A 72,089-nucleotide genomic window follows, 5' to 3' on the forward strand; every position below is an offset into this window, starting at 1 on the left:
ATCAAGCAATGAGTGCAAATGTTGATGAATTCATGTTTACTCTTTTTCAGTGTTTACTCTAGTGATCTATTGAGGATGGTGTGTTGATTACGTGTACCTTGAACCCCGCGTTCAGGACATGAGTTCGCATGGCTCAAGAATTTGTCTCTCAACTTCGTCTTAATGTTGGAGTTGCGAGTGAGCTGCTGGAATCCAAGACATTTATACGATTCGCTAAGAACTATGTTATAAAATCGTTATCGTAGAGTTCGTAATCTCCGGATTCGGTTTGTTATTTATCTGAGCCGAACTCCGATGACTCTGTTTATGCCTTCGACAACGCGAATAGCTGTACCTAGCCGCTGGCATGAATCGACGTAGATCTTCCTAATAAGGGCGTTTAGTGCCGAGCTAAACTAAAGCGAACTGAAAGAATTGCCTAGGAATATTTCTCGTGTTCTAGACTGCAACAAATTTTGCTCTTCATTGAGGTGCAGAGACGTGCTACACTGCCCCATCGCATGTTGCATCTCCAAAACCCTGACGAGAAACAAGTCTTCCGGTAGAGGACTTAACCTATACTGATGTTCCGTTGGTTATATACTGCGTGTTTGACTATGGCTGCGTCAATGCTAGCCTGGTTTTTGCAGTTATACGGAAATCTTTGGCAGATATTATGTTGCTAATAATTTGGTACATACCCGATAGGCACGTTATTGGTCTGTACTTTGATGGGTTCAATGTGTCGCTGTCTTTCGGTAGGCGAAAGGTCTACCGAAAGGACACCACGGGTGGCGAACTCAGGAAAGTTGTGTGGCTCACGTGGCATTTTGTTGGATCACTCAGGTCAGATGTACGATGGTTAGCTTCTTGTGCAGAAAAATGTGGACAGCATCGGGGTCCTATACCGCACGGTTCCCTGCTAACCGAACCGGACCGAACCGGTGCATTCGGAACATCGATTTCACTGATTTTACTGAAAACGAAAGCAAGGATGTGTCTTTCTTTTGGGGTCGTTAAAAAGGTATGACAATAATTTTGCTTTTCCCGAATTGAAAACATTTCTGATTCTGCCGCATTCCTTAGCGACCTTTGAACGATCGTTTTCAGCATACAATTTAAATAAAACAAGACTAAGGAGTAGAACAGGAACAAAAACTATACTACCACTAGTTTCCAAAAATTATGTAATTATGCATCAAATAAGTATGGTGGCGATCTGGCGTAGTGGTAACATCCGTAGCTCTCACGCTAAAGGTCACGAGTTCAATTCTCACTCCTGACATTCTTCCGAAAATGGAAGTAAAGTGACGAACCAGCCAAAAATGTTAACACTTTACCAACCGGCCGTCGATTATTCGATTTTTGCTCCAGAGCGCTTACCGACCGGTTGTCGATTATTCGACTTTCGATCTTTCTGTTAGATTTTTTTAGGTTAGGCTGACAAGTAGCAAGCAGCAAGCATTTCGTATTCTTTATTCAGATAATCGGTGCTTTTCTCAAAACTTTAGCTTTAGCAAACACTTAGTAGTGTTTCGGACGATCTGCGGCTGAATGGGCGGTGAAAAGGGCATAGTATGTTCGAACCGCTACCGGTCGGTAACTTTACCGACCAGTAGCGGTTCGAACATACTTAAGTTAAGGGTCAAAGTTAAGAGAAAAAAGATAAATAAAAGTTAGGGTTAGTTCGATTTAGATCGCCTGCATTTGTCAGCATACGGGAATAGTAAACTTCGAGATCATAAGGCGCAACAAACGAGCTTGTATGGCTGAACTGAGTGATATTAGAAGACCACATCGCGTAATTTGGCTGTGGATCTTCTCGTTCATGAGTTTCTTGTACTGTGGCCTCCACTGGTGCTACCGATTCACGTTCCCCATTCGCGAATGAATTGCTCAGCCGTACTAAATATTGCCTCGTTATATCGCTTGCTCTTGGAGCTTATATCCCTTTGAGCTTGCCGCTTTATCTCATCGATTTCGTTTGATAAAAGTTATAGATGGACCAATGATTATATTATTTGGAATCCTCCTTGATGTAATAAGTTGCAAGAAATTTTATGCGAATTTCGAGCAATTCATTGCTATTGATAGCAAACAAGACTTATAGCAAAATATTATATTTAAAATATTTCGGAAATGGATATACTTAGGAAGTTGCTCGTTGATTCAAGGTGCCTTAGAGAATGTTATAGTATTGTTTATACTTGCTGACTAGTACAAAAAAAAATAATTTGAAAAATACTGCAAGTTTTTCTTTTCAAATTTTAAGTTTTACTTCTAATTTTCAAAAAAAAGGATAAACAAATAGACCTTTACTTGGTTGTTTTTCATCCAACCGATTTTTTAAAACTCTCCTCTATCAACAGTTTTCCAATTATTACTTTTCAGAAATACTTCATAAAACATTCCTTTTGAAGAAAATAATGTTAAGATTTAATGTTCATAAGTCCAGTGGAAAAAAATCCCCCATACCAAATACATGTTGGAAATTTAGTTCAAAACGTAGATGATCGTTTGTCCGTTAACTCATTTGTAACAGATATACTATTATACTTCTTCTTCTTCTTCAATGGCACTAACGTTCCTAGAGGAACTTCGCCGTCTCAACGTAGTATTACTTGCGTCATTTTTATTAGTACTTAGTTGAGATTTCTATGCCAAATAACACGCCTTGAATGCATTCTGAGTGGCAAGTTCTAGAATACGCGTGATCACAGTGCAAGTCGGAGGAAATTTCTTTGACGAAAAATTCCCCCGACCAGAACGGGAATCGAACCCGAACACCCGGCATGTTGGTTATGACGCTAACCACTCGGCCAAGACAGCACATATACTATTATACATAAGTTCCAAATTCATAATGTTGACTCCTTAAAACATCTCTCATGTTTCAGATAGACATTCACCTTGATACCTGTAGCGATCGCGAAAATTTTAAGCCAGTAATTCAGGGGTAATCGTTACCTTCAAAGCCTGTGTTTATGACTCATTCGAAAAGCTTGATTTGGAACCAAAACGACAACACGAGAAGCCATATGTGCTGATCAGCTCAGTGTTGATTCAGGGTGAGAAAGTTTTGTCAATTTTGCAGTGATTTCACCGTGACGATGCGGTATTTATGATCGAAAGGAAGAGTTTATATTATTACTCAACGCAATGTTTTCGCTGCTATATCCGACGATGATTCTTTTGTACATTGAGCTGTGCGGCTTGCAATCATCATTTTACAGATAAATGATTTTCCAGGGTGGTGAGCGTATTGTTTGTGAAGCGCAAATTTAAAATGCACGCTGGAATTGTTGAATGCAGCCTAGGAAAATTGAATGAGGGTGAAAATGGAAATACGCAAATGACAAAAGAGAACATGATTCTACATTATTGTAGAATATTCCATTCATCATTTTAGTTAATTCATCTCCATGAAAAAATAGATTCACGGAGAACCACCCTCAAGCGTCCGATTCCTATCTGTAGAATCAGACGACTCAATCCGAGCTCGTTCCCTTCAGTCTGATGTGGCTTTCGTGCGCGTGCGGTACGATTCAACTACGATCTCACCATGGCTTCTTGTGCGGTCGCAACGCTTCAGCTCGTTATCAGCTGGATGCTGTGTTTGTACTACTCTGCCCAAATTGTGCTGCTGATAGTGTTCGAGTTCTTCACCAAGCCACACTCCAAGTTCTGGGTCACCAAGAAACGTCCCTATCCGCCACAATGTCTTCAGAAGCACGATTACGGCACCAGCAAGTATATAACAGTTAACGTAAGTTGAGGGAGGCGTCGTCGTCTGTGTCAATCAATGCTATGAAATGGGTTTTAATTGAACTAAATTAATGGACTCACGCGTGTCCCACGCAGGGCGTCAAACTGCACTACGTCGAGAATGGGGACTCGAGCAAACCGTTGATGCTGCTCGTCCATGGCTTCCCAGAGTTTTGGTTTTCCTGGCGTCATCAGTTGAATGAGTTCGCCAAGGATTATTGGTAGATTGTATATATTTCGAAAGTGTAAGGCGCAATCATTACTTAATATTTTTCAAGGGTCATTGCCGTTGATATGCGGGGATATGGTGACTCAGACAAACCTGAAGGACTCGAAGCGTACCGAATTGAAAATATGGTACAAGACATCAGAGAGCTGGTGATCACTTTGGGTGAGTAAAAGTACTGCATGACACAATTTTATGCATATTTTCGCTGTCTTTTTATTTGTCGAATTTATTTGCATGCCTTTTGTGATTGCGTGTGTACTGCAGTTATTCGCCGGGGCCAGGCCAGTATCGTTATTATTTGAGGTCGACCGTTTCTCGTCTTTCTGCTGCCGGCTTTCTGTTTTTCACCGTTATCTGACATAATCGTGTCCGAACTGAGTGTGTGCATTTGATATGAGGTATAATTTCGTCTTATTCTACTGAATATTATCGCATACCTGCAGTCAAATTTATCTTATCTACTTGCAATGATAATTCTGCAGGTTAAACCAAATTGAAGCACAACACGAGGCGTATGATAATTGAAGTATTTCAACCACTGTTCATAACTCTGTTGGTGCACATGAATTTTGCTTTTATTCAGTAGTATTCATTCTCAGCACATGCTTACAGTCAAATATGTTTCTGCCTGAAATGACACACCAGAAAATAAACATACCAATACTTATTGTAATCACGAGAAATCAAATACAAGGCCTTTCAGATTAAAAGCTCACTTATGTTAAGGACTTTGTCCTCTTATGGTAAGAATTTCAACATTTCTCGTCGTCGATTACTTCCTCTGGGGGTACGTGAAGGACCGTTGCTATGTTAATAAGCCACACAATTTGGAAAAACTCGGATTTTCAACAGCATCGAAGTCATAATGTTAGAGTTGTGCATGAAAAATTTTGTTCACCGTTTAAAACGCGTTATCGAAAAAAAGGGTGATCACATCGAAAATGTCCTAAAATAAGTTTTATTTTCGTTTTTTGACGTGGGACTACGTCTAACCGGAATATATGGGGGGTACATGAAAACCTAAACACAGAACATGCAGGAAAAAGTGAAAGACTTTGAACGCTTATAACTCGAACATTTCTCACTGGATCGGAAAGATGGTTGCATCAATTGCTAGGGAATATTTCTACGCATCTATCGCATTTAATAAAATTTTATTTTTAATTAGATAAACAATTGAATAACTGTAAAATGTTAAGCGTTATCTAAACGCCCTAACTGCCTCGTTTTGATTGGCCCAATTTACGGTTTCCCCAACACAGACTTCAAAATCAATGTTCCTGTGTGAATCCGCTTTGCAAATATACATGCAAGTAGGGGATATTCCTGTTCCCACCGAGCTGTCTTTCCCTAACACGGACTTCAAAATCAATGTATTTGGGGGTATCCGCTTTGCCAATACATATAAGTCGGGGGTATTTTTCTTCCCACAAAAATGTGTTTCAAGGCAAAGATGCCTGGGGGAATCAACATTGCAAATATATGCAAGCTGCGAATACAGACCGGAATATGTCTCTCTAAAACGTACTTATAAACTGAAAAGCCTGGGAAAATCGTACTTTCAGATACTAAAGGTGAATGAACTTTCGCGGTTCGAGAAATGTAAAATACAATGATTGTTTGACAATTCTTCCGTTCACATATTTTGGTAGTTCTAGGTATCATATCAAACGTGAAAGGAAGTTCATCAAATTTACTTGTGACGAAGGTCATAATCTATTACAATACATGAATTGATCTTACATGGCAACTGTTCGAACTTTTTACTTACAAAGCAAAAATGTTGAATTCAATTGAATTCGAAAATTGTTTCATTCAATCAATAGTTTAATGAATACAATACAAATGCTTACTAAGAGTACGGTAGTCCCACGCTAACCTTGCGGTTATATCATAGAAATAACCCACCCATTTTTTTTAAATAAAAATCGGTTCACTTTCGTAGAAGTTATTAAAAATTGTTGCGTGAGCGTTTAATCTGGAAGACCCTGTATATCGAGGATATATCCATGGAAATTCCTGGATAAATAAAGTTCGTTGTGCTGACTGTGTGACGAGTGTGCTGAACTGATTCTGCTGTCTGTTTAGTTTCTTTTAGAAGTATTTGTAACTTCACCACCGACACTAAAGGGAACGCGTTTATTTTGATAAAAAATCAAGTCCATAATTATTCGAAAATCAATGAAGAAAATTCCAAATAATGTTTTTGATAGTCTTCCTGAAAATAAATCAACTCACCGAACTAACTTTGGAAGCAACTTTGAAGCATTTCTCGATGTTGTTCAAACGCTAGTCATGCTACCTCTAACCGTGAAATAATATTATTGGGTTTCTGATTTTGTTTTAAAGTACCTAAGACCTGTAGGTGTCAAAATGAGATGGCTCAATTGATTATTTTAGCAACGAATTTAAACTGATCGTAATAGTTGAATTCTGATGTTTACTGCACTTCATTTAACTATTGTTTGGTATGCCTTCTTGCTTGCAATCTCCTGCCTTAGGATCGACTTCATCATTGGCTGTAAAGTGTTCGAAAACTTTTAGGAATAAGATTTCCTGTGTATTCAAGTGTATGATGTTTTTCCTTTTTTTGTCTCCTCACTCTCAAAACGGTTGTCTTTTTATTCGATGAATTCAAACATCTGAAAAATAAGTCACAAACCAAATCAGATGATTGGAACATCTGTTGGATGGTTTTCAGTTGCGTTTGGAATAAATTCGACAAACAAGCAACGTTTGACGTGGTGGAGATGGAAAACAAAATAAAAAATTGCGGAAGTATCAACAAGTATCATATCAAAGTGTCGTCTTGATGGAATTGTGGCTTCATGCCACTATAAACAGCAGTTGTTATTAGTACTCAGGATACTTATTTGTTATCCTTTTCATTACAACGTATAAAAATGAATCATCTAAAACATATAAAAATGAAAAGTCTCAGAAGACGAAAAGTTTTACCGTAACAGTTTTCGAATAATGGGTATTTTTAATGAAAATGAAAATGAAAATCTTAAAATTAAACATGTAACGAAACTATGAAAGATTACCATCGCTTATAACTCGAATATTTCTTGATAGAGCGGAGAATTTTTGCATCAATCTATTGGATATATTTCTACGCATCTATTACGATAAAGAAAATTACATTTTTTTAACAAACTATTGAACAATTGAAAAATGTAAGGCATAAACCACACAAAAAGCCCACGTGCTGATTGGTCCAATCTGGTATTTTTAAACTGTGTCGCACAAAACAAACAACTAACATAGGAGCCAGGCACAATTTTTAGAAATAGTGGTGGTAGAACGAACATATAATCACATGTGACCGTGTGTGTTAACTGTGGAAAAAAATACGGGTGGGTAATGTCGGGGACATAACCGGAGTGACGTAGGACTATACAAAGGGGACAGCTTTTGTTAAATATATATTTTAAATATATTGTTTTATTTTCTTCTCCTACGTGAATACCTACCTATCTACCTGAAAAATTGATTAGTTTACTGTTTACTCTTTATGAATATGTTGATGGTTCTGAAAAGAACCTTTGGTGTTGTGTTTTTGTTATCACTCGATATTCCCATCTTGTTCGGTTAAACCTTCCTGTTTAGCTATTGCGTTTGCCACTCGCCACAGCTTTCACAGTTAGAAAATTTCTTCCCATCCAGCTTGTGACATATTTTACAGTAAATTACATTCAATGGTACGTCGCATTACCACCACTCAGTATCGGATTGGAGGTAATTTTAACCTGTAATTGAACATTTGCGATGACAGTGGTACAGTGTCGACTTTCAATGTGGGGTTATAATTTAGACCCCGAACTCTATGTTTACAAAAATGTCCAACTAAATATGTCGCATTACAGGTCCGTCCAATTAGCTAAATGTCGAGATAAGTGTAAATTACTGTACTTTCAATCTAGAAGCAATTTAAGAATTGGTGAAAATCAATAAGCTCAGAACACTGCCAAATTCACATACTCATCATATCCTGGCAAACAAATTATGAAAAAATCAATTTGTGTTTTATTATTATTTTGGATATTGTTTTAGAAAGCATTGAACTGTATTTCCTAAACTCTTTTTTGGAAGAGTTAATGGCCCTGAAAAGCGCCTTGTTTTATGGAATGGTTCCAATTTAGAAAACTTAGTACTCGTGGTTTTGAAAAAAACCATTTCGAAAGCCCTCGATGCCGCCTTGTTCTGGATTTGCCACCAAAGCAGTTTGTATAAAGAACAAACTTTTTTCTTCTGCTACCTGATGCCGTTTTGCGATTGCGTTTGCCACTCGCCACTCGCTGCAACTGCCTGTTGTCTTGATGTTCACCGAACCGAATGTGTTCTGTTCCGAATGCGGGTTTTCTTATCGTCGCGGCAGCTTTGCCAGCTAACTCGATCACTTCGGCGGCCGAAACTATATAACGCTGGCTAGGTGGACTGGTGCACTGGTACTAACGCGCTCGGCCTAGCTACCCTTGCGGGGAACTCCAGATCAACACGGTTCGAGCGGGATTTTGCCTTTCCCTTCACTTTTCCTCCTTTACCATGTCCAGACATGGCTGCTTGGCTTGGTTTGTTGATGTGTTGTTATGCGAACCGATGTGGTGTACGGTTTGAATGAGAATGATCGTTACGGCAGCGGAGCGGGGATTTTTAAGCTGACTGGCTGGCTCGAGAATTACGCATGTGTGAGACTACGACCAATGTTTCGTTCATTTTTTTTTCTTTTTCCTTTCCAATCGTGCTTCATTCTATTTCGCTGCTGCTCTGGTTGCCCGTTTTGGTCGGTACGATTTGAGGAGCACAAAATGGACCAATCAAAAATGGGCACATAGTGCATTTGGACAATGCTTGATATTTCACAATTATTCAATCATTTATCTCAAGAAAAATGAAATGTTATTCGTTATGATAGATGCGTAGATATATTTCCTATCAATTGATGCAAAAACCTTTGCATTCTATTGAGAAATGCTCGAGTTATAAGCGTTCCAAATCTTGCATTTTTTCCTACTTGTTCAGTGCCTAGATTTCCATTTCACCCCCTATATCTTCCGGTTAGACGTAGTCCTACGTCAAAACGCCGCGACAGCTATTATAGCTATAAATTTTTTTTGGTCAATGTATAAATTCTTTATTTTTCTATAAGTTAAAAACAAGTTTTTACAAAATAATTATTTTAAGCTTCGTTTCCTAGCTCGAATTCTAATGAGGCTACATCAATAACGTTATTACATCGCATAATGAAGATGACGTATTTTATAAACATTTTTAGAATTTGAATTTTTTTAGTGTTTGGTATATTCCTCAGCTGAGGTCTTAAAAGTTCTTCTATTTCGAGCCTGCGCCATCCACCAAGCAGCACAGTTAATTTCCGCTGCAGTGTTCTCCAAGCTGGCTCTACTCGCACGCACTCGCCTAGTTTATGCTGCAATGTCTCACATCTAGTGTTACAAAACATACAATTTTCACCAACGGCTCTGTTCATACGGAACATTAGTTTTCTATGTTCGAGCTTTTCATTGATTAGCAAAAAAAAAAGGCTACTCCGCTCATTCGAGTTCAGCTGTCTAAGCGTTATGTTTTACCATATTTTCTTCCAGTCTGCCGCTGGGTACTCACGAGAAACTTTTGGTATTTCCGTTTGTTCGATAAAATGGTTGTGAATAATATCGGCGGAGGGATTTTGTTGTATATGCGAAGGGAGTGTTGGAAGATTAGAAAGGATGAATTTCAGACAAGGACAATCTGCGGGAGGGGTGGGATTTCTCTGGGTAAAGAAGGACATATAGAAGGGAGGGGAAACGCTGGCAACTGTAGTTTCAAGCCGCCTGCTTCACTGCTCCGCGCCAGCTGTTGCATTGGAACTCGTGCTACGAATCCTCGCCACAAGAACGTTCCCATCGTCGCAGTCAGCTTCGCCACATGTACGGCAGTCGGTGTGAGAATAGATGCAAGATACCATATTTTCGCCGTGATAAATGTGTTGAGTAATATAACTTTCTGATGTAAGGTGAGTGTACGAAGCGAGTGAAGATAAACCTGTCGAGCGAATGTACGAACAAGCGTTTCCCAGTTTAGCTTGTTCATCAGACGTACGGAGTTAGCGAAAGTCACTCCTAAAATCCGGACTGTGTTTTCGTTCGGCAACCATGGCGTGGTGAGTGGCATGACGTCAGTATAACCCACTGAAGTTGAAGTCTGTTTCTCCAGGCTCAGTCTTGCTCCAGAGACACGTTCGAAATTTTGAAATGTTTCTCTCATCTGTTCCATTCTTGTAATGTTCGTGCTGACCACAGACACATCGTCGGCGTACGCAACGACGAGGTCAGAACCGCATATTTCTTCCAGCCGTCTAAGCAATGGGTTTAGATAGATGACGAAAAGGTGCATAGAGAGAGGATCTCCTTGACGAACAGATCTCTCGATGGGGAATGTTACCGATAGACGCCTGTTTAACAACAGTCGAGAGGAAGACAAGTTTCCGATTTTGGCGAGTAGACGCACGAGATTCGGATTGAATCCGAGCGAACACATGGTACGATAAAGGAAGGTCCGATCAACGACATCGAAAGCGTGACGGAGATCGAATGATGCCAGTAAGCCACGTTGTTTATTTTTGATCAGCTGAGCGATACGATCTTTAAGAGCAAGAGTGGCCTGAAAAATATTCCGGTCGGAATTTGAGCACTTTTGACTTTCGGTTAGCACATGGTGAGCAGGGCCTGACAATTTCACTTCAATTAGCACATCGTCACTCAATAATGTGTCTATCGCTTCTCAGAACAGAACCAGAACCATGCAGGCTAAAAATATATCTATTCTCTTTTCACGCACAATAAGAAAAATATCTCGTCTCTTTCGTACATATTCCTTTCATTTCACGTTGATTCCTTTCATTCTGCAAACCAAAGCGACGTTAGAAATCGTCACTTGGAAATTAATTTGAAGCATCCATGTATTCTGGCAGTTTGTATAGAAAGGAATGTTTCCTTGTTGCATTCGAAACTTGTTCACTGAGAAACTAATGAAAACGGTGCAGTGAGGGTTGTGTAGTATGCCTGCAGGAGTAATTATATACCGGCGCTAGTTGTCAGTGTGAAATTAGTGATGAAACGGATAGTGGTTTGGTCGGATACTGGATACCGGTCAGCTTCGAGTCCGGATAGCCGAGTATTCGACAGCCCGATGTTTGTGTTTGTGCTTGTTTGTGTGCGTGCACGTGTATTTGTGTGGGTGTTTGTGTATGTTCGCGCGTTTTTTGGGTGTTTGTGTGCGTGTGCGCGCGTGTTTTTTTTTGCTTGCATGCAGGTGTGCGCTTTGTTTATGCGCGGGCATGTGTAGGCGTGTTTACGCGCATTTGTGCGTGTTTCGGTGCGCGTGTGTACGTGCGTTTGCGCGTGTTTTTTCTTGCTTGTGTGCAGGTGTGCGCGTTTTTTTGTGCATGGGCATGTGTGGGTGTGTGTGCGTACGTGTGCACGTATTTGTGTGCGTGTGTGCATGTGCGCGCTCGATTATTTCCGTACGTGCGTCTGTGCGTGTGCACGTTTGTGCGCGTGTATGTGCTTGTGTGTGCGCGTTTGGGCGCACCTGTGCGTCCATTTGTATGTTTGTGTGCGCTCGCGTTTTTGTGCACATGTTTGTGCATGTTTGCGCGTGTGTGTGCGTGTTTGTGCACCCAATGGTATGTGCGTGCGCGTGCTTCCGGCGTTGTGTATGCGCTCGCAATTCTGCGTGGGCACGCTGAAAGCGCAGACCGAGTCGAAAATCGCGTAATTTCGAGCAAACCGTGTAAAAAAAATCGCGTAATTTCAAGCACATCGCATAAAAAAATCGCGTAATTTTGAGCGAATAGCGTAAAAAATATCACGCAAAAAACGCATAAAAAAGAATCCAGCGTACTTGCAAATAATATGCTTCTTCGTAACATGGAATACATGTTTGATACAGGAAATATAATAAAATGAAGACAGCTCAAATCGGACTATTCTTTTCACCCTTAGAGAGTGTGAAAAACTCGAGAAAGGAATAGTCCGATCTGTGCCGTCTTTCATTTTATTACATTTTCTGTAACAAACATGTATTCCAAATAACAGAGAAACATGTTATTTACAAGTGATTGAAGAATTTTGAACACGGTCCGCGACGATCCATTTTGGTAAAATAAAACTTACGTTTGAAAGAAGCAAGCATCCTCTAACATGTGAAATGAAAATAAATATAACCCGTTCAAGCAGTTTTAATCGTCAGTGAAAGCTTCTGCTTTTATACTTGTAAGAGAACGAAAGAGGAAAGGAACGAAACGACAGAATCAATGTTACTGTATGCGTAGAGAATATTTCGTTTCCACTTCACCCCGATACACTGAAATTAATCCACCGAAAATGACTGTAGTGAAAGTGAGAGTTGTATGAATAAAATTCAATCACATTTATTAGCTTCGAAAATAACTAGCCCTGATGGTGAGTTCTCATCACATTCTCCAGACGCTGCTTAAGAATGCGTGAGAGAATTTTGTAGTCGAAATTTAGTAACGAGATCGGTCTATACGAGTGCGCTGTTTGATCATTCCCTTTCTTCTTCACGAGGACGATCACACCATCAACAAATTCAGTCGGGAAATTGCCCGACAACGCTTCGTTCATGACGAGAGTTAGCTCTCTCCAAATAATATCAAATGTTTTGTGGTAGAATTCACGTGGCAGAGAGTCACTGCCAGGAGATTTGTTCGGGATGCTTGACTTGATGGCTGTGATAATATCACACGGAGTAATTTCATCCATGCAAGATTCACTTATTGGATCGTTTTCTGGAATCACTCTACCACACTCAAATGTGTTCGCTACATCTCTTTCTGTCTGATCTGCAGCATATAACGATTTGTAGAATTCAAACATGTGCTGCTCTATCGCAACAGGTTCGTCGATAAGTTGGTCGTCGTCGTCACGTAGCTGTGTGATGATTGTTTTTTTCCTCCGCCGGTCGCCTAACTGGAACATTGAGATAGGTTCTCCCGAGATGAATGATTCGTTGATTCGGACATATGATTGCGTGAAATTGCGCTGTAGGGTCAACATTTTGGCTTTCACCCGGTTTATCGTTGTAAGCATTGTAGGATTGTGGTAGTAGCCATCGTACGCTTGCCGTAATTCTGTGTACAGTCGTTGATGTTGATTATGAAAGTCATCGAAAGCATCCTTCGACTTCCAACGGAAGAATGTTTTTATTTTAGGTCTAGCGTATGACAGCCACCACTGCATCCACGATGGGTAATCTCTACGTCGACGGGTCCAGTTTTGCCAGCGCACCTGGAATTCGTGGATGTTGTCTGGTGTCAAAAGGTGTGGACAGAGAGACCAAAAGCCACGACCAGGTTCGCGACCTGATTGGGGGAGGCAGACTCGCACCGTAACGGCTTTGTGGTCAGTGAAAGAGCAAACGTGTGTATTGGACATTCTCAACATACTCTGTAGGCCTCGGCTGACGTATATACGGTCAAGGCGCGAGGACGAATTGTGTGCAATGTATGTATGACCGGCCACATTCGGGCATAGTTGAACCCAAACATCAAGGAGCTGCAATTGCTGTACGGATGCTAGAAGAGCGGGGCTGGGGTTGTGTTCAGTTGCATCACTCTGCCTCAAAACACAGTTGAAGTCACCTGCTATCAATGTGTGTTCTGTGAAGAAGTGTTCTCTCTCCGCTCGGAGGTTCGCACCAGAGGGAGCGTAAATACTACAAATAGTCGTATTTTGTACACGTAGTGCAATCAATCGTCCGTCTAGGCTTTTCTCGACATTTGAGAAACGCAAATGCTCTTTCAGCACTATTGCCGTTCCCCTTCGTGAGTGATCGACGTTGCAAACGACGTTGTAACCAGGTAAGAGAAGTTGTTCGTTCTCTACCTCTTGCAAGAGCGCAATATCAATGTCCGAAGTACGTAGCAAAGTCCGTAGTGCGTTAACTTTTGTCGAGTTGGTGATGGTGTTGGTGTTGATCGTGATGATGTTATAGCTTGTGAGAGGCATTATAATTCGTTGTCCATCTCCTCGCCCGTATCGTCACCGTAGTTTTGTCGTTGCTTTTCCCCTGGAGGACGTCCACAATTCTTCCTTCGACTGCTCCCCGAAGCTATCGAGTTATCTGTTTCGTTTCCATCGTTGGTTTGACGTGTGATCATTCGGCTGATTGAACCTACCAGCAACGGTGGTGTCATAAGAGAGGCACTTTGTTCGGGAAGGTTTGTTTTCGCGGACAGCTTTGGAGCAGCAAGCACAGGTTGGGTTGTATGTGTTGTTGAGACGATGGTTGTGTCCGTTGTTTACCTCCTTCGGCGGTCTTCGGTGCCAACGGTGCGTCAGACGATGTCTTCTGTTTCGATGTGGTAGGTTTCGGAGCAACAGGTTTTGAGCCTCTTTGCTTTGCTACATTGGCATACGTCTTCTGCACAAGTAGTTTCTTGTTTTGCACACAAGAGATCCCATTGTGTGCAAATTCGCTGCAGTGGCGGCAAGTCTGCAGCTGGCCGGGATACGTCACATTCATTGCTTGACCGTCGATGGTGATGTAGCTTTCGATATTGCGCTTTACCATCATACGCGCAATACAAGCACCAGCGAAGCGATACTTGCTGTCCCAGAGTTGATCGGTGACCGAGAACCGTAGTCGCTGAGAAATTCAGCGATTTGTTCGTTCGTTATATCTTCGGATAGGTCTGTCAGCTTCACCTCTACAGCCCCGTCCTCCAATGTAATACGAAGTTTATATGTTTTACCGTCCACTTCTGTCTCGTGTTTGCTGTCGTGCTCTGCCACTATTCTCTGCGCTAGTTCCAGGTCGACGACCTTAACAAAGGCACAGCCAAGTGCTCTGCTTGGCTGAAGACGAAGGACTTCATAATACGATAGACCCAACTCGGTAGCGACAAAGTCGTGAAGCTCCTCATATGAAGGCTTCCTCGGCACGTTCACGTAATCTATGCGAAACGTGTTTTCGCGTCGAACACTCATCGCAGCGATGCTCGCGGCGAAAGAAGTTCGCGAAACAAGATAATAATGAATAACCAAAATATAACAATCCGAAAATCGATCCGTAAATCTGAAAAATATAGCTGGCGTGTGGCTTCTAGCGAGACAATACGTCTGCTCCGCTTAGAAGTTGAGCGCTGACTGATAACAAGAGTATCAAGAATAATAACGCTTGTGATGTTTATCCAGTTCATCGCCAGCTTGTTCTCGTGAGGGCAAGAATGAATCACGAATCAACCAAATTTAGTTTCTATATAACAACGCAGGCCGTCGGTTCTTCCAGGACAAAAAAAATCTTAGCAAAAGTTATTCCTAAAATTTCGATGGATTCCTAAATAATATCCGAAGAAATAAACGAGCAAATTGAGTGTAATAATTTTCCTACTTCCTACGTCGGAAGTGCGGTCGGGTGCTGGTGTTTTTGAATATCTGTACAGGAGAGGCAAAGGCTCTTGTGGATCCGCTCGCAATCACTAGAGGGAACTATCAGGTAGCGTGGGAAACACTGATGAAACGATACAACGACAGCAAGCTGCTAAAACGAAGACAAATACAAGCTTTGTTTAGACTGCCAACTCTGGTGAAAGAATCTGGTGCAGATTTACAGGCATTACTGGAGCGTTTTGAGCGTGCCGTCCATACCTTAGATCAACTTGTTGAACCGGCGGAGTATAAGGATTTATTGCTATTGGATATATTAGGTTCCAGATTGGACCCAGCTACTAGGAGAGGCTGGAAGGAATATTCAGCATCCAAAGACCAGGATATCATCAAGGACATGGTCGATTTCTTGCAGCGTCGGGTTCGGGTACTTGGCTCCTTACCACCAAGGGGAACCGGATTCCGAATTGAGGAAGCACAACCGCCGAGAAGAAGACAACCACTTGCGCTAACGAATTATAATGATGTGCAAACAACCGGGCTTCGTTGTGTAGCTTGTTCAGATATGCATCTCCTGTATCAGTGTCCGAGGTTTAGACAAATGACGATATCGGCTCGTGATAGGCTTCTCCGCAGTCATTCGTTGTGTCGTAACTGTTTTAAACGAGGTCACCAGGCAGTTGAGTGTTTGTCTCGTTTCTTTTGTCGAGTTTGTAAGGGAAAGCGCCACACATTAGTTTGTTTTCGCGAAGGGAACTCCCAAGGCAATATGGCAGTTGAAAGTTCACCGACAAAATCCAGAGAATTTTCGCGATCTTCCAGTCCCAAGGAAGCGTCTGCTGTACCCGCTGCATCGACACCCCAAAAAGCATCGTATTGCGCATCTTCGGTATTATTGGCTACCGCTATCATTTTGCTGGAAGATGAGAATGGTACCGTTGTTCCAGCCAGGGCATTGTTAGATTCCGGCTCAGAGTGCAATTTTATGACTGAAGGACTGAATCTGCGTTTGAAATGTGAGAGAAGACAGGCTGACGTGGCTGTCAGTGGTATCGGTCAGGAAACTACCAGGATAAGGCATACAGTATCTGCGATAGTCCGATCACGATTTGGGAATTACACGGCCACGGTTACGGCCAACCTTCCAACGAAAAATGTAGTTTTGGTGAACTGGAGTATTCCGAAAGGATTAGATTTGGCGGATCCAGCATTTACGGAATCAAAGTCGGTGGATATCATTTTGGGGATTCAACATTTCTTCTCGTTCTTCAAAAATGGAAATGAAAATCATTTGGGTGCTGGATTACCGTCGTTAACCGAATCAGTTTTTGGATGGGTGGTCACAGGGACCGTCGGAAAACAGAATTCTAGTCCACGAATCAACTGTAACTCGGCTAAGTCCATAGACTTAGGTGAATTGATAACTCGGTTTTGGGCCTGTGAGGAAGTTGAGACGACTACTAATTACTCCGCCGAGGAACAACGTTGTGAGGATCTGTATAAAAAATCAGTAAAAAGGGAAAGGAATGGCAGGTATACAGTATCTTTACCTAAAATTGAAGACGTGCTGGCAAGGTTGGGCGAGTCAAGGGATATTGCATACCGTCGTCTCCAAGGATTAGAGCGAAAGTTTTTGAAAGATCCTATTATGCGTCTACAGTACAACAATTTTATGGAGGAATATTTACGATTGGGTCACATGCGGAAAGTGGATATGAGTAGCGTTGATGAAGTTAAAAGATATTTTCTGCCCCATCATCCAGTAATCAAAACAACTAGTACTACAACGAAGTTACGAGTAGTATTCGATGCGTCGTGTGCAACAGGAACAGGGATTTCCTTGAACGATGCGTTGATGGTGGGCCCAGTTATACAGGATGATGTGAGGAAAATAATTATAAGAGGCCGGACTCGTCAGATAATGTTAGTAGCAGATGTAGAAAAAATGTTCCGTCAAATAAACATGAATACTACAGACGTGCCGCTTCAAAGTATTCTATGGCGAACGGATTCATCGCAGAAGGCTGAGGTTTATGAATTAACCACTTTAACTTATGGGACCAAATCCGCCCTTTTTCTAGCCACTAGAACCCTAAAACAATTAGCTGAGGATGAACGAGATAAATTTCCCCTAGCGGCTGATTCGTTGACCCAAGATGTCTACATGGATGACGTAATAACAGGGGTTGAGAACGTGGAAGTAGGATGTGAATTGCAAAACCAGCTTGATTGCTTATTGCAGAAAGGTGGATTTCGATTGAGGAAGTGGGCTTCCAATTGTCCACAGGTTTTAGAAGGTGTGTCACCGGAAAATCTAGCATTATCCACTACCACTGAGTTTCAACTTGACCCTGATCCAGCAGTGAGAACGCTGGGACTGATATGGCTTCCTGGAACCGACAAATTGAAAGTCCAGTTTGAAATTCCACCTGTTGATCCTAACGAAGAACTATCTAAACGGAAGGTATTGTCAATCATCGCGAAACTTTTCGACCCTTTAGGTCTGAGCCGTTATTACCACGGCTAAAATTTTTATGCAGCAGCTATGGTGTTTGGAAGATGAAAACGGGAATAGATACGATTGGGATAAACCACTTCCTCATACCGTCAAAAGAGAATGGCTAGAGTTTCAAAAACAGCTACCAATCCTTAGTGAAATTCCGATCGACCGATGCGTTATAATCCCGCGATCAATTTCGACAGAACTACATTTATTTTCGGATGCCTCAGAAAAGGCATATGGGGCATGTGCATACGTGAGGAGCTGTAATTCATCAGGTACTATCCGGGTGATTCTTATAGCATCAAAATCCAAAGTGGCACCTTTGAAGTGTCAATCATTGGCAAGACTGGAATTATGTGGGCACTGATGGCAGCACAATTGTCGGAGTTAATTATTAAATCAATCCAACAAGAAATGGATGTACATTTTTGGACCGATTCCACGTGTGTGTTGCAGTGGCTTAAAGCAGTACCGTCTTCATGGATAACATTCGTCGCTAATCGAGTGGCGAAGATACAGGCGATTACAGAGGATCGATTATGGCGACATATACCTGGTGTGGATAATCCTGCAGATATGATTTCACGGGGAGTGACACCAAGCCAGCTGAACAATAGTTTGTGGTTTGTGGCAAATGAGGGATTTCAGGCCCGATCAAGTATCCTTGTTGCAAACGCGGGAAGCTGAGATTGAAATTCGTAAAACCACGACGCATAACGCAGTTCGGCAAGAGGAACCTTTCATCAGCTGGTACATAAAACGATTTTCTGACTTCAGTCGTTTATTGAGAAGAACAGCATATTGGTTGCGATTAGTGACTGTTCTACGACATAAGGTCGATAAAAAGGATGCAGTTATCCCACTTACTGCTAAGGAGCTAAAGGACGCAGAGTTCATTTTGATCGGTCATGTACAACGGGAGGAGTTTGAGTGTGAATGGAAGGCTCTCAATGAACTGAAACCAATCTCACGAAGCTCACCACTTCGCTGGTATAATCCTAAAATTTCCAAAGACAATGTAATCTGTGTTGGAGGACGATTGGAACATTCATCGGAAACTCAAGAAACAAAACACCCCGTAGTTCTTCCATCGAGGCATGCACTAACCAGATTGATTTTAGAACATTTTCATAAACAGTTGCTTCATGCTGGACCTCAACTGCTGTTAGCAACGGTCCGTCTTAAATATTGGCCGTTAGGAGGTCGTAATTTAGCCCGTATTGTGGTTCATCAATGCCAACGTTGTTTCCGAGTTAAACCCACGTCAGTTGAACAGTTCATGGGAGAACTTCCAGCGGCTAGAGTGAATATAGCGCGACCATTTTTGAAATGCGGTGTCGATTATTTTGGACCAGTTTATATTCGCCCAGGACCACGGCGTACGGCAGTCAAGGCTTACGTTTGTTTGTTTGTATGTCTTTGCACAAAGGCGGTGCACTTAGAACTAGTCACTGATCTGTCCACGAATCGATTCTTGCAAGCGCTACGGAGGTTTTTTTTCGAGAAGAGGTCGCAGCTTTGATATATATTCGGATAATGGAACCAATTTCATAGGGGCCCGCAATCAACTTCAAGGACTATTGAAGCTTTTGAAAAGTCAAGCCCATAATCAGCTAATATTGAGGTGCCATGGAAGGAGTACGATGGCATTTTAATCCACCTAGTGCCCCTCATTTTGGAGGTCTTTGGGAGGCGGCTGTTCGTTCTGCAAAATCGCACCTTTTGAGAATTTTGGGTAATAATGTAGTTAATTTCGAAGATATGAACACGCTACTGGTGCAGGTTGAAGCTTGTCTCAATTCTCGCCCAATTACCGCTATGTCAGATGACCCGAACGATTTGGAACCCTTGACGCCAGGACACTTTCTGATTGGTTCCTCGCTGCAGCAACTTTCAGATTCAGATTACACAATGGTCCCTCTGAACAGATTGAAACACTGGCAAGCAATTTAACGAAATTTACAGGATTTCTGGAAGAGATGGCGAACAGAGTATCTAGCGCAATTGCAGGGAAGAAATAAGAGGTGGAAACCACCAGTTGCAATAAGCGTGGGACAGTTGGTTGTTATTAAAGATGAGAACCTCCCCCCAATGAGATGGAAAATGGGTCGTATAGTCCAGGTACACCCAGGAGTTAATGGAGTGGTTCGAGTTGTAACACTGAAGACAGCTTCCGGAATGTTGAAAAGACCAGTAGAAAAAATTTGCATTTTACCATTTCTGAATAATGACATAGTTGCTCCACCCACATCAAATCAAAATTAATGTTGTAGGATGTCACCCACAAGTTGTTCGTGAGGATTTTTTTGTTCGTTTTCAGGAAGTCGCAAAATTCCAGGGTGTGGGAGGATGTTTGTTATTACAAGAGGAAGTTCGAAGAACCCCTCGCATCATTGCATCAGTTTCTTGTAGGGGTGTACTGTACTAAACAAACAATGGCAGGCAAGCAAGTAAACATCAGCTCTGTGGGTGAAATAGATAGAGGGGAATAATGAATGTTTTGTATGAGGTTGAATTGATGTAAAAATGAATAATTGTATTAAGTATGTCTAAGGCCCTTTTTGTAGAAGAAATCATTTTATATTCCTGACCACCAAAGGTTGCCATTATATTGTAGAGTCCAAATTTATTGTATGAAGTCCAATATTGTATTTTATGAATAAATGTAAAATTAGAGTTGTTTGTCAATATAAAGTATTGTTTTGAAAAGTGAGTGTTGTTTTATAAATAATTTTGCTGAAACCTTGGCTGCCGAAGAAATCACAGACCTGAATACGGAGCCAGATCCCCAACACCACTATTTTATTATATTTTTCACTTATATTCTAAAGGTCGCAAAAAGTTCACCCTAGTGGCACACGACTGGGGTGCGGTCATCGGTTGGGAGTTTGTCGCCAGACACATGGATATGCTCGACAAGTACATCATGATGGACGCACCGTCGAAGCAAGTAATCCGCAAGGCAATCATATCGAGCAGAACACAATTCAAAATGTCCTGGTAATGCAGGAGTTCTCCCATGTTTCGTCCTGTTGATGATAATTCAGTCGGTAACATTTCAGGTATACGTTCTTCTTCCAAATGCCAAAACTTCCCGAGTTTTTCGTAAGAATGAATGATATCGCCATGTTTGACAAAGTGTTCAGGCATCACTGCAATGCCGAAGAAGTGGAAGCTTATAAGTATACTTTTGCTAAAAAGGGTAAAATATGACATGACATTTTTAATTTCAATTTAGTAAGAATGATTTCACTGGCAGACTTTCACCCGTTTCAGGAGCATTGACACCGCCTATCAACTACTATCGCGCCAATCGCGCACCACGTTCGAGCTCTGTCTGCCCTCCGGCAGATGTGTCGTCTGTGCCAGGACTCTACCTGCTAGGAGAGCTGGATATGTACATTTCCAAGGAGACCGGGTCGATGATGCAGAAGCAGTTCGAGAAGCTAGAGTTTAGGATAGTCCCCGGAGCTGACCATTTCCTCCAGCAGCATAAACCGGTGCTCGTGAACCAGTTGATGCGGGAGTTTTTGGAGAAAAAATAAAGCACCTAAAGTATGCAGATTCGGTGTGAACATATTTGGTGATGACAATGATAGATATTTCCCGAATAGCGTGGGTGTCCTACACCATGTACAAAAAAAAAAGTTGTATCTTTGTATGTGTATGTGCCGACAGTTTGTTGAAATTTTGACTTTGGTCGAAATCGGAAGGGGATTGGGGGTTAGACCATGTTTATCACTTTGTTTCGGTGATGCTCGCTCTCATCCCATGAGTGAGAGAGAATGACAGTAGCGGAGGAAAACGTCGGTGGACAATAAGGCGGCGGCGGCAGACGATTTTCCCATTGACGTCATGAACCGAAGTTGACGTCATTACGAAGTAAGGATACTTCGTTCCATAAATCGTGAACCGTGTTCGTGTCGTATGCGGTCTCTTTCGTTCGTCTCCCACTTATTTTTCTGGGAAACGGAAACAAGATACCGGCGGTTAGGTGAAACGCCGGTCGTTTACTATTTTCATTCATCGGGCTCGCGTTGTGGGTGATTCAGGGACCGGGATCGCAAGGCGGAGGAGGGGTGGAACCGATCGTCAGATGGCGATGCGAGAGCTGCTTCAACATGCTGAATTTCAGGCGAGCGATTTTTTGCTAATGGTTCCGGGAATGGTTCATCGTGCAACTGAAGCATTTGATTGGCGTGTTGTTTTGATAGCACTAAATACAACATATTTCGGGGAATTCTATAGGCGTTGCAGATTATGGAGATAAAAAAGTAGGCTGGAGCATAGCATTTTAGTCTCGCATTAGTTGAAGCACAAGAAACATAAACTTGAGGTTGGTCAGAAAACGGACTTAGCTTTCCGAGGATATTCTAAGTTTCATCTGCAACCGATGAATGAGTTTCACGCATGTGTTCTTCGGAGCAGAACTTAGAGGGTGATTAGTTCCAATGCTGTCACAGGCTGTGTAGCCTTTTATCGTGTACTTCGTGTTGCTACTCGCGTGCTGTTTTCTGCGCTGCCTTTTCGTGTGTCCTTTCGTTCCACTTGAGGAACTCGTGTCAAATCTAGAATCTTTTTTGGATAAAAATATGTTTGTGGATAACGATGTTTAGAACGAAACAAATAAAAGAGGCTCTACAATTTGATACGGTACTATAAATAGCAATCAAAGCTGGCGTTGATTGCAGAGCGTCGTTTTGACCGATTGTGTCCCAATCGAAGGATGTGTAACGGAGTAGTATACGGGGGGTGGACGTGAAGGTGGTCAAAATTCGCCCCCTTTCATAGAGATCGATAAAAACAACAACCAAACAAGGCCTTCTGCGCAGGTCCAACGCCAGAAACGAACACGCAATACTTGCAACGTAGCAAACATCATGAATTTTACTTGCAACCTAGTGGCACATAGGCGAGAGCCTTAGCGAAGAGTCCTTTTCCAGATTTCTGCCAGTCAGTTTGAGAGGAGTTCTCGTGGCGTTTGAAGTGCAAGGTTCAATCGGTCCGGAAAATTCGAGTGTTGGGTCCCTCCTTCCAGCCACTAATGCTTCCACTGTAGTATAGAGTTTGCTCGATTCGTGGTCCTTTCTGTTCGTTTAAGATTTTCCTTCGCCCACACACTCCCATAACACCCACTGGATATAGTGATTATGATATTGTTCGTTAGTGCAGTAGGAGGATATTGTGGCTTATTGGAATAAAGGCTTATCGGTAGAGCATATTTTGTGTAGTGAAAAATCTTTCCCTGTCTATAACATGCAAATATAGACTGATTGGAAAGAAACTAATATGGAGCAGGCTCGAGTGCACACAAAAGGCAAACATCGGAGCTCTCGGTCCAGATCCACTTCTCGGCGGGCTTGTTCCAGTAATGAGCAGCGTCGGACAGAGCAGGAACAAACTTCCAACAACACAAACGAGGATGACGAGGTGGTTAAAAATAGAGCACCCTCCGTAAGCAGCCGTCATTCACGACACGAGGAAAACGCTGACAGTGGAGGCACGACGGGAAATGCCAGCTCGAAAACCAACAATAACAACAATAACAATAACGAAGATGATGCAATTGATAACAACCAAAATCCACCCGACAATCCGGTTGAAACGACTTCCCTCGAGACTGTTCCCGGCACTGATGACAAACTTCAGAAGGGTATCCTCGGGTACATGGATCGGCAGCTGAAGGTACAGTCGCTGTCAGATCCACAGAAGAGTCCAGCGCAGAGAAGCACCCGGAGCCGATGTAGCCTGGAGAAGAGCCCACGCAGGAAGCGCAGTAAATCGGAATCCCGCCGAAGGAGGGAGCGAAAGATTATCGCCGCCGGGGAAATGGAAGTGCGCCAGGCGAACGAAACATTGATGCGTTATTTGAAGCAGTGTTCCGACTTCAACGATGCGTCCCTGTCCGGGGATCTGGAGATTCCAGAGAATCTGGAAGATAGGCGTGTTCATCGGAAAACCAAATCACAGCGGGAGCGGAAATATCAGCAGCAGAACGCAAATAAACCCACTGGTTAGTGATAAATATATTTTTTTACATTCGGCTGCCATAATTTTGCGGGAGTTATTTTTAGAATGCACCCAATTTTAGGGATGTCGCAGTGTTGGCAGGAAAATCATTTTATTCGTCAAATACCATGAACGTGTCTTTCGAAGTCGTTCGAAGTCGTTCGAAGACGTTCAATTTTTGATTTTTTGAAAAGTCTACAAAATTTTGCTTTTTCCACTACATATTGTCAGCTGGCAACACTTCCGGCACGTTCCGTTTTTCGGGCTTGGATAATAATGCTAATTTCGTGCGTGGGTTTGAACAGCTTCACAAGTTTCTACAGTTGTTGAAAGTGTATATTATGCTATTTTTATTGTCTTAATTGGCTACTGCTAGTGAAGCTCACAGCGAGACAGCAATGGATCTGCGAGCAAGTGATTAAGCAAAGGTGCCGTGAGAAGGATCCTGCTATTGGGAAAAGCGTCTGTAGAAGGCGTACATATCGGCATTGTTGCTTGTGTCATAACAGTTGGGGTAATAACACCGATGGAGTGCGAAGGAAACCATCAACGCCATCGTCATTACCATTGGCCTTTCCGGTACCAATGACGTCATTCGATTCGCGCTGGGTTTTATCAATATGGTCCTCTGATTCTTACTTGGTCTCTTTTTCCGACGCCCACTCTACTCTTTTTATAACGACAAATAAAAAAAGGTTATTGTGGAATGGTCGGTGTACATCGGTGCTTGCGTGTCATTTTTCTCCATCCAGTTATTTGATGGATTCCGTCTCGCATTCCACCCACGCAACGAAGGAAAACAAGCAGCTTTGGGCCTCTGGGTGTGCGATTTAACCCCGGTGGCTTCCAGCTAATTTGAGAGTGTGAACCGACTTTTCATGTTGGGAAAAATGTAAATAATCAATCTAAATGTAGTTTCTTCGTCACGTTCTTTGCGGCGAAGCCACAGTCTACAAACGGACTGAGAATGTCTTATTATTGATTGGGACAGCGATTTGAGCTTGTGTTGTTTTCGTGCCCCGTGGGAGGCAGAGGAAGAAATGTACTCTTTGCTTGGATGAAATATTGACCGACTGACGATTAAAATCACGAATACCAAAGGTCAAGTGTTACCATTGCTCTTGAAAGCTTTCTCGCAGTCTCGGAGCAATTTCCGTTTTGATTATTCTTGTCGTGAATTATTGTGTGTTATATTTAATACTGTGGTTCATTTGAATATTGTTTTGCTACAATTTCGCATTGACTTTATAACAACGATATTACATTTATTATTATTTATCACAAATATGTAATTTTTGTTTTGATCAAACTGCCTTTCAGGCTCAAGTTTGCCTTCAAGTCGAGATAGCATTCACAAGATTGAATATTTCACGAACAACTAATGAAATATGATCTTCTCATGTAAAAACATTCTTTAAATTATGAACACAGAAAATTTCCACAGAACTTGTTATGAATATTTGTAAATACTCTGTTGAACGAAAGGAAAATCACCTGATATTATTTTTGTATTCGAGTAAGATGCTCAGAAGCAACTTAGTGTTCTAAAGAGCGAACACGAAATTATTGAAACTCAGGCATTTTACTCTTAATTCTCTTGTATTTATCGGATTAAAACTAAACTGAATTCAGTTTAGAAGCATCAAATCAAATATTAGAGGCTATTCACGTTTTCGTAGGTTCAGTCAATGATCGTACCTGCTTTTTAATATACAGGGTAACTTCGATATAACGTACATTTCACTTTCAAAATTGTACGTTGTATCGAACAACTCACAAACGTAGCCTATAATACATTATTGTGTTGCTGTTTTAGTAAAGTTAATGAATAAATTCAATCAGAAGACGAAGCCTGCCTTTCTAATGATGTTTCCCTTCGTACTGTTGATTCAAGCTTGATTCATCTAGAATCCGGAATCACTAAACCAGCTGTATTTCGGGATTGATTAAAGGTACAAAACATGTATTTACATCACAATACAGATAATCCTTTGTTCTTTCAGAAAAAAAATATCATCGATGGTTTTGCAGCCCTTTTTGAACTGCTCAAGGTCATCGGGCTCCTTGTCCTTCTGCAGTTGTTCATTCCAAATTTTCCAATGCGAACAATTCGGAAGATTTATTTGCGGAATTTTTATTTGCGAACAATTCGGAAGAATATTCTCCTTTTTTCACAAACTCGACAGTGTTCTCGCAATACCAGCTCAAGGTCGAATGCGCATAGTGGCATGATGCGAAATCAATGCAGAATAGTGCCCGACCTGTTTTCAGACGAGTGATTAGTCACGCTTCCGGAGACATTCCTACCGGTTAAAAATAAATCACATTCCCATTCTGTTACTTTATTCGCAGTGTAAAATTGTACTCCAGAAAAAGTTTTGTAATGTCGCTTAATATAGCTTTAATAACATAACAAATTCCCTTGCCTGAATTTTGCTGAGTTTGGGACATTTTCGCCTTCAATGTGTCAAATTTTCAAACGTAGGATTACGTTAGGCTATATGTGGCATATTGATTTTGAATAACGGCTGAGTAATAGGTAGTGGGACTAAATGAAAGCACGTTGAGTTAAAAAAGTTTTTCCAGCACTAGAAAGACCGAAACTTTATATATACCTAAATTGCCCAAAAGTAGTCAAAATGACTGCATTTTGAAAAAATAACTAATTTGTAATGAAATTCGTTTGAAATTTATTTTCAATGTTTTTTTCATATTAAATACAGTTATATGATAAGTTATTAGTAAATATTAACAATGAAAATAAATTATTTCATTCGAGAAAAAAATTATGCATTATTATTGGTACATTTTTTAAAAAGGAAAGTGGAAATCTTTTTATGTGTAAATTTTCCATACTTTTGTCATTTTTGAAATGTATTAAATGTAACAATCACACAATTGTTGCAGCAATGTCATATTTGACAATTTTTACGTTTTTAAGAATGGACTGCATTTGATCTTTTTATGTCTTCATATTCTGATGAATTTTTCTGTCTTGCAGGTCTGTATTCGGTGTATTCGGAACAAGACCCTGTTCGTTTTATGACCCATATACTGTGTAAATCTTCGCCTGGCTTCTGATGAAAATAATTGTTCATCATCTATTACATTTTGGTTGATAACGAGCCTGACTGTTTTCAATAAAATGTCCCATATTCCCGAAACCAAGGCGAATTTATTTGTTTGTAGTCGTCTACTTTTCAACGTTATTTTGTCAAAACAAATAAATGGTAGGATTTGCTAGAACATTTCTGTGGCCATAATTTTTTTTAAACCCTTTCACAGCTTTGAAATAGATGGTAGCCTCCCAGGAATACCACCTTCGTCAATTTTAAACCACACAATACCATCGGTATCTGTTTCGTTCCCCTGAAAGGGGTTTTCATATGTTTCTTCATCAGAGTCTGAACTTCTTAGCATCCTATACTTTTTTTTGAGCATATTGATGACATTTTTATGTTCATCATTGGTGATCGACTATTCATCGCATCACTGAAAATGTGAGATGTTTCACTTTAAATATAATCCGCTTCATATTCAGATGGTGGTTCAGAATTGGTTTGATCTGATTCTATACCGGAACAATCTTCATTTATGTTCGTTAGATTTTTCAATAACATAGTTTTATTTCATAGCTATTTCCTGAATTTATGGGTCAAATGACATAAAATAAGCAATGTGTTAGCGCAAGTATCGTTGCATAAAGATTCGAACAGCAAGTACTTTATTAGCTTTAGAGAAAGTATACGCCCAAATCCACAATTTGCCATGTATTTGTATGTTATCATCTGACAGTGATTGAAAAATAATGAATTTTTCATTTCAATACAAAGCCGAACTGGTCATATAAGAAATTTACTGATTTCAATAACAAGAGACATTTGATTATTTAGAATTCCCAAGCATTTTTATGTTGTACAAAAAGTCACAACATTCTAAAAAAACTTATGTCATATATACATAGTTGTTTTTCCAATTGAAATTTAAAATCAGTCAAAATGCCTTCCTTGAGCAATCCAATGTTAGAAATTCAATTATTGCATTTTCACAAGTTGACATAATGTGCGTTGGAGGTGTGAAATAATTAGATAGATAGTGGCCCTTCACCTTCAATCTTCTTCAAGATTCCCGGAATCCTTACGATCATAGTCTGAACCACTTTGAGGTTCACTTTCTTTGCACATCTGATGATAAGGGATTTGAGTAGTGAGGCTGTGGTGGTTCCCCAGCCATTTCCGTACACCGACTGGAACAGCATGGTCCAATACGCCTCGATTAACCGCGCCTGCTATGCGTTTGGTGGATTGTGTTATGGGCGGTCAACCTATCCAGAGTGGCCTTTGTGTAATGGCACGAATTAGGTCCGGCCAGAAAAAAATATTTTCATCCTTTTTACAAAAGGAACCATTTTTGGTGAAAAACGAAGAACGAAGAACAGGTGTAGTCACTTCCGATTTCGGATGGTGTCCAAGCGGTGTCCAAGTTGCGCGACCATCATCCTGAACAAACGAATACACACTTAGCACGAACAACGCCCATAATGAGGAGAACAAAACCAAACACAACAAAAATGCAAGTTTTTTTTTTCAAAATATCGTAACTTTTGAACTCCTAGACCGATTCAGATGATCGACATATCAAATTTAAGCCAATTAGCTAGTTTTGTTTGGAAAAATACTATACATGTTTTCGTAATCATTGATTGTATTTGATTTTAATAGTTTACATGGTTTCGAAACCGAGGGGGTTACATTTGTTTATATTTTTTCTTGAAAGCTGAGGTTTTGTTAACATTAGAAATCCAAAAATTAGAGATGTGTTTTCTAGTTTTTGATTTATGATTTTCCAAAGTTGAAATGTTTTTGTAGCGGTAGCTTTTTGAACAGAAAATAGGAACATGGGAAAAAAAATTCTTCAATCAATTTCAGTCAGTTCAAAAGTAATTCAAAAGTAATTAATTTTTTAAAAAAGGGGAACAAATTATTTTTCGGACATAAAACGAAAAAATAAAAACAAATACGAGTATAATATTTCAACTTTTTGATTCATTTCATTTTTCAACAAGTTTATCATTATTACATTAATGGGGTAGTACACTATGGGAACTTGAAAAAATTTAAAAAAAAATTTCTGGCTTAAAATGTTCTCTGGGAAGTTTGTATAATAATACAGCCAATCCATGCCAAACCGATATAGTGGTTCTCAGATTTCTATGAAATGTGGTAGTTTTTTTTTCTTTATTGCAAAGTATTAGACCTGTATTTTTTTTTATTTTTTCGTTTGGGTGACCATTTCCTTTTGGTCCGAAAAAATCAACTTTTTTCACTTTTTCCCAAAAATGAATTTCCTTAAAAATTCATAACTTTTGATCCATTGAACCGATTTAGATGATCGACATACTAAATTAGAGCCAATGAGCTAGCCTTTTATTAACCAATATTGAACTATTTTTTTCGTTTTTGAGATATGATTTTTCAAAGTTAACCGGTGGTCCGAAAAATCATTATTCCCCTTTCATCCAAAAATTACGTTTTTGGAAAAAATCATAACTTTCGAACTACTGAACTGATTCAGATGGAAAACATATCAAATTGAAGCCTGTGAGCTAACTTTTTTTGAAAAATATCACACTAGTCACATAGGAATATTGAACGAAGACTTAAAACATGTTAAATTTGTCAAAATCATATCTCAAAAGCGACAAAAACGAAAAAAAAGCAATTCTCTGATATCGGCATATGTTATGTAAAAAATCCTCAGCTTTCAGAAAAAATATAAAAAAATAAAGCGCCCTCCATCTTCAACCGAGAAAACTATGAAAAACTAACTCAATCAATAATTATAAAAACGAAAATCAAAAAAATCGCGGAAAATTACACAGTATGCGATGTAGAGCGATGAAATACGGTTCCCGGAATAAATCGCCCCAGAAAACAATATATAAATCTCGTGTCACGATGTTCGTGGTCGAACTCCTCCAAAACGGCTCGACTGATTTTTTTAAAAATTATATCCAAATAACATGGCAGGTATGAGAATAGGTCGGAAACTATATATGATACCGCTAGGATACCGATTACTGTATATTTAATACCGATAAAGGTGATCCAGTGCACCAGTGGCAGAGTGGTTAGCGTCTCACATTATCATGCTGGGTGTTCGGGTTCGATCCCCGTTCTTGCCGGGAGATTTTTCGTCAAAGAAATTTCTTTCGACTTGCACTGTGGTCACGCGTATTCTAGAGCTTACCACTCCAGAGTATATTCAAGGCGTGTTATTTGGCTTAAGAAATCTCAACTAAGTATTAATAAATGACGCTAGTTATTGCATACGTTGAGACGGCAAAAGTTCCACAGGGAACGTTAACGCCGTTCAAGAAGAAGGGCGATCCTATACAATAAAATCTGAATAATTTTTTATTTGTATTTTTTCTCAAATGTATATAAGCCCAAATTGTCACTATCATCTCCTTTTTTCAATAGCGATAAAAATATAAGATGATGTTTTTTTGTAGAAACAATACCAAATAAATGATCCGTCGTTCGTTTTTCAAACAGAACGAGTTGTGAAAAATTGTGAATTGAAGAAAAAGCAATAATCTGGAGTGCATCGTCGACACACACCATTCATACGGCATTCATACGCCCTCTATATCTTTCTAATGGTATTAACGTTCGTAATGTTCCTAACGTTCGCCGTCTTAGTATTACCTGCGTCGTTTTTATAACTATTTATTTGAAATTTATATGCCAAGAATCACGTCTTGAATGTATTCTGAGTGACAAGCTCCACAAAGCGTGACCACAGCGCAAGTCAGAAGAAATTTCTTCGACGAAAAATTCTCCGGTTGCTCTGAAGCGACAACTCGGTATTGCATAAACATTAATGAACGAGATTCCACCACAAGTATTCCATTCATCAAGAACATCATTCTTGTATGGCGTTAACGTTCCCTGTGAAACTTTTGCCGTCCCAACGTATGCATTAACTAGCGCCATTTATTGATACTTAGTTGAGATTTCTTAAGCCAAATGACACGCCTTGAATGTTTTCCGAGGGGCAAGCTCTAGAATACGCGTGACCACAGTGCAAGTCGAAGGAAATTTCTTTGACGAAAAATTCCCCGACCAAAACGGGAATCGAACCCGAACACCCGGCATGATAATGTGAGACGCTAACACTCGGCCACGAGTGCACACACACATAAGAACATCATTATTCATTTTAAATTAATATTTTCAAGCAACAGAGCAACGTTCAAGAGAGTAATCTTTAACGAAAACTGTCTCTGATAATGATTTTATATTATGAATGAAGTTTTGGCGGAAATGTAAGAAGATTAATAGAAAAATAGTTAAGTTTGAGTCTGAGCTATGTCTTTTCATGACATAGTTTGACCATGTCTAGGTATTCAAACGATATCGAGTAATAATTTCATTCAAATTCTCACAATTTAAAATTGCTTGTATGTTAATATTATAGAGAGTAAATTGAATAACAAAATACGGATGGATAATTTTCACGTTTATTTTTCGAAAGGGCCATTTATTTTTCGCCATTTTTTGCCACATTTCATGGCACGATTGAATTTAAGTCGAACGGATTTCAGAATGCGATAGTAAATTTCGTGTCGAATAGTGAGATCCAGTCTTCGGAAAGCAACGCGGTGCTGATGTGCAACTTTTGTTTTGCACCCAGTTGAACTCTCACTCCTTGCGCACACCTGCGCCCGGACGAATCAACGCGCACCGAAACAAAGTTGAAATCTTTTGTTTTCAACACCGTTCGCTTTAAAGTTCGAACATCCTTTCTCACCGTATCCTTACACTGGTGTATATGCCCAATTTTAAACCGCGCTCGCATTTTGTTTGCTTTGCTTTCTCTGTTGAAGCGGTGCGTATGGGGACGCGCTGTTGTTTTTATGCTTAGCTTAGACCGAGCGAAGACAAAACGGGCGCTAGAATTTTATATGTGCATGTGTATAGAATGAGGCTTGCACTACACAAGTGAGAAGGGATGTGTGGTATCTGCATCCTGCGCCGTGCTGATTTTGGGTTCACTTATTTCTGAGTTCGGTGCGCTTCGTATCAAAAGAGTAAAGGGTGTGTCACATCAAATTGCATCACGGAAAAAACGCTGTAGAAAGTAGACCAATAGACCGATCCTTTTGAAAATTTTAGACAATAAAATAAAAACTATTAAACAACTGTTGGCATTTTCTTTTTATTCATACTTCGAGCCCAAGCCCGTATGCTCGTACCTTCCTCTTTACCCCGTCCATAAAGTTCTGTACAACGTCAGGTCGTAGTTTTTTTTGAACAGAAATCCATTTTCTCTTGAAGTCCGCCTCCGATTTGACAACTTTTGGGTTCTTCTGGAGGGCCTGCTTCATAATCGCCCAATATTTCTCTATTGGGCGAAACTCCGGCGCGTTGGGCGGGTTCATTCCCTTTGGCACGAAGGTGACCCCGTTGGCTTCGTACCACTCCAACACGTCCTTTGAATAGTGGCACGAAGCGAGATCCGGCCAGAAGAAGGTCGGGCCCTCGTGCTGCTTCAATAGTGGTAGTAAGCGCTTCTGTAGGCACTCCTTAAGGTAAACCTGCCCGTTTACCGTGCCGGTCATCACGAAGGGGGCGCTCCGCTTTCCGCAAGAGCAGATCGCTTGCCACACCATGTACTTTTTGGCAAACTTGGATAGTTTCTGCTTGCGAATCTCCTCCGGAACGCTGAATTTGTCCTCTGCGGAGAAGAACAACAGGCCCGGCAGCTGACGAAAATCTGCTTTGACGTAGGTTTCGTCGTCCATTACCAGGCAATGCGGCTTCGTCAGCATTTCGGTGTACAGCTTCCGGGCTCGCGTCTTCCCCACCATGTTTTGCCTTTCGTCGCGGTTAGGAGCCTTCTGAACCTTGTATGTACGCAGGCCCTCCCGCTGCTTGGTCCGCTGGACGAATGAACTTGACAAATTCAGCTTATTGGCGACATCCTGGACCGAACTTCTCGGATCACGTCTAAACTGCTTAACTACGCGCTTGTGATCTTTTTCACTGACGGAGCATCGATTTTTGCCGTTCTTCACCTTCCGGTCGATGGTTAGGTTCTCGAAGTATCGTTTTAGTACTCTGCTGACCGTGGATTGGACGATTCCCAGCATCTTACCGGTGTCCCGATGTGACAACTCCGGATTCTCGAAATGAGTGCACAGGATTAATTCACAACGCTCTTTTTCGTTCGACGACATTTTTCCAAATTTACGAAAAATTGACAGTGAAGCAAGGCCAACGTGATCTATACACACTTATCTGATTATAAGCGAGAGCTGAAGATATAATTCCTAAAAATTAAATTTCTACAGCGTTTTTTCCGTGATGCAATTTGATGTGACACACCCTTTATACGAGTTTTCTTCGAGCGCTCGCTGATGAAAATTGAGCTCGAGCGCAACGCAGCGCATGTTTTCTGAAGACTGGTGAGATCCGATCGAGTTTCAAATCAATCGGATTCCGAAATATGGGTGACTGTTCGATATTGTTACAACAAACATGGATCATAGCCCATGCGGTGCTCTAAAACTTCTATCATCTTGCATGGCATTTGGAAAATGTATGAAGCGTTTTTCTGAAGATGCGACAAGATCGCAAGTGTAGGTAGATGTTCAATATATCAACGAAGAAATAGTGATAACGGCGATCAGTTTTTCACAAATATCAACAACACCAACACCACTTTCACATCAGCTGAGCGAAAAATTTAATGTTCATATTAATGTTGAGTTCTACAATTCGGTGAAAAGCAATAAATACATTTGGAAGTCCGTGAATTATGGAAGCAATACGACTGTGTTTTAAATTATGTGTTCGTGACAACACGAAGGAGCGCCAACTATCTGTGGATGGAGGAACTACAATAACGAAAAACCCCTCGTTCGTCAGACATGCGTTTATTTTGATTATGCGTTTGTCTCGCGTTTGGCTGACGTTTCATCGTTTCCGCATACCGAACGAATTACGTCACGACGGGTATAAAAGAGGCACATTTTGTTTGCCTCGCTCTCTTTTCTGTTCGACGACGCCTGCCGTCAACTCTTTTCGAAAGCGACGACAGCAAGATCTCTTTCCGGTTAACGACACCTGCTGTCAACACCTCGTGAGCAAGCTAACATCAGCGAAGAAAGGTTATTTGTGCAACTGACATTTAATTAGTAGAGTAAAATAATATTGAACTAGTGATTAAATTAGATTGAATGAAAGGAAGTTAAATTTGTGAAGTGGTGGTGAATACTTACCTGAATGTTTGGTTTCCTGATGACCTGAAAATAAATAGGGGAAATAAAAGTGACAATACCTACCTGCTGTAATCTGCTACGGGCTGCAAGTGATTTTCGAAGACGTTTCGCTCGAACGGACAAGGGCTTGTCCACTGCTTTGATGATCTACCGACATTATGTTTACCGATGTGAATGCTCTTCAATGACAATGACAAAATAATGCGCTTTCAAATTGGTCTGTACATCAGCTTCAATAAAGTTTTCTGGGGAAATTTTGGTTTCCTAATTCATGAACGGGACCTAACAGTTATAAATGTAGCCGTTCATCTGAAAGACGGCAAGCGCTTTTTCATTTAACAATCAACATTTTAATAAGAACTAATTCAAATGGAAGAACAACGTTTGCCGGGTCAGCTAGTTAATTATGTTTATCGATGGAAATGCTCTTCAATGACAACGCAATGATAACGACAAAATAATGCGCTGTCAAATTGGTCTGTACATCAGCTTCAATGCAGTTTTATGGGGAAATTTTGGTTTCCCTAATTCATGAACGGGACCTAACAGTTATGAATGTAGCCGTTCATCTGAAAGACGGCAAGCGCTTTTTCATTTAACAATCAACATTTTAATTAGAACTAATTTAAATGGCAGAACAACGTTTGCCGGGTAGGCTAGTAGTATATAAATAACCTTTTAATACTTTGAAATTTTTGTAACAAGCTTTCATTCGTTTCTTCAAAGGTGTCGATCTCACCCGCACTCCCATTTATTTCACCTGAAAACATAAATTTTTGTATTCTTTCAAAATTCGAGTACTAATCAAAAAATGATCATGAATGTAGAATGGCTCATGAATAGTTGAAGAGAGGTTCTGTAACGATTTGAAGTTGAAGACACATGGTAGATCTTGGAAATATGGAAACATCATGGGACTAAGACGATCTGTGATACCGTGCGAGAGTATACGAGTTATGATTTCGCATGCTAAATGTCCAAACCAAAATGCCTATAATTAAACGGACAAACGTAATACGTAAGAATCGTAATACGTAAGTTTCAAACTAACCGAGCAATCCTTTCAACATAGATTTGCGAGTGAAATGGTGGGTTGCTGTTTTTTTTTGTGCGGCTTTATGATTTTTTATCGCGCCACAATATTTCTAGCCTACTACAATTTTTCATAGCGGTTGATTCTGTTGAAGTTGAAAGAAAATCGCACAAAAAATCCGTAGAAAAAAGTGCAGAAAAACAGGTTTTCCTGTACAGCGATATTTTCGTCGGTAATTGCATGTTAATGAACTGTCACACTCTTTTTTCATTACAGACTCAAAGCAACGTGACTTTCGTTATCTTTCCTATGTTCTCACAAATTCAAAAATAAAAATACTGTGCGCAATAAAAAAATACGCACATAGTCAGATGTACAGTAGGTCACGTAACTTTACAAATGTCAAGCTATGACGCTTGACGTTATGACATTTATGCGTAGGAGGAATGGTTGCAAAGTATAAGGTTGGAATTAGGCACGACTCCTACGCAATCAGTGCCGTCTAGGTGGAACATTCAATGCAGCCTGTAACGTTGTGTACATCTGAGCTTTTATGGGGAATAAAATATTGCGGAGCGCTTGGTTAGATTTATTCTCTTCATTCCATATCACACCGCAGACATTAGTTTATTTATTCTGTCATTTGGAGCATTTGGTTAAAATGAGTAAAAGTTTATTCTCTAACAATCAAAAAACTAAATGGCGAAAAATACTACTACCAGGGCCCGAAATCTTCGAAGGCGAAAAATGAAGACCGACTCTACTCTCAGTAGCTTCGTTTCGACTAGAACTGCTTCGGCAGTCGCCCACAACAAAAAGTGACTTGACTAGAAAATGAATTAACTATCGTTGACTAGCGAGGATGACTGGTGAACTAGTCTAGTCAGTGGTTATTTTAACTGACTAAACCAATCTGCCTCTTCATTCAACTGACTTCAATCCACATTTCTACTCCCCTAGGAACGAAATTTATACCCGCGTACGCAATCTTATTTTTACGTCCATATAAAGAGGAACGAATACATGATTTCTGATACAAAAAAGAAGTTATCCCATCAATGGACGGTTTATTGTCTACCCATCGTGAACTCAAACCAACCAACTTAGACATTTATCAGCTATGCTATAAAGGTCCTCGCGTTAGGATTAGTAAATAGCGTGCAAAATAGCGCACACACACACTGCACGCTATTTTATACGTGTGAGTAATTTTCGTGTACGATACAAAATAATCTAGCTCACCTGTAGCGTATGTCAAACCACGTTGAACTCAAACATCGATGCATGCACACGTACATGGGAGAGAGAAAGAGAGAAACGAATTCGGTTTTGTTTTGTTTTGTCGCTTCAAAATGCAATGAAGACAATTTGACTGGGAAGAATGAAATGATATAGTCGAGTCGGTAGAGAGAGATAGCGACTAAACGCTCGACTGACTGTTTAGTCGTTTTGGCGGAGAAACTGCGTGAAGAAACCAAAAGTCATTACTAACTGAATACGGATATGATCAGTCAGATAGTCAGCTGACTATCCTCAGTTGACTATGACTATGCAGAGCCCTGACTACTACGATGGAAAATACATTTTACATGCAGGCAAATTTTCAGTAGAAAAAACGAGAAAAACGCGCTTCGAATTCACTTATGCTTCGATGCGTTGTAATGAATGAAACATATCATTCACCAATGAATTACTTAATGTTCATTGAGTCGTTAACATTTTGATGTTTAAGCTACCCGAAAAAATAAAAATAAAAAAAAAACAATTTTTCGTAAGTCCAGGCCGGGGTCTTCATTAAGAAATACTGCTTAGTTTTCTCAAAAATGGTACCATTGTAGTGATCTGCATAAAATAATTAATGGTACTTCAGAAAAAGATTACTCTTTTTGAAGTAAAGGAAAAGAATACGGCTCTAGATGATTCTCTTGAGGAATGCATCATCACCTACCTTCGACAGCTAGTCGAACATTAGACACTAAATCTAGTCAAATCCATAATACTACAGCGCTAGCGGCAACACTCTGATGAGACAACGATATTATTATTCCGTATGATCGGTGTTAAGTCAGAGCGGACCAAGTCGCAAAATAAAAATCTCGAGTTATTAATTGCATGAGGTTAAACATTTTGTAAGCTACATTCCACATTTATTTTGAACGCTCGATGAAAACCCCTTATCGCACCAGACTTCAAACTCGTTTTTCTCGAAATCATCAAAATGTCACATGGTCCGGTCTGACTGAACACATTAAGGATCGCTCACGAGTTTTCTCGTGTTTCGCGTCTCATCTGTTGCGGACCGCTCAAGAGTTTTCTCGTGTTTCGTGTTTCGTCTGTTACGGATAGATCACGAAATAACCCGTGTTTTCTACACTTGATGGTTAAATCCTTGGTCTGCCAGGTACCTAATAAGGACTACCGATGGCTCGCCTTCATCTCATCCACACCGAAGGAAATGATCTCATTCGTGGAATCCGAACAAATGAAGCGTACAAGTTTGCCCCAAAACGTGCGGTCCCAGGCGAATCCAGGCGTCTTATAGATTTCTTTGCGGTCCTTAATATGTTAATACCGGCCATATCTTGCACCTAACAATGTTCTCCTGTGATATTTCGAGTTTGAACTGCGAGTAATTGCTTGAAATAAATATCATTGTAAATCGACCAACAAAGAATTTTCCATGAAACTATAGCGATTGAGACTTTAAAATGGATGAAATTGGAAAAATCTTGTGATTTGCTGTTTTGCCTATTAAGAGCAATTGTTGGTTTTGTAGTGTGAAGAGTTTCAAAATTCCGATATTTCGATATTTGTCGATGTAATATTTTGACCATTAGAACTTTAAACTTTTGAGCAACTTAAACTTTAAAAAAATCATGTGACAAATTGAATTATGTAGATCAGTAAATTTAAACAAAAAGTTAAATTTATCTTTTAAAATTCAACTTCACTTTTTCACTTTTAAGCACCGAGAAATAGACAAGCCTGTATAATCCTTATATTTCACTCCTTTCCAGGCGATGATTCGGCCCATTACAATGGGGAGATCTACAATCCGTTTACGCCGGTGGTATCACCTACTGCGGAGACAGCACCAACTCGGATCGACAAAATGTATATACAAACGGCTAGCGGATATCGACCAGTGGACAATATATATCATCATCATCACCATCATCACTCGCATTTCCGACATCTACAATCCGCAGTGGGCCGTGATCCTGAAAGCAATAAGTATGATTGAACGGGCCAGATTCATATTTTTCCCGGTTTTCTAAAAATGTTCAATCCCCCCTTCACAGCTATTCAATAAGCACGGGCGTCCAGTTGTCCTGTGCGGTGCAGAGGATTTGGCTGCACGTCTCTAATGTCTGCCATGGATTGCTGGGTGGACTCGCCTTGGCCCATCTGCTGCTGATCTGCACAACCAAGCCATACGACTGGGTCGAGGCATCGATTCGACATTATTCGGCCTTCGCGGAAGTATATGCCAACACATTCTACTGCTTGGCAATCATCTGTATGGTTTCAATATTCGATAGGTAAGTGCTGGGAATGGGAAAAGTCGAGCTGGGTTTGTGCCAACTTAGTGTTAAAAGTGGCTCTAGTCACACGACGAAAAATCAATAGCAACAATTAAGACACAATGGCAGGTCAGTTCTGCCGTAATTAACTAATTGGATCGGCTTTTGCAACCATCTATGGAAGGAGGATAATTATTAATATTTTTATCCCTCCCTTTGTTCACAGGATGGACATAGCCCATTTCAGCTTATCCAGCACAGCGGAGAACAATATCTCATTTCGATCGGTGATAATCATCATGATCTATGCAGCAACGATTATCCTCAGTCTGTCGGCTGGATCGATGGACGAGCGCCTTTATCTATCCACATCCAATATTACTGTGTGGGAGGAGGAGATGGTATGTTAATGCGCAACTTCCAAAATATTATTGAAGGTTTTTTTTTTAAATTTTATATTTTTTGGAAAATATCGTAGTGATTGTATAGGATCACAACTGTCTTTATTTCATGATAAGATAATTTTCCAATTTCTCGAGTATTTCTTAGAATTCCATTAGGAAAACAACACGTTTTCGGAGACGCTGCACGTTTGGAACCAAATTTTTATAAAATAAGTTAACAGGTTACATGCGAAATAATATTTTGAAACAACATGTTTGTCGCCCAACGCGATCCGGCTGAGTTTCTTGAATGATCCAATTTCCTTACACATATTCTAGCAATATTGTTTTTTCTTAAATTGAAGACAAACTAACAACAATAATGCATGCCAATGTCATATTATATGGGTTTCACATGAACCAGTAGTACAAACCATCCGTATTGTAAACTCATAAAAAGTATTGAAAAACATTATATGTTTATGGTTTTTATTTTATGATTTTTCTATAAATCCTAAATTTATATTTAGGTTCCAATACGATCAAATTCGGTTTCAAAACCCCTATTAATTTGAACATCGACGTAAGGAAGAATCAAATGTGAAGCACTAGAACAGAATTCATTTCAAAATTCTTTCGATGTTATAGTACAATGTATTCCATATTTTCGTGTCACAATAAACTTATTCAACCTCTTCATTCTTAACACTTGATCTAGACTTGATGTTCCAAAATCTGATACATTTTCTTCTTGTTCTTGAATGGCGTTAACGTTCCCTTGTGGAACTTTTGCCGTCTCAACGTATGCATTAACTAGCGTCATTTATTAATACTTAGTTGAGATTTCTTAAGCCAAATAACACGCCTTGAATGTATTCTGAAGGGCTCTAGAATACGCGTAACCACAGTGCAAGTCGAAGGAAATTTTTTCGACGAAAAAACTCCCGGCTAGAACAGGAATTGAATCCGGACACCCGGCGTGATAATGTGAGACGCTAACCACTCGGCCACGGGTGCACATTTTCTACCATCCCTATATTTATTCCCCTCTTCCATATACTAATGATCTCTATCCCGGTTTTCCTAATTATTCTGCAAAATGTAGCAACTCAGGCTACTTCTGCCGTATCTTTCGGATATGAGTTCCGAAAAATAAACTAGTGCTGGATCAGTTTCAACCTTGAGAAAAACTAATTGGATTACGGCTCTTAAACGTCCCATCTGATCGATAGAAGTCTGTCGCTATTGGATACATTGTTATTGATGATGGACAACAGCATTTCTTGGAGATTACCCAGCAAACATTGAATCGTATAAAATGACATAATTGGAAGCGATATATTAGGCTGTCAAAAAAGTCCTGCGGTATTTCCGCGAGGTGTCGTTGTAAGCGCGTAGATCTAGTTGTATTCATTGTATCGAGTCATACTATAGCTTGTTGGAAAGGTATTTTTGCGCGCTATAATATAGTCCTTGACAGTGTTTTGTTTGGTTAAGTCGTTCGTGAGTTATAGTGTCGCAAATGTGGAACAAAATAAAGAGAAAATCCGACATAGTTTACAGTACTACTATGACAAAGGCAAAAATGCATCTCAAGCTGCCAATAAAATTTGAGCAGTTTATGGACCCGATACAGTTTCCATTTCCACCGCACAACGATGGTTTCAACGTTTTCGTTCTGGTGTAGAGGTCGTCGAAGATGCGCCACGCTCCGGAAGGCCTGTCGTCGAAAATTGCGACAAAATCGCTGAATTAGCCGAGAAAGACCGGCATAGTAGCAGCCGTAGCATCGGCCAAGAGCTGGGGATAAGTCATCAAACCGTTATTAACCATTTGAAGAAGCTTGGATTCACAAAGAAGCTCGATGTATGGGTGTGGGATTGTCAAGGAATAATCTATTATGAGCTGCTTCCCTATGGCCAAACGCTCAATTCGGACCTGTACTGCCAACAACTGGACCGCTTGAAGGTAGCACTCATGAAGAAGAGGCCATCTTTGATAAACAGAGGCCGCATTGTCTTCCATCAGGACAACGCCAGGCCACACACTTCTTTGGTGACGCGCCAGAAGCTCCGGGAGCTCGGATGGAAGGTTCTTTTGCATCCGCCGTATAGTCCGGACCTTGCACCAAGTGACTACCACCTGTTTTTGTCCATGGCGAACGAGCTAGGTAGTCAGAAGTTAGCCACAAAAGAGGCCTGTGAAAATTGGCTATCCGAGTAATTTTGCCAATAAGGAAGCGAGCTTCTATAACAGGGGTATTATGAAGTTGGCATCTCGTTGGGAACAAGTCATCGAACAAAACGGCGCATATTTGACTTAAAACAGATGATTGTAACTAATTTTAAGAGCAAATGAAAATTCTCAAAAAATACCGCAGGACTTTTTTGACAGCCTAATATATATACATCCAAGTCACATTTGGGTGGTATATGATGCGTATAACTGACATATACATGCAAAAGTGGAGGCGATATACGGATATGTCATATTATATTTGTATACAGCCATTTCATGCCTAACCGATATAGTGGTTCTCGGATTTTCGTCAAAAGTGGTAATTTTGTTCTTTATCGCAAAGCATTAGTCCCGTTTTTTTATATTTTTTTATTAGGGTTCCATTTTAGTGTGGTCCGAAAAATCAATTTCTTCGACTTTTTCCCAAAAATGACTTTTTTCAAAAATTCTTAGCTTTTGAATCACTGGACCGATCTAGATGATCGACATACCAAATTGAAGCCAGTGCTAACCTTCTTTGAAAAAAATATCACACTTGCGGGAAGATTGGATTCTAGTCGCATAGGTCTAGTCTAGTCAGATAGGAATATTGAACGAAAACTTAAAACATGTTAAATTCACAAAATGGAAACTCAAAAACGAAAAAATAGCATCTTTGATATCGAGATATGTTATGTAAAGAAATCTCAGCTTTCCATAAAAAATACAAAAAATATAGCGCTCTCTATCTTTAACCGTGAAAGCTATGAAAAACTGATTCGATCAATAATAACAAAAGCAAAGATCTAAATTTTTCGCAAGAGTTATATTTTTTTCAAAGAACTAACTCATGAGCTTCAATTTGATATGTCAATCATATAAATCGGTGTAGTAGTTCAAAAGTTAAGAATGTTTGTAGTGGAAAAATAAGGGAAAATTGTTTTTTTTTCGAACCATCGATTAACTTTGAAAAATATACATATAGAGGGCGCTATATGAAAACATATAGCGCCCTCTAGCCCAAAGCCATAAAAACAATAAAAAACAACTACAATCAATAATTACGGAAATAAAATTTATTTCTTTAGTTCAACATTTTTAATTAAAGGCTAGGTCATTTTCTTCAATTTGATATGTTGATCATCTAAATCGGTTCAGTGGCTCAAACGTTATAATTTAAAATTCTTTTTCGGATGACATTTTTAATTAAAGGCTAGGTCATTTTCTTCAATTTGATATGTCGATCATCTAAATCGGTTTAGTGGCTCAAAAGTTATGATTTAAAATTCATTTTCGGATAAATTTAAATCCGATCATCTAGATCGGTTTAGTGGGCTCAAAAGCTATGAATTTTTGAAAAAAGTCATTTTCGGGGAAAAGTCGAAAAAAATGATATTTTGGACCACCCTAAAATGGAAATGACGAAAATCTGAGAACCACTATATCGGTTTGGTATGGAATGGCTGTATATAAAGCCGCGTATGACGATATACGATGGTTGTCGCACTGATATGCGATTTGACCTGACAATGTCATATAAAATGAATAGAATGTACGTATATAACACCGCAAATCGCGATATTAGGATAATTGTTATACCGATATATGACTTAATCCATCAATTATATTGAAAATCGTGTTTTTGCATTTTATAGGATTTCAGATACACATTATGCAACCTTTGATTGATATTTTATACGATTCTAGTTTGATACGAATTTATATGCGACCTAGACTGTGTAAAAGTTATACGACTTAATGTTTGCTAGGTAGACGTCTGAGTTAATTTGAAAATCGCCATTTCTCGGTCATTCCAGTTATTTACCGTAACATATTAGCCACGCCCTGTACATACCACAGTCTCTATCGTAGCGAAATGGCTAATTCACACCAACCTCCACAAGTTTAGCATAATGTAACATTTTGAAGTTGTCTAGATGATTCTATTTTTTTCTTTACGTGAAAATCGTTCACCCAAAAAATTCCAAAAACACATTCAAAACAAACCTTCAACTAAAGCATTCATTCAATCTTAAACTTTCAGGATAATCTTTTTTCTTAACTCCCCACACAATGCGATCTACTCGTCCATCTACCATTTGCTTTTCATTCTCCATCCGGTTGTATTTACCAACTTCAGCTTCAACTGTTGCAACAACCTGATTACATTTACTTCCTTCTACTATAATCTCCAAGTTGAATTAACTTCAAACTCCCGGTTGGATTAAATTCAATCTCTCTGCTGGATTTACCCCAACCTCCCGGCTGAATTTAATTCAATCTACCAGTTGGATTCACTTCAGCCTCTCGGTTGGAATCTCTTCAACCTACAGGTTGGATTCTATTCATTCTCCTGGTTGGAATCATTTCAACTCTTCAAGGTAATTCGTCAGGCAACATTCAACCTTCTCATTCTCTTGAACCTCCCGGTTGAATTCACTGCGATCTTCCCGGTTGAATTCTCTACAACCTACCGGAAGGATTCCCTTCAACCTTTCGATTGAATTCCTTTTATACTCCCGGTTGAACTTCTTTCAACCTTTCGGTTCTCCGGGGCCGGGGATCTGCTGAGGCCGCCCGTTTTAATGTAGGTCTCGTCGTCCATTACGATGCATTTTGGCTGCACCAACCACTCGCGGTACAGCTTCCTGACGCTGGATTTAGCCACCGTATTCTGTTTATCGCTTCGGATAGGCGCCTTCCTTACCTAGAAGACATTAGGTCTGGCCCGCTTCATTGTCTGCTGGACGAACCAGAGGGGAAAAATTTACCTTCTAATCCACATCCCAAATCGAAAGGTTCGGACTGCGCTTGAAGCAGTCCCCCACCTTAATTTTCTTCCACTGCTAGCTCACCACTTGAACCTCTGGGCCTCCAACTGTGGGACTGGCCTGGATTTTCCATGACCGTGTCATTTTTTTTTTTGGTTGAAGCACTTCTTGCTCGGAAGCTATCTCGATAACCACTTGACAGATTGTGACGAAATTTGGCACATGTAAATATTAGAATCTAAACTAGTTTTATCCAAAATCTCATCAGTTTTTACCCATGCAATGAAAAGTTATAAACAAAAGAAAGTGTTCCATTTTTTTCGAGTACAATCCTCAAGTTGGGCGTAGTAAAACATTTCAGTAATAATGGACGTTGCAAACGTTTACTAGCAGGCCTGATCTGTGCAATTTTTATCATGAAACATGATGCAACGTCCTTCAGATGAACCATAAAGATATAAAATTTTTTGGTCATTTTTCGGATAATTTATTTGAACTTTTTCATGTGAAGTTCGACAGCTCTTATGTCGCTTTCTGCTGTTTCTGTTTCGGATGTTTCTGCACAAGTGAGTACTGCAGAATTCGAGACAAATGGTATTCAGACGGTGCTAGATCCGGGCTATACGGTGGATGCAACAAAAGGCGTCATCAAAGATGTGTGTACTCGCGTTGTCATGATGGAACATAATTTTTTGTGTAATCTATCCAATAGTGTTATGAAATCATCGTAACATCTCATAATGAACGACTCCCTTCCAATCCTTCCATGAACGCTATTTAAACCTTATTCTATCCATACTTTGAAGTTTTTGACGTAGGACTACGTCTAACCGGAAGATATAGGGGGTGAAATGGAAATCTAGGCACTGAACAAGTAGGAAAAAATGCAAGATTTGGAACGCTTATAACTCGAGCATTTCTCAATAGATCGCAAAGGTTTTTGCATCAATTGATAGAAAATATATCCACGCATCTATCATAACGAATAACATTTCATTTTTCTTGAGATAAATAATTGAATAATTTTGAAATATCAAGCATTGTCAAAATGCACTATGTGCCCATTTTTTATTGGTCCATTTTGTGCTTCTCAAATCGTACCGACCAAAACGGGCAATCAGAGCTGCAGCGAAATACAATGAAGCACGATTGGAAAGGAAAAAGAAAAAAATGAACGAAACATTGGTCGCAGTCTCACACATGCGTAATTCTCGAGCCAGCCAGTCAGCTTAAAAATTCCCGCTCCGCTGCCGTAACGATCATTCTCATTCAAACCGTATACCACATCGGTTAGCATCATAACACATCAACAAACCAACCCAAGCAGCCATGTCTGGACATGGTAAAGGAGGAAAAGTGAAGGGAAAGGCAAAATCCCGCTCGAACCGTGTTGATCTGGAGTTCCCCGCAAGGGTAGCTAGGCCGAGCGCGTTAGTACCAGTGCACCAGTCCACCTAGCCGGCGTTATATAGTTTCGGCCGCCGAAGTGATCGAGTTAGCTGGCAAAGCTGCTCGCGACGATAAGAAAACCCGCATTCGGAACAGAACACATTCGGTTCGGTGGACATCAAGATAACAGGCAGTTGCAGCGAGTGGCGAGTGGCAAACGCAATCGCAAAACGGCATCAGGTAGCAGAAGAAAAAAGTTTGTTCTTTATACAAACTGCTTTGGTGGCAAATCCAGAACAAGGCGGCATCGAGGGCGTTCGAAATGGTTTTTTTCAAAACCACGAGTACTAAGTTTTCTAAATTGGAACCATTCCATTAAACATGGCGCTTTTCAGGGCCATTAAACCTTCCAAAAATGAGTTTAGGAAATACAGTTCAATGCTTTCTAAAACATTATCCAAAATAATAATAAAACACAAATTGATTTTTTCATAATTTGTTTGTTTGTTTGCAGTTGTTCTGAGCTTATTGATTTTCATCAATTCTTAAATTGCTTCTAGATTGAAAGTACAGTAATTTACACTTATCTCGACATTTAGCTAATTGGACGGACCTGTAATGTGACATATTTAGTTGGACATTTTTGTAAACATAGAGTTCGGGGTCCAAATTATGACCCCACATTGAAAGTCGACACTGTACCGCTGTCATCGCAAATGTTCAATTCCAGGTTAAAATTACCTCCAATCCGATACTGAGTGGTGGTAATGCGACGTGCCATTGAATGTAATTTACTGTAAAATATGTCACAAGCTGGATGGGAAGAAATTTTCCAACTTTGAAAGCTGTGGCGAGTGGCAAACGCAATAGCTAAACAGAAAGGTTTAACCGAACAAGATGGGAATATCGAGTGATAACAAAAACACAACACCAAAGGTTCTTTTCAGAACCATCAACATATTCATAAAGAGTAAACAGTAAACTAATCCATTTTTCAGGTAGATAGGTAGGTATTCACGTAGGAGAAGAAAATAAAACAATATATTTAAAATATATATTTAACAAAAGCTGTCCCCTTTGTATAGTCCTACGTCACTCCGGTTATGTCCCCGACATTACCCACCCGTCTTTTTTTACAGTGGCTCATCATGCTTACCCCATGATCTTTTGCGAACGGTATCACTTACCTATTTTTTGTCGCTCGTGATCATTTGTTTAGAAATATGTCGTTTTTTAATACAAAGAAAATTCGACATTTATACTACGTCATTTCTCTAGGCTCATGAGTTGAATTTTGTGACTTTGAAATGGTATCTCTAACCGTGCTTAATACTTCCTCCGGAACACCAAACTTGTTCTGTGCGGTGAAGAACAGTAGCCCCGGAAGTCTGCCTTGATGTAAGTGTCATCATCTATGATGAGACAATGAGGCTTCGTCAGCATCTGGATGTACAGCTTCCGGGTCCGTGACTTTCGTATTCCGCCGTTCGTCACGATTTGGAGGCACGTGTACGTATACAGTCCCTCCTTGGCTCTCTGAACGGAATTCTTGGACAGATTCAACTTTTTGATTACATCCCTGACCGACGCATTTGGATTCCGCTTAAACGCTTTCGCGACACGCTTGAGATCCTGATCACCAATAGAACATCCATTCTGACCGCAATTCTCCTTCCGTTCGATGCTCAGAGTTTCGTAGTAACGTTTAACTACACGACTCACCGTTGACTGCACGATTTCGAGTTGTTTTCCGATGTCCCGATGAGAGTGTTGACGATTTTGACGTTGCTTTTCGGGTGACGCCATTTTTTACAATTTTCGAAAAACTGACAGCGTAACAACGTATACAGGGCATACAGTGTAAACAATACACTCTAAATTACTTCTACCTAAACATTCAAGAGAAAATGCCCAATGGGTTATTATCTACAGCATTTTTTCTGTGATGCAATTTGATGTGGGACACCCGTAATACAGCAGTCATTCGCTAACTGGACTTATCTTTAACAGAGCGTGCGTTAACTGGGCTGCGAAGCAGTTATGTATCAATAATAGACATCATCTTCAATTTGAGGTATTGTTTTTGCTGTTTTTCAATCCAGTTAGCGGGTAAGATTCGATAATTGGGTTCATTTTCCGGCCCAATTAACACTTTCAGGACCATAAGATGTCCAAGACTTAATATGCCAATACCACACAATATTTTTTGGTTATTGTGGGTGTAAATGAAGAGAATATCACCAGAAAAACAAAGCAGGGTGTATAGGTTTCCTATAATTTCATGGGAAATACTTTTCCCTATGAACCATAAAAGTAAATAAACGAAGAGTTAGGTTTATTATATCGGTGTTTTATTTATTGCTATGTAATATAAAAAACATAATGAAAATTATCAGAAAAGTAAGATAAAAAGTTAGTTATGGTATTCTACGGAACAATTCCGTTTACTTGTGAAGCACATAACACATTTATTATGTGCTCGGTGTTATGTCAGACCGGACCATGTTTGACAATTCTTCTGTTTATTCGTTCAGAAACACATTAACTACCTTGGACATACGTTTTATTTTGACATTCAGTAAAAAAAATGTTGATTCAATAATAATTGATCAATCGATAACGTTTTGTGTAGAAGGGAAAAATATTCCCCTTGGGCGTGAAAGGGTTAACGAGTGATCACTGTATATAAAATACGGCATGATCATTTTGTCGCGAAAAAGATTTGTTTTTGGTTGAATCGCTTTAATTTGACAAAACGTAACAAAAGATGAATTCTGTGCATTATTATTAATCATTTATTTAATAATAATTATCAATATTTCATCCTGATTGGATCTTTTTTCAGGAAACAAACAAAGTTCTCAGTATCTGGAACACGCTTTCGATAGCGCGCAGCGTCGGTGCCGTCTTCGGCTGGGTCGTGATTGGAATATCACCCGAGCAGGATCAACTGTACGAGCATCTGTACGAGATGGAGAGATATCAAATTCAATAAAATGATTGAAAGAGTACCGTACATAAATGACATAATGTAAAGGAAATCGAAGATAATAAGCCTCTAAACTATGTCGGTGAAACAATCCCGACCGTGCGTATCGTTATTGTCATTGTGGATGACACTGTAAATAATAAGTAAACAACTAGTTAATGACATCGTTGCAAATCAAACCAATACAACATATGTATCCAAACCACATAGCGAGACGCTATTTGTTACTGTAACAATAAACCAGAAATTAAAAACAAAGGAGAACTAAAGGACTACAATAGAATACACTAATCGAAGTAAAATAAATTACTGAAACGAAACCAATGCTACATGAACCAGTCTAATCAACAATAAATGTTCTGATCTAATTTTAGACGCCAACTCAATTCATCATACCATTTCAGTGAAGAAAATAAATATTAACTAATTTACGCCAAAAGAATATAACGTTTTTCGGAACACTACACAATCATTAAAGGATCTTCGTTGATTGATTCTATCTCACTGCAATCAAAACAAGTGTAAATAGGCGCAAAAACAAAAACTGATTGTAACTTGCAGAACATAATTTATTTAAATAGGAAATATACACAAAATTATAGGGCAAAGTCATATTGTGAAGTTAAGCAAGCAAAGAACTGAACCATAAGAAAATAAAGTAATATCGCTAAGTGTAGAAAATGTACAGAATGAAGTGAAAGTGAACGATAAGATAATCAAATGATGGAATGGAACAAATTAAATGTTATTGAGATGTTCAGCTAAAAAGTGAATGTGATGATGCGAAAATGTATTGAGCGTAGCCTATAAGGATTCCCCTCACATTTTACAAACTGGAACATAGTCATACAGAACATATATGAACGGAACCATACACACATCAGAAGCATGAAATGATGGGAATACATCCAATGGTAGGAGAAAAAACAGTTACAGATAATCATTATTGCAAAAAAATGTGACAGGTGACAGAAGTTGATATTTCTCTATATTCTAGCGTTAAGTCGGAATTAAGGAGAAGTGTAGTGGTAGAATCACATAATATAATATAAATTTTTGTTGAAATATTGCGTTAGAAAAATAACAAATAAATGGATGCAAACATTTGAATTAATTATTTACCACCACAATGCTTTCCAATAACGTAGAGTATTGAAACTTCCTTGCATAAGCACAGAGTAGCTAGGAACATTCACCTGTCCCTGCCGCAGATGGCAAGGATACCGACAATGTATTTCCCATGTTTAACACCTTGAGCGCTTCCAGCAGTGTCATCGAGAAAGCTACAGTTCCAGAGTGAGCGATTGGAATAAGTCTTGTGATCTCCTTCAAATCCTTGGATTCCATGGCTAATGGTCGGTTCGTGTAAATTCTACGACGTTGGTTTCCTTCAGATTTAAGTCACGTTTTTGTGATGTTATGACTAGGCTGCGTTAGCTGAAACGGCAATATTGTACTCTATGTTTTCATTGTATGCATATTCAGTGCAATCATATATTAGGTTGTATCAAAAGTTCTTAACTTCAATGACCAATCGTCTCCTAAATGCCTGGCCCCATGCTGGATAGCATATTAATCACCACCTTAATGCTTTTCACACAGCCTCGTCATATGCGGATTGTTATACCTGACATCCACTGTGTCATTCATATGCTCACACGGAGCAACTGCGCCTATATGCGTTCGCTTGTACACCTCATACGCAGGCTGACGCGACGGTGCTCTGACTTACTTCCACCACTCGGCGAACCCTCTACAAAGAAGTTGTTCTGCCAGGTATCCAGTCATGTATCTAACAAACGGAGAGCAACCAACGTAACACTCGACTGAATGGTTCAGTTTTTCACATAAGGTTTACTTTTCACATTTCAGTGCCTGTCACACGAAGGGAGAATAATGGGCCAGTGTTGCCACATTGAAATCTGTATTTCCGAGCTAAAAAATCTTTTTTATCTGTAGAGAAAATAGAAAATCTGTATTGGAAGCTGTGTTGCGGATTTTGCTTGATATATTCTGCTTATCCATATTTTTAAGCTCGTGATTACTTGTAAAGCTTGCCAGAAGTTTTCTGAATAAGACTATTTTTCAATTTTAAGGTCTATGCAAAAGTTTACTGTGCAATACTTTTTCGCGAAGAGGTCTTATTTGAAAATGTGTAATATCTTAGATTGAGAGTTTAAGATACTTAGAGAATTATGCCAAATAAAAAAAACATTTAAAAACGTATTTTTAGGCAAAAACGAACGAATAGAGTTTATTTCATTTAGTTTCGCGTTATAAACATTCATTTAATGCTCACTTTCCTCGTGGTGTTTATAGATGGTCTTGCACAATTTAGCCTTGATGTCGTTCGACAACTGTACTGAGGCACTTCCCCCTCGGATTTTAACAAATAATTTGGATTTGATAGTTGCGTTCACAGTTTTTGTAGCGAGACGGGTTCAAAATTTTGTTTTGTCCGCATCATATTGCGAAAAAATATGATTTCCATCACTACTATATTTGACACATTAGCGAAAATAGGTCAGTCTAGTACCGTATCATTACAGAAAAATCTGTATATGTGGCAACACTGTGATGGGCCATGCGTAATACGTGTCGGAAAAACGGTTAGAAAATCACCATTTTCACATTTCAGCACCTCTCATACGGATGGTATGGTCTACCTAACGTGTGATATCATCTTCTTCACACTCCAGTGCCTCTGACACGGGGGTATAACGCGTAGAAGGCAGACCTGCAGTGTCTATTATACGAACGGTATGGCCCACATATGGCTTACATAATGCCCCAGTACCTTCTCATACCTAGGTGTGTCTTGGGAGGGTGATTATTCAATACACAGAGCGTTGACCGTGTTTGATGGAACACAGGACAAGGAGCAACGTCTCGTCAGCCTGCGTATGAGGTGTACGTGGTGGAACAACCACTCACGGTGGGTGGCAAAGATGTTCGGGACCGATGTTGGTTGGATATTTTTCAATAGACATGTGATGTTGTGCTGCATACTACCAGCCGCAGTAAGGAATAACTGGCGAGTGTAGTGTTGTGCTACATATGTCTAGGCGCAGAATGAATTACTGAAATAAGAGAAGCCACCTAGACGCTTATTCCTTGACTAATGAACCTATCTTGTTTCTCTCTTTTCATTACCATATTCTTTTTCTTTTCATTCCTACCATCCTTTACCTTTCCCGTACCTGTTCCAACAGCACGTATCTCTCATCATTTGCTACAATATACCTCCACCTAGTCTCGAACTATTCTATACCTCTAGTAAAGAATGACGCTGGCAAGCTGTTGAAATATTTCGTAAGGAAGTCCATTACCTCCTGCTTAGATCTTCCCTATTCTCTATTCCTCATACGATTGTGCATAGACCTGAACAAGAACAACTTTTAGGATCAGGTCGGGTGAATACGGCGGATGCTCTAATACTTTAAACCCTAATTCCTACGTCTTCACTTCTGTCTTTCGTGCTCTTTCGCATATCCTTGATCAAAGGTATGGATTTCCTAGCATCTAAGACAGAAGGCAGATCCCACTGCCTTACTTCTTGGTCACTATGCTAAACTGATCCAGATATCGGTACCGATCGACCATCTCGCGTGTATCCAATAACTCCTAGTGGATCACACCATGACAATTTCAAAATACTCATAACATGAAAGAACGGCACTTGCGCAACTTTTCAGCAATAAATTCCGATAACATACTTCTGCTTATCAAGTGAAGTCTTCTGTATGGGACATAGGCCGAAATTTGCGATTCTTCACTGGTTACCAAGCAAGTCCATGTAACTCCTATCTCTTCGGAACTTAGATACCACCTCATGCATGTTTTGATATTAACAACTGGCCCATAACAATTGCGAATCATAGGGACGGCTTCACTCACCGTATGTCCCGAATCAGAGTGATATCGATCAATGAATGTTAATTAATTTCTAGTAAAATTAGGTCGCAGATGTGTGTTCGGCTGCTCGATCTGGGCTTGCGGTTCGACAGTTCCTATATTTAGTCGCCTTAAGGCTACTTGCTGTTCTGCTAGTCACCATTGCCAACGGTTCTATTGGTGTGTTGCAAAAGTTTTGGAAAGGATGGATCAATACTTATGCACTGCTTTCGGGGCCACATGTATATATTAAACAGTGGTCGGTAAATGGCTGAATACAGCGAACATATAACTCATTATGATGATCCATTTATGATGGTAGCCTATGATTCAGCAACTCCTATCTCTACCTCCCCGTGGTACCGACTGGGATACGAGCAACCTTCGGAAAGATCGAGTAACCAACCTCGGTGGGACCTTAGGTCGTATGCAGACAGAGAAGGGGGCACTCGGGCCCCAAAGCTTAAGGTGTGTATACGATCCGTGCCGATAGCTGAATGGTGGAAGGGGCGATACAAATATGAAGCCGCGAACGGACCCTGTGGGGTACCGGGGCAAACCTCACAGTAATGTTGCCCTTGCTGTGGTATGGCAGGGTAGTCCACAGTCGACCATATATTTTCCCTAGCGACTCGTGGGAACCACATGAAAAGCAAAACCAACCCAATGCGAAGATCGAAGCGTATTCATCACCCTAAGAAGTGTCCTTGTTGTGTTAACTCAGTGGCATCGTCGTCCTCATCGTCGTCCTCATCGTCATCATCGTCCTCATCATCATCGTCCTCGTCCTCGTCCTCGTCCTCGTCCTCGTCCTCGTCCTCGTCCTCATCGCTATTCCCTTCTCCGGTTATAGATATAAATCCGGATGAAGAATCGAAGAGCGAGCAGCAGTGGTCTGACCACCCATTAGCACCGTCATCGCCATCCGAAATGACACAAGACCCACTGTACGAAGAATCGAAGAGCGAGCAGCAATGGTCTGACCACCCCTTAGCATCGCCATCGTCATCCGAAATGACACAAGACCCACTACACGTGGAATCGAATAGTGAGCAGCAATGGTCTGACCACCCCTTAGCAACGCCACCCTTATCAGTATCATGGGAACCACTAGCATCGTCATCCAGAGTGATGCAACTACCCCAGTCCCCTTCTGTAGACATAGAGTCGTTTGATACACAGCAGACGATCCAATTAGACTCTCTGAAAGAACTCAGAGTTGTCCTAGAGCCGATAGATGCTAGTCAATATGATATACAAACCATAAGACTATCTAGAACTGAAACAAGAATGTTCATCTTGCACCACTACGACATGGGTGATTCAGTGTCGGACACCCTCTTGGCATTGAATTCCACATATGGACAAACTGTTACTCGTAGAACGGTTACGATGTGGTACAAAAGGTTCGATACCGACAGGAACTGCGCGGATCGTCCACGCAAAGGCCGTCCGAAGGCAATCGATAACACAGCAACACTGCTTGCTGATGTGAAACAAAACAGCCAGCAATCTACGAGGTCTATGGCCCAGAAATACAACTGTTCGGCAGCGACTGTTATGCGAACGTTGCATAAACTAAACTATGTGCCAAAAAGAATGGGATACCACCCACACAAGCTAGACCCAGTCAACCTTGCAAAGCGGGTGAAACTAGCCCAACGACTACTCAGACAAAGTGAACGAGACCAGGGTATGCTCGATAATTTGGTCACTTGTGATGAATCTAAGATACCCATGTTTGCGCCTCACAGAGGCATACATTGGATCGTAAAAGGCGCCATGCCGAAGACAATCGCCAAAGACAGGATGAATCGCAAGTGGAACATGCTCTGTGTGTTTTGGGATCGACGAGGCATTATACACTGGGAATTGCTAGACAAGGGTGTATCTGTTAACCGTAAACGATATCAGAAGCAGCTGGAAAAGGTGGCTGGTATACTGGGAGTGAGTAAACATAGGCCGGTACCCCTACTACACGATAACGCTCCGTGCCATAGGGCACATGAAACGATAGATAAGGCGAGGAGCCTGGGATTTAACATATTGAACCATCCTCCTTACTCACCAGACATCAGTCCATCGGACTACCATTTATTCAGGTCATTGAGTAATAAGCTTAGGAATAAACTCTTCAGGACTAAGGACGAGATGAGCGCATTCCTAAAAGAGTTCTTCGATAGCAAGCCTCCTACGTTCTATGCCAGAGGCATAGATTCCCTACCTGCGAGGTGGAAGCGGGTCATAAAATACGGTGGTAAATACTGCTTCTAGGTCAGTGTTATGTCATGTATGTTATGTGTTGTGTATCGTCCAATAAAAAAGAGAGAAGCCCCCCTAAATGTGTGGGGCTTCTCTCTTTTTTATTAAATTCCCCTGCGCCTTAATCTATGCAACACGCATTACATCTGGTTCTACGGCTAAGTCCCAGAAACGAGGTCATAAGTCGAAAAAATTCTAAGTCCGAACAATATTCTAAGTCCAAGAAATATGTTCCCGGATCACCCCCCATCGGAATCCGACCCACACCCGGCACTGGTACTGATTACGGTGTCCCAAGTTGCCCCGATCGAACGAGGTGTCTCTGCTAGCGGTATAAGCTGTGCACCATGTCCTGGAATGCAAAGTAGCATGTTTTGGCAAAGTCCCCCCCCCCAGCACAGCACAGCACAACAGTTTGTTCAATTTCTCACTGCGCGACCCAGCACGCAGTACGTGTAACAATGCCCCATCAGCATCGGCGCGGCACAGTAGCTTGTGCAGTATTGCCCTTGCGATGCGCTATGTGATGGGCGGGTGCGTCGTGTCCCGTAAGAGAGAAGTCCCACCGTGGTAGCTTAGTGCTGTCCGCGCTGGCGGCTTCTCTCTTTTTTCATTAAATCGCTTTGCGCCTGGTAGTATGCAATCGTACGTGTGTGTGAAATCATTCCATGTCCTGGAATGACAAGTCTCAAGTGCACAACACCCGCACACCAGCACCCGCAGTACGCAATGTGTAAAACACTGCCCCGCCGACAATAACACTAAGTGCCAGAAAGCGTCCAAGTCCCCCCAGCATACAGCACACAACAGCGCTGCGCGAGCCAACCCCCGCAGTACGCAATGTGTAAAACACTGCCCCGTCGACCATAACACTAAGACCCAGAACGCGTCCACGTCCAGGAATGCAAAGTGTCAAGTGTTGGAAAAGTCCCCCACACAGCGCACACAACACAACAGCGCAACGGTTTGTTGAATTTCTCACTGCGCAAGCCAGCACTCGCAGTACGCAGTGTGTATAACACTGCCCCGTCGGCAATAACACCAAGTCCCAGAACGCGTCCACGTCCCGGAATGCAAAGTGTCAAGTGTTGGAAAAGTCCCCCACACAGCGCACACAACACAACAGCGCAACGGTTTGTTGAATTTCTCACTGCGCAAGCCAGCACTCGCAGTACGCAATGTGTAAAACACTGCCCCGCCGACAATAACACTAAGTGCCAGAAAGCGTCCAAGTCCCCCCAGCATACAGCACACAACAGCGCTGCGCGAGCCAACCCCCGCAGTACGCAATGTGTAAAACACTGCCCCGTCGACCATAACACTAAGACCCAGAACGCGTCCACGTCCAGGAATGCAAAGTGTCAAGTGTTGGAAAAGTCCCCCACACAGCGCACACAACACAACAGCGCAACGGTTTGTTGAATTTCTCACTGCGCAAGCCAGCACTCGCAGTACGCAGTGTGTATAACACTGCCCCGTCGGCAATAACACCAAGTCCCAGAACGCGTCCACGTCCCGGAATGCAAAGTGTCAAGTGTTGGAAAAGTCCCCCACACAGCGCACACAACACAACAGCGCAACGGTTTGTTGAATTTCTCACTGCGCAAGCCAGCACTCGCAGTACGCAATGTGTAAAACACTGCCCCGTCGGCAATAACACCAAGTCCCAGAACGCGTCCACGTCCCGGAATGCAAAGTGTCAAGTGTTGGAAAAGTCCCCCACACAGCGCACACAACACAACAGCGCAACGGTTTGTTGAATTTCTCACTGCGCAAGCCAGCACTCGCAGTACGCAATGTGTAAAACACTGCCCCGCCGACAATAACACTAAGTGCCAGAAAGCGTCCAAGTCCCCCCAGCATACAGCACACAACAGCGCTGCGCGAGCCAACCCCCGCAGTACGCAATGTGTAAAACACTGCCCCGCCGACAATAACACTAAGTCCCAGAAAGCGTCCACGTCCCGGAATGCAAAGTGTCAAGTGTTGGAAAAGTCCCCCGCACAGCGCACACAACACAACAGCGCAACAGTCCGGCACTGATATTAAGTCCAATTCGATAACACAATAACACCAAGGCAACATCGAGGGTAAGAATGCGCGTGTCAAGTGTGATGAAAAGTCTCCCCCACACAGCGCACACAACACAACAGCGCAACAGTTTGTTTAATTTGTCACTGCGCGAGCCAGCACTCGCAGTACGCAGTGTGTGCATCGGCCCGGCACTGGTATTAAGTCCAATTCGATAATACAATAACACCAAGCCAACATCAAGCACAGCACAGCACAACAGTTTGTTTTATTTCTCACCCGCAGTACGCAGTGTGTATAACATCGACAACGGCGCGTACATGACTATTGAAAAAAAAAAACAACACATTCACACATTGGTCACACATCATCATCTTTACCTACGGGAAAACTGAAACTGTTGGAAAAAAGTTCAACTATTGAAAAAATGTCAACTATTGAAACAAGTAACCAACTATTGAAACAACCAACACCTTAGGCACGGCCCAAGTACAAGTACGAGTTCAATAGTAGGGTTACCCCCCATCGGAATATGACCGACACCCGGCACTGGTACCGATTGCGGTGCGTGAACATTTCCCGACCCAGCATGGTGTCTCGGCTAGCGGTACAAGTCTATCCAAGGCACTCCTATAACGATGCCCCCAGTGTGGTATATACCCATACCGAGGCAACGTTGGTATGACCATGTTTACACTATTGTGGGGAAAGTTGGTGAGTGAAAAGTTTGAGGCATAACTTGCGAAGCTTGTATGGATGTTCGGTAGTACGATGCCGTACGGGTGGGGTCAAGTTACTGTCGGTAGGGTCGAACGTCTATCGAATCCAGTGAGTCTGGTCGGCACCAGGGAGGGTAAACCTTTTGAGCTTGTATCGAATCCAGTGAGTCTGGTCGGCACCCGGGAGGGTAAACCTTTTGAGCTTGTATCGAATTCAGTGAGTTTCGTGTGTCGAACCCCTACCCTCACTACGTGGTGAGACGTACGTACTCCAGTGTGTGGTGTCGTGTCGTGCGTTGAACGTCGAAGGGGCATAAGGCGATTGTGGCTTTCTCGTGTGCCATGCGAACCCTGTGCAGTACGGTGTGTCGAACATTGAAATACCTCCCATGTAAGACGCATCGCATCAGTGCAGCTAGTAGCACCACACGGGTAGTTACCGCTCTCTCGCTCCGAGTTTTTTTTCTCCATTGTTATGCCTCCTCAGCGTATGCTGTAGGTATGCAGTAGGGGAAAAAAAGCGTGCGCTCGCTCGCTCGTCTGTGTGTGTTGGGTCGTTTACATCAATGTGGTGCAGCTACCTCGTGATAAGCGAGCGTGGACATGTGAACAATACCCCCTCTCACGCTTTTATGCGTGCTAGTAATTGTGTATGGGAATCTTTTGGCTAGTGTATGGCTATCGTGTATGCGAACGAGGAACGAATTTACCGAGGATGAACGTTGTGGTGATGTTGTGCGAAGTTAATATACATGCTAGACATAAGATAGGCATGTGGATGGGTCACATTCGACTGCAACGTGGTGCGTGAGCGATGATATGTGCGGGTAGTCACACTGATCGCGCATAGGATGGCTTCTATTGATTTGTTTCAAAAGAACCTTCCTCGAGGTGCACGAACTTTCTCAACACTTGAGATGCCTTATGCTAGACATAAGATAGGCATGTGGATGGGTCACATTCGACTGCAACGGTGTGCGTGAGCGATGATATGTGCGGGTAGTCACACTGATCGCGCATAGGATGGCTTCTATTGATTTGTTTCAAAAGAACCTTCCTCGAGGTGCACGAACTTTCTCAACACTTGAGATGCCTTATGCTAGACATAAGATAGGCATGTGGATGGGTCGTATTCGACTGTAACACGGTGCGTGAGCGATGATATGTGCGGGTAGTCACACTGATCGCGCATAGGATGGCTTCTATTGATTTGTTTCAAAAGAACCTTCCTCGAGGTGCACGAACTTTCTCAACACTTGAGATGCCTTATGCTAGACATAAGATAGGCATGTGGATGGGTCGTATTCGACTGTAACACGGTGCGTGAGCGATGATATGTGCGGGTAGTCACACTGATCGCGCATAGGATGGCTTCTATTGATTTGTTTCAAAAGAACCTTCCTCGAGGTGCACGAACTTTCTCAACACTTGAGATGCCTTATGCTAGACATAAGATAGGCATGTGGATGGGTCGTATTCGACTGTAACACGGTGCGTGAGCGATGATATGTGCGGGTAGTCACACTGATCGCGCATAGGATGGCTTCTATTGATTTGTTTCAAAAGAACCTTCCTCGAGGTGCACGAACTTTCTCAACACTTGAGATGCCTTATGCTAGACATAAGATAGGCATGTGGATGGGTCACATTCGACTGCAACGTGGTGCGTGAGCGATGATATGTGCGGGTAGTCACACTGATCGCGCATAGGATGGCTTCTATTGATTTGTTTCAAAAGAACCTTCCTCGAGGTGCACGAACTTTCTCAACACTTGAGATGCCTTATGCTAGACATAAGATAGGCATGTGGATGGGTCGTATTCGACTGTAACACGGTGCGTGAGCGATGATAGGTATGGGTGGACATATCATTCGCGTGTAGGATAGTAGATGCTGAGCAAATCATAAACTTTTGAAACAGCCCAATAGTACAACCCATGGTTCAGACAATATATATGCCTCCATTGTATCGTGTCAGGTGGACTTAGCGTTACGTGAGGGGTCGCCCGTTGCTAGCTGGGCACATGACTTGCCCTGAGGTATTGGTAGTAGCTGATTCGCATCGAGCGGTTCAATCAGAACGCGTGGTTCTGCGATCGAGATGACATGCTGCCACAATGAACTTTTTTTCTGGCCCACGCCAGTTCGTGCTGATCGGTCCGATGAAACCGGTGCGAAAAAGACGGAAAATTCAGTGTCAGTCTCCAGGGACCGACGCGGTGCTCGATGTTTTAACAGTTCAATATACATTAACACGAAAGTCCACTATCGAGAAGATCGGCGATATAACTGATTGGATCGGTCTATCAACTACAGAAGGAAGTCTTAGAAGGAATCAACGGCAGAACGCCTCATCATCTGAGCTCACCGATACTCCAATGTACGACTCTGGAGTGTTTCTGTTGGATACGACCGTTTATTACAGCGTGACCGAAAATGGAAACCATAGAATCTCAGCGAGTTTTTGCTGACCGATAATATTAAGAAGAATTTTGATAGGCATTAAATAGTTCAACAACCAAACAAGCTTAATTAGATGGCAGAAAAATCGGGGAACAAAAAGCAAGTGAAGTGAAGGTTATTTATTGCACTTGAAAGGAAAAATAGCGAAACAATTTTTCCGGTTTGGTTTTGATGGACTATCAATGTTTTTTCGAATACCGAATTTGTAGCATTTTCAGCTTGTCAAATCAGGGCAAAACTTTACAGGACCATTGTGAGCTTTAGAATACGTTTTTTTAGACACTCCCGCTTGTTTATTTTGAATCCACAGTTGCAAATACCTTACAAGATCATAAGACGACTTTGAACTTGCTGCCCATCATCCATCTTCACGTACGCTTCGTCATTCTTGAGATTGCATCCTTCGTACTTCGTATGAACCTCATTGTACAACATCTGGACCTGCCCGGGCACTAGATTCTGCCTCAGTGTTCGGTAGCTTATTGGCCCGAAAATATCGAAATCCTTCTGACGGTGCTTTGTCTGGCGTTGAATTTCTTGGCGATATCATAATCCTACAGCCCTGAGTTGGTCCTAATCGTTCTCAACAGCTTCCGATTCTTAGTTCCAATACGACGCTTCTTATTATCCTGTCAATCGGTATATACCGTTTACGGAAATGTTTGAGATAGCAACACACGGTCGATTTAGCGAATTTCAACGACTTCGCGATTTTCGAACCTGACTACGTGTGTATTCGTTACAATAATTTTTATTTATCCCATCTGTTTATTTTATTAGGCTCATTTAACAGTTCAGCTGTAACAGAGCCGTATTTATTCGTGTACATTTTTATCATAAGAAAATTTTGTTGTATATTACACTGTAGCTATTTTTAGGTGTAAGAGAATTCCTATCAATCGATAAACCTTTTTTCATCTATTACACAGTAGCCATTTAGGCTTAATTCTATTCTATCGATACACATGTCGCATTTTTCGGCGTAAGAATATTCCTATTGTTCGATTGTTCACAGTTGGACTGTTCACAGCGGGACTGTTGATATGGGGTTTGCCATTGTTGTTGCTATTTATAACCACCAATTACCGATGCAGCAGACCGTAATGGCAGCGGTAAGGGACTGGAATTACCGTCTCATGATGATTGCGCGGACGTTGTAGCTAGAATGACTCATAGAGATGGTCAGTTGAGGGCCCTGAGTAATGGGCTCATGATCGTTCGCTTAGTAGCGGACACGCAACCAATATGGCTACGAAGACCCCCCATTAACAATACTATGTGTTATGCCGAATGTTGAAGTAATCCTGTTGGTATCACGTTTGACATGTGTATTTAAACTCGGTGGTTACTTCGGATATGAAATCATAAAATGTGAAAGAATAATTATTAAATAATACTTCACTGAATTCCATTCTTCATTAAATATTTCAATCTACGATGGCACCATTTGGAATTACGTAATATTCAATGGTAATTTTTGAGGTTCTCGTTCCTAAAGTTTTTATATGGAAAGCAGAACATTTCCAGTCAATTAGATATGAAAACGTGTTCCTGCTACCACTTTCCGACGTCGTCCTCCATCACTTTGGTGGGACAAGGAGTGTTCAAAGGTCTACCTTGAAAAATCATCCGCTTTCAAAAAATTCAGGAAAACTGGATTAGTGGAATGGTTTCGAAAGTACCAAGCTCTAGAAGCCAAACTAAAAGGTCTGATTAAAGCAAAAAAGCGTGGATATAGGCGGAAGTTCGTCAATGGTTTGTCAAGGGAGACAGCTATGAGCACTCTTTGGAATACGGCTAGGAGAATGCGTGGCTGGAACCATACAAATGAAAGTGAAGAATACTCTGACCGTTGTATTTTCAAATTTGCAAGAAAGGTTTGTCCCGATTCCGTTCCTGCACAAAACGTAGTACGCGACATTCCGCTCCAATGCGATTATGAGAATTTTTCGATGGTAGAATTCTCAATTGCCCTCCTCTCATGTAACAATTCAGCTCCGGGGTCGGACAAGATTAAATTCAACTTGAAGAATCTTCCCGACTTGGCGAAACAGCGTTTGCTGAACTTGTTTAACAAGTTTCTGGAGCTGAATATTGTCCCGCATGACTGGAGACAAGTGAGAGTGATAGCCATACGAAAACCCAACAAGCCGGCTTGCGATCACAACTCGCATAGGCCGATTGCAATGTTATCCTGTATTCGTAAATTGTTAGAGAAAATGATTCTACTTCGTTTGGACAAGTGGGTTGAAGCGAACAATTTGCTGTCAAATACGCAGTTTGGCTTCCGCCGAGGTAAAGGGACGAACGATTGTCTCGCGCTGCTATCTTCTGAAATCCAAATCGCATTTGCTCGTAAAGAACAAATCGCTTCCGTTTTTCTCGATATCAAAGGGGCATTTGATTCAGTTTCCATGGAAATTCTCTCAGAGAAACTTCATAATCGTGGACTTTCGCCAATTCTGAATAATTTCCTGTACAATTTACTCTCAGAAAAGCACATGTTTTTCAATCATGGCAGCTTGAAATCTTCTCGATACCCCTAAGCCCCCTCTTGTATAGTTTTTACGTCAATGATATGGATGATTGTCTAACTAGAAACTGCACGCTGAGACAACTTGCAGACGATGGAGTTATTTCCATCACGGGTACTAATCCCGCCATTCTGCAAAAATCCTTGCAAGATACCCTGAACAACCTGTTCACGTGGGCTCTAAAGCTGGGTATCGAATTCTCTACGGAGAAAACCGAAATGGTCGTTTTTTCTAGGAAGCACGAACCCGCCCAATTCCAGCTTCACCTATCCGGTAAAGCGATCAGGCACTCGATGTTTTTCAAATACCTTGGAGTATATTTTGACTCTAAATGTACCTGGGGAATACACATTGCGTATTTGAAACAGAAATGCCAGCAAAGAATCAATTTTCTCCAAACAATAACCGGAACATGGTGGGGTGCCCATCCAGGAGACCTCATTCAGTTGTACAAAACAACGATATTATCAGTGTTGGAATATGGCAGTTTTTGCTTCCGATCAGCTGCCAGGATTCATATTCTCAAGCTGGAGAGAATACAATATCGTTGCTTGCGTATAGCAATGGGGTGTTTGCATTCGACACATACGAGGAGTCTCGAAGTCTTGGCAGGAGTACCCCCGCTTACTCTTCGATTCACAGAATTATCCTACAGATTTCTCATCCGTTGCAAGATCATGAATCCATTGGTGATTGACAACTTCGAAAATCTACTCCAACTGACTCCTCAGTCAAGTTTTATGTCTTTGTACCATGATTTCCTTACCCATGAAGTGCACCCTTCACCGGGTATCTCCAACAAATTTTGCTTCCCATACTTTTGCAATTCCTCTGTCAATTTTGATCTGTCCATGCGACAAAAAATCCATGGAATCCCAGATCATCTACGCTCCGATTCTATTCCGCCGATATTTTCGGCAGAATATGGGAAAGTTAGATCTGATAAAATGTTCTTTACTGACGGTTCATTCATAAACGGGTCCACTGGCTTCGGCATCTTCAATGAAAATTCCAGTGCCTCTTTCAAACTCAAAGATCCTTGTTCCGTGTATGCCGCTGAACTGGGTGCGATATACTATGCTCTAGGGATCATTGAAACACTGCCCATCGACCATTATTTTATTTTTTCAGACAGTCTCAGCTCAATAGAGGCAATCCGCTCAATGAAAGTTGATAAACGCTCATCTTATTTCCTAACAAGAATAATACATCTATTGAGTGTTTTGGTCGAAAAATTATTCAAGATTACCTTAGCATGGGTTCCCTCTCAATGCTCGATTCCGGGGAATGAGAAAGCGGACTCGCTAGCTAAGGTGGGCGCTTCAGAAGGCACACTTTTTGAAAGGCAAATTGCTTATAACGAATTTTTTCACATTCCTCGTCAGGACACACTCGTTAGTTGGCAGCGCATGTGGAGTGAAGATGAGTTCGGTCGTTGGTTACACACGATTATCCCTAAGGTTTCGACGAGTGCTTGGTTGAAGGGATTGAATGTAGGTCGTGATTTCATTCGCGTGATATCTCGGCTTATGTCCAATCACTACAACCTAAACGCGCATCTCTATCGCATTGGGCTCGCAGCAAACAATCTTTGTGATTGTGGCGATGGCTACCACGACATCGAGCATATTGTCTGGTCGTGTATCCGGTTCCATGCTGCTCGCTCTCAGCTCTCTAGAGCACTGAGAGCAAAAGGCAGACAATCGGATATCCCCGTCCGGGATATCTTAGGTAGCCGTGATCCTGATCTTCTGCTTCATCTATACCTGTTCCTTAGAAACGCCGATGTCAACGTTCAATGATGTTTCCTTCGTTGTGTCCCTGTTTCATATCCCTCCTATCCGATCTATAAACTTTTACTTAGTCGCGGCAATTCATACACACACTCTTTACAGATACACGGGCCAAAGGTTGTGCAGTCCACTGATCATTCAACAAGAGCCAAAGGTTGTACCGCTCATGGCAACTCTACACGAGCTGATGTTTGCGCCGGCTAGTGACCATGCTATCCTGGATTCCTCGAGTCGAGAAGACGCACCACGCTAGATATGGGGTACAGACTAGGGGGCGTTGCTGATTAATGGTCAGCTGCATCCCAAAAGAAAGTATCCCGTGTCGGCACAGGTACAGAGCATTGGAGACAGCAACATCACAATTACGAAAACACTTGTAATACTAACCTCGAGCCAATCGCGAGTAATCGGTTACATATTACTAACATAGTTATAAGGCAAACATTGTCAAAATATTGAACTTACGGCCCCGTCAGGTTGACGCCATATGAGCCTTAATAAAAATATATATTTTGGATAAAAAAAAAAATTAGATATGCTTCTATGATTTTCAATTTTTTTTTCCCAGATCCAAGATTACAAAAAAAGTCACAGGAGGGTTGTGTCCGAGACACGACCACATAATTGACGTGGTATTACGTTAGGCTATCTGTTCCATGGTGATTTTGGATGTTTAAAAAATTCATAAATTCATCATGAAATGACTGAGTAATGAGCGTTTAAAATTGCCCCTTTTTCACAAAGCTATCGATTTTCGTTTTTCAACATGAAAATGGTGTCAAAAATTGACTTTTCGGCACTCGGTCGTTTTTCCGTCTATTTTAATTGGCATAATTTTTTTTTTCGAATCCCGATTTCTGATTTCACCGATTCGATTTTTTTTTGGTTTTAAAAAAATCAAATTTTAACGTATGCGGCACTAGTAAATGAAGCCCAATTGCGCTGATATTTTGCATTGGGTATTTTATCGTGTAAATCAACACTTCGTACAAAGTTCCATGTGAAAACCCGAGAGGACCATTTTCATTTGCACCATAAACCATACGTTTTGCCTCGTATTCAGAAAAAAAGTCCTAGACTCGATTTTTGACCAAAAAAAAAATTGTTTTGTGTTGACAGTAGGTGACAGTAGTCTCCAAAAATATATTATTTTATTCTTTGTACTCAATTGTTATGGAGTGCCCTAATAGATTGACGTAAAAATCTATTAAATCCATCAGGAAATGACTGATGCGGGCGCTACACGATTCGTCCAACGTTTCACTCGAATATAGGACTCAAACATTTGACTCGATGAATCGACAAATGTTGTGACGAATGTGCTGCTACACGGTGAAGTGAATGTTCGATTCAATGCAATCGGTTCAAACAATCGGCGAGTATTTGGATCGATTGTTTATTGTTTTTATTTACCATTAAAAACGTTAGGAAAATGGATGACAATGCGAGTATTGAAATTGCTGCCGTAGCAATTGTACTGATATCGGGCTGTAAATTAAAAATGGTTGAAATCAACATTATTAAACTGCAATATTTTGCCGAATATTTTGAATTTTATGAATCAATTTCATAGTTCCTTCATCTAAAATTTGTAAACAAACCAATCTGTCAAAGATAGATTCGGACGAATCGTGTAGCGGTGTATCGAATGACATCGAGTGTCGAATCAACGAATGACAAAAATCCTTTGACTCGTGTCACTCGCGTTGGAAGGTAATCCACAACGAACGGATTACCTTCCAACGCGAATATTCGACACTCGACATTGGAGGTTCGTAGCTCGTCAGTCGACTACACGATGCGTCGAATCATCGAGCGTCCAGCATTCGAGGGTGTTCGTAGCATCGTGTAGCGCTGACTTGAGCAACAATTGTGAGTGCAAGAGCCGTAGCTGCAAGCTTGTATCTTCGATTTAATTACGCTGCTGAATTTTAAAGTCGCCGCGGCTCGCGTGTATCCCCATTTACTTTTACTGAGCTTTCATTCTTCGTTTTTTTATATTATAAACAGAGGCATCAAATTTGACAATTTCATCGTTCCACTACGATTTCCAAAATGTGTCGTCACGATGCCCGGTTGTGTAGTCTGTTTTTGGGAATACCTACCGAGCTATACAAATGTATGTGACATGATATTGTGAGTAAAAGAGTCACCACAGCTTGATTGGATGATCAGAAATGATGGTGTATTAAATCATGCAGGGTTTAAAGTTTATAACTGAACACAATCAAACAACTAACTCATTTCATTATACAGTCCCGTATTCTAATTTCTGCAGAGTGCAGATGCACTGGGTGTGAGAAAATAGACTGCTCTTGCGAACCGACCAATCAGAACACGGAATCTCTGTTTGGAGATTTTTTGATTGTTTGATAGTTAGCTTCATATAATATATTATTTTATTCATAGTAAATGAATTGTTTTGGAGTGCTCTGATCGATTGATGCAAAAATCTTGTAAATCCACCAATAACTGATCAATAATCGAAGTACATGAGCCATCGCTTGTGTCGCCAATTTCGACTAATCAGAACTGGGTATTTCCGTTTGGATTGGAGTTGAGATTTATTAATTGTTCCATAGTTAGCTACATGATATATATTATATTTTTCAATGTTATAAATTGTTATGGAGTGGCGGATGTAATATCCTGCTTTATTTCCACTTTAATAACACTACTTCAACACGTCCTGTTAGAGCTGTCTCCAATCCACGACTGTCCTCTTTTCTCCCTTGTTCTACTCTCCTGTCAATGCACAGCTCAATGCCACATCCTCCCCTGATTTAATCTGAAACTAAATAGAAATTATATGAAAAGTAATTATAATGTTATTTAGAAAATATGAACCTTCTTCGAAGTTCAAAACATTGATGTATCTCTTAGGTCGACGAATCTCTCTTGTAGTCCTTTGATTACCAATTAGTTTGTCTTCAGTTAATTCTGAACTAGGTTTACCGTTATCAACGGTGTGACTAACAGCTGTTCTCCGGACCAATCCTTGTTCGCTCTCCTTTACTTGAATACCCGAATCTGGTCCTTCGGTGATCTTCTTGGCGAAATGTTCATTCGTTCGTTCTTCAAACTTCTTGAGACATTTGACGTTGCGCTCATAAACTTTTTTCGTTGTAACATCAACTATTGCTGCCCGTCCTGCACCCTCGATTTGAACAACTTTATGCAATTCATTTTTGTAAAACGGCTCTGATTTATCTCGATTTTGCTGAGCTACTAGAACCGTGTCACCTTCTTAAATTTCCAAATTACGAGCATGTCGGCGAGTGTCCTTCCTCGCGTTGCGATTGAATTTGGTAACTGTATCACGATCTCGCAATTCTTCATCATGCTTTTGTCGCTCATCGATACGAGGATTAGGTAACACACCTCTGACTGCCCTCCCGAACATAAGTTCAGCTGGCGGTATTTTTGTTGTATGGTGCGGCCATGAGTTGTATGCGGCCACATAATCAGCTAATGCATCTTTCCAATTTTGCTTCCCGAGTTTGGCTATCGCAGTTATCTTATTGATCCCTTGCATACTCCTTTCCACTAATCCGTTCTCTATAAGGTTCAACGGTGTACTATGAATCAATTTTACTCCCCAAATATCTTTAAGCCATGATTTAAGCTCCATGCTATTAAATGGTGACCCGTTATCGGCCTTCAACGTTTTTGGGATATAGTAAGTGTTGAAAATTCTTTTCAGATCTTTTTTTACTGCATTGGTGTCAGTTTTCTCCATTGGTATAGCAACCAAAAATCTTGAATAATTATCTGTAAGAATTAACGCTTTCCAATTATGTGTGTCTGACGCTTTCGAAAAATCCATAGACACATAGTCCCATGGATTATTTGGAAGCTCGGTTAGAGTGATTGGCAGTGGCCTCATATTGGCAGTTACTAACTGACATTCAGGGCAGGTTCTAACATATACTTCGACTTCACGGTCAATGCTTGGCCACCATAAGCCCTGCCTCAGGAAATTTTTCATCGTTGACATACCCGGATGATTATTGTGAGCTAACCGCAATGTACGTTGACGCAACCCTGACGGTAAAACAACTTTTTCTCGTTTCATTAGAAATTGTCCATGAACATATAGATCTCCTAGGAATGGTTGGTACTTGGCAATTTCCGTTGGCCATTTTTCTTTCTTATCAACCCATTTCATAACCATTTGTATTTCTGTATCTTTTGTTGCCTCTTCATGCATTTGTCAATGCTAAAAGATAATCATTAATCACTCCTGGGTTAGCCACGACATTACACAACTCGTGAAGTTTTTTCACTTCGTCAAACGGTGGATCATTTCGCTTCATGCAAATTCTAGACGCAGCACCCAGCGACGTGCTGGAAATCATAGCAGAAGTGATCGGTTCTTAATAGCCAACCTTCAGCTCTAGACATTATCCTTTTACCTACGTCCTTTCGCTCCTTGGCTTTAGTCATAAACATTAATGCTTCACTGTCGGATCTTAGTATACAACGTCTACCGAGAAGATAGAAAGTGAACCTTTCCATTGCCCAAACAATGGTCAATGCCTCACGATGCAATTGAGGGTAGCGACGTTCTGTTGCAGTAAGGCTCTTCGAGGCACACGCGATAATAAGACGTTTACTAGTATTTTTATCTTCTTGTGAGAGTACCGCTCCAAGTCCCCATGGGGACGCATCTGTATAGAGAATGGTCTCATCGTCTTCGTTAAAATAACCTCGTTTTACTATTTGATCCTCAGCAGCTTCCTTTAAATCCTCAAAGGCCTTATCATGAATCTCCTCCCATTTGTATTTTGATTTTGCATTCATATGATCCCTAGGTGGCTTTGTCTTATGGGAAAAATTCCTGATAAATGGACTAATAAAAGTCATAAGGCCGAGAAAACTTCTAAGCTGTGGTACGTCAACTGGTCGCTCAAAATGCTCGATATCAGAAAGTTTCTTTCTTGCTGGTAGTATACCAGACCCGTCAATAGTGAATCCGAGAAAATCTATTGATGTCTTGTTGTACACTGATTTGCTCTCATTGACTGTCAAACAATTTTCTCGGAGTACGTTTTTCACATCCCCCACAAATTTATTCAACTCCTCGGGTGTTCGTGAAAACAGCAAAATATCATCAAGATAAACAATGAGGTTTCCACATTTAACCAGTAACTTTTCCATCACTCGCTGGAATAATTCAGGGGCGCATGATAACCCAAATGGCAATCTTTTAAATCGTATCAATCCGTTGGCTGTCATAAATGTAGTAATATGAAGAACTTCTTCATGCAATTCGATGTGAAAATATGCATCTTTAAGGTCAAGCTTTGTGAAAAAGAGATCCCCATTGCCACCCGGTATGTCTGTCCAGATTTTTTCTAACGAAGGCATCGGGTAAGGTTCTCGAATTATCGCTTTATTTACCTCTCTGTAATCGACAACAATCCTAAAATCGTTTACTCCTTTTGGTACCAATACCAGTGGTGATACGAAAGAAATTATGTCTCCTTCCTTATCAGCCCGTTCAATGATTCCTTTAGATTCCATTGCCGTCAATCTTTCAGTCGTAGCATATTCAAATGCTTTTGGAATATTATATCTCATTATCTGTTTTGGTGCTACCGATTCGTTAATCTTGATTCGTATAGGTTCTATCGGAATTTTGGGAAATTCCATGTTGTTCGATCGTGAGACACTTGCATTATGGTCAATGCAATTTATGGTGTGCTTGTCTGTTTGAATACCAATGCGAATAAGATTCAATTTGCTTGATGTTTCGTATCCAAATAAAGACAATTCTGTTCCGTTATAATCTAAATAAATAATAAACATCGGATCACTCTCTGTTCTAGGTAAATGAGCGGTTCCAGTTATTAGCTGCAAATATTAGGAAATGGAAAAATGATTTTGCGTGTCTTAATAAAAACTATGTTTAAAACATATATATTTAATGCATTTTATTATTTTTTTTAATTTTGTTCTATCAACATCAAAAGTATTTAGTGTGTTATATCCTGAGAAATTGTATCATCTACCTGGTTAATTCTCTTAACCTCGCCTGCAATCTCGTCTTTCATCTCCATGTGATGATCCGCCTGGTTTTGAAATCTCGGTCTGATACTCTCCACACGTACAGAAGAACGACAAACATCAGCAAAATGTCCTATTTTACCGCAGTTGAAACATTTCGCATTGCCGGGGACCGTGGGCTCTTGCACAGTTCGGACACTTTGATCTAAACTTCAATCCAAACGAAGCATTTTTTTCTTTCCATCCTTGTGAAATTCGCAATTTGTAACCAACCTGTGTTGGAAACGGACTGTAATACGGTTCGAAGCGAGCAGAGCTGAAATTTTTCTTTCTTGTATACACCGCATTCACAGGCTGCACCACCATTCCATTCATTGACTCTGTTTCAGATACGTTTTTATTTCCTTTGTTCTGAGTGATTTTCTTCAATTCGTCAGCTTCTGCCCTGATGTAGTCTAAGTGTTTCCCATGACTAATGATCCGATCCAGATTGTTCTCAAAAATATCGGACATTTCGTGAAGCTTTCCGGCAATTGTAGGCACCGATCGTCTGACCAGAGCCTGGATGAACTCCTCCTCTCGCTGTTGTATCCCGAAATTGCAAAATTTTGCTTGCATTTCCAATCGCAGCACCCAATCAGTGAACGTTTCAGAAGCTTTCATGTACATTTCACGGAATTTCATTCTCTCTTTTGTCACATCACTTGTTCAAAAAACTTGTTTATTCCACGAACCGTAATCTCATAAACGTTGTCATTATGAGGAACCATATTCTCATGCATCTCTATGACATTCAGTAAATTATCTCCCGCGAAGATTTTCATACCTGTTAGCATTCAACTTTGATCGATCGGTGCTTTGCACGAAGTAATATGCTCGAATTGATCACCGAACCGTATCCATTCCGCTTTCCGCTCACTAGAAGGCAACAAACCATCAAATTGATTCAATGGCCACGATCCGGACAGCCATTCAGATTTTCCTGCTTCCCTACAGTGAGTAAGAGAGCTGGAAATGCTTGCTGCTTCTGTTTTTTCAAGACGATATTTTGGGCCTATCTCTGGAGCTCTCACAAATTTCCCTCCGTAATGTTCATCGCTGCTGTCTTCCGATGACGCATTCGCACTTTCTTTCCCTATTCCACTCATTTCATTATGGTATCTCGAAAAATAACGCGTTTTCAGACGATTGAAAAATTAACTTGAATATTCACGAGAAAAATAAATCCAACTGACGCACGCTTTACGACAAGCACACTATGGTTTAAGTACAATGTGAGAAAACAGTAACACCAATATTCACAATGAGATGAGCGTCAAAATCGAGATGATGAAGATGAGCAGGTGGGAAGATTCACTGGTTTTGGTTGTGTTAAATTTTGATTGTGTTAGTAGCCAGGAAGATAGGAAGTTCACATACCAGGCATACCAGTCAGTTACTCAAATGGTACAAAATTGTATGTGTCATCGAATAACGTTGAAAGAGGATATACAAAAGCTAATTACAAATTTCCAATTCATATTTTCCGCATTATGGAAAAAATCAGAACATATCACGAACTAAAATGTTTAATTTTTTCTTTGATTTCAGAAATAGTATTCTAACGTCTACTATGGTTGGATTCTAAAGCAACTTCATGGAAGTTTGACTTTTGTCAGCAATTGTAATTACTTTTTCACAATTAGGGTGCTGAAAACTTCAGTCGTCTAAAACTAAGACGCAAGCGGAAAACTTTTTGTCTCAATCTAAGTTATACGCAGTCAATAAAATTTATTTTTCAAGTTCATTTTACATGAAATAACTTGCAACCTTTTTCCCATGCTCTGTCAAATGTTTATCCATCAAAGGAACAAAAGATTGTGTGACTCTGACTTTGTTCGTTAACGTTTTTGGT

At 40.8% G+C, this 72,089-nt stretch overlaps 2 protein-coding genes across 2 annotated transcripts; both read left to right on the forward strand.

Annotated features, from left to right (window-relative positions):
* Positions 1-3,491: 3,491 nt before the first annotated feature.
* On the forward strand, positions 3,492-21,451 carry LOC129770058 (epoxide hydrolase 3-like). The gene is made up of 6 exons (XM_055772659.1): positions 3,492-3,745; positions 3,841-3,965; positions 4,023-4,135; positions 20,719-20,887; positions 20,950-21,089; positions 21,164-21,451. The coding sequence occupies exons 1-6, from the start codon at positions 3,542-3,544 to the stop codon at positions 21,430-21,432; spliced, it is 1,020 nt and encodes a 339-aa protein (XP_055628634.1). The 5' UTR covers positions 3,492-3,541; the 3' UTR covers positions 21,433-21,451.
* Positions 21,452-22,469: 1,018 nt separating this feature from the next.
* Positions 22,470-49,608, forward strand: LOC129768948 (probable serine/threonine-protein kinase MARK-A). Its single transcript, XM_055770899.1, has 5 exons — positions 22,470-23,900; positions 38,235-38,451; positions 38,520-38,759; positions 38,968-39,142; positions 48,347-49,608. Exons 1-5 carry the CDS (start codon positions 23,177-23,179, stop codon positions 48,494-48,496), a joined length of 1,506 nt encoding a protein of 501 aa, XP_055626874.1. The 5' UTR covers positions 22,470-23,176; the 3' UTR covers positions 48,497-49,608.
* The last annotated feature ends 22,481 nt before the right edge of the window (positions 49,609-72,089 follow it).

The sequence above is a fragment of the Toxorhynchites rutilus genome, chromosome 2 (genome assembly GCF_029784135.1).
Source record: "Toxorhynchites rutilus septentrionalis strain SRP chromosome 2, ASM2978413v1, whole genome shotgun sequence".
NCBI lineage: Eukaryota > Metazoa > Arthropoda > Insecta > Diptera > Culicidae > Toxorhynchites > Toxorhynchites rutilus.

Coding starts and splice junctions, on each gene's coding strand:
- LOC129768948 (XM_055770899.1), top strand. CDS start 23,177: ATGGAGCAGGCTCGAGTGCACACAAAAGGCAAACATCGGAGCTCTCGG. Junction 38,452..38,519: donor CGTGATCCTGAAAGCAATAA/GTATGATTGAAC, acceptor CCCCCTTCACAG/CTATTCAATAAGCACGGGCG. Junction 38,760..38,967: donor ATGGTTTCAATATTCGATAG/GTAAGTGCTGGG, acceptor CTTTGTTCACAG/GATGGACATAGCCCATTTCA.
- LOC129770058 (XM_055772659.1), top strand. CDS start 3,542: ATGGCTTCTTGTGCGGTCGCAACGCTTCAGCTCGTTATCAGCTGGATG. Junction 3,746..3,840: donor GCAAGTATATAACAGTTAAC/GTAAGTTGAGGG, acceptor TGTCCCACGCAG/GGCGTCAAACTGCACTACGT. Junction 4,136..20,718: donor AGAGCTGGTGATCACTTTGG/GTGAGTAAAAGT, acceptor TATATTCTAAAG/GTCGCAAAAAGTTCACCCTA.